This window comes from Sprattus sprattus (assembly GCF_963457725.1).
Source record: "Sprattus sprattus genome assembly, chromosome: 6".
In the NCBI taxonomy this organism is placed as follows: Eukaryota; Metazoa; Chordata; class Actinopteri; order Clupeiformes; family Clupeidae; genus Sprattus; species Sprattus sprattus.
Genome location: NC_137925.1, coordinates 14532953 through 14591350, shown reverse-complemented (window position 1 = coordinate 14591350; position 58398 = coordinate 14532953). Strand labels below are relative to the sequence as shown.

The window sequence follows — 58398 nt, the reverse complement described above, 5'->3', positions numbered from 1 at the left end:
AGCCATTGCAACTAAAAGTATGATAGGCTACAAGCAAATTTAAATTAATTAATTAATTGTTATTATTATTTTTTACATATTTAGACCATACTGATTCAAATGCTTCCAGGAATGACCTTATACGTAGGTATAGTAATAGTGGGGAGGGGTAAAAGGCAAATAACATTAAGTACTTGATAGATTCTTAGCAGATTTCAATGTGACAAATCACTGTTTAATTGATTAAAGTTGGCCCACATACCAGTCTCCTGCTCCAGGTGTAACGTCAGCAACTCATCAGATCTGTTATTCCTCAAAGTATCGCTTGACCTGTGATTACTACAGAGACACAGCTCCCTTCCATTGATTGTACCTTTAATGGGCATTCTGTAGTAGTATTTGGTTCACATCAGTTCAACTGTGTCTCAGCCAAACACCTCCAACTGGCATGGGAATACCCCCCACTGAAAAACTACCCCCTGGTGCAGAAGCATCATGGACCCAATGGAAAACACTAAACCGCCTCAGAACAAGAACAGGACGATCCAAAGATGCTCTGGTCAGATGGGGCTACAAGACTGGCATTCGTAGGGATAGGCGCGCTCTACTTCAAAACAAATACAGTGGTGGCCAAAATTATTAGAACACTAGGCATATTTAAGAGGTTTCAGTTGTTTTTGTTGAATTGGCCATTAAAATACCCTTAAAACTAATGAAATACCTACAAAGTCATCATTATGCTCTATAAACCATAGAATAGAGCTATCATAAGTAGATTTAGGTCAATTTCTGTACAAAAACAAACTAGGCCTATTTCACTGTCAATGTCACACAATCATGTTCCTTCACAGAAGAAGAAAAATTACTTGTTTAATCATTGTCAGGTGTGGTCGTGGTTAAATTGATGGTAATGCAAGAGTCTCAGGACACAGCTCGGTGATTCTTTTGAATGTACAAGGCCTATCTTCCGCATTAAGTGATTTGTAACATAAGGGTTTTGTCACTGAGGCCACACCACCAATTGGTATAGATTCAAAGCCTCTAGAGGCAGTCTTGAAGCAAATGTTGCTCTTTGAACATGGCTAAGGTGAAGAATGAGCTAATGAGTGAGCAACGGGTTCGAATAAAGGCACTTTTTGATGCTGGCTGTAGTTACCGCCGCATAGCCAAGGACTTGACATGCAGTCCAAGCACTGTAAAATACACTTTAGACCGCCATGCCACCAGAACCGAAAGGGGAGAGGCTAAAAAAATAAACTGTGTGAAGTGAATCATCTCAGAATTATCAGTCTTAAGGACTGAAGAAAGACTTCACGAGAATTGGTGACGAGATCAACACCACAATGACTAATGGTTCAATAGTGTTCCCAAGAACTGTGCGTCGGAAGCTGTGAGAAAAATAACTTTTTGGCAGAATAGCAGCACAGAAACATTACTGAAAGAGAAGAATAGAGTGAAACGCCTGAAATTTGCAAAAGAACACAAGAAATGGACAAAGAAAGATTGGTATAAAGTGTTGTGGACTGATGAGTCCAGGTTTGAATAGTTTGGCAACAAGCGAAGAGTGTATGTTTAACAAAGTGAGGGGGAGAGATATAAAAATGAGTGTCTCTGGCCAACAGTTAAACAAGGAAGGGGTTGTATTATGGTGTGGGGTGCCGTTTAATCCTTAGGAACAGATGACTTTGGCGAAATTGATGGCATCATGGATAACAAAGTAAACCATAACATTCTGGTGAGGCATGGAGTACCTTCTGGGAGTGGTGTTAATGGGCCTGGATTTATTTTCCAAGAGGACAATGACCCTAAACATTCTTGTAACTGTGCCAGTACGACCTGTGACAGAAGGAATCTATGGACCGGCCCCCTCAAAGTCCGAACCTCAAACCCATCAAGCAAATTTGGGGCGAGTTGGAAAATAAACTGGACAGATCTATTGTACACTCAAAGGAAAGCCTTTGGCTTAAGTTGCAAAAGGCATCGGATAACATTAGTGTTGAAGTTCTCGAGAAATATATTGACTATGCCAGAGAGATGTGCTGCTGTAATTGCTGCCAAAGGTGGGCGTACCAAATATTAGAGTTAAAAGTGGATAAAAACAGTAGGAATCAATTCATCTGATATTTGTTGTGCTCAGAACAACCATCTGCATGTTTCATTTACATCATGAAATTAAATAATGTTTTGGAGACAAAAAAAAGGTCGATATTCTCAGATCTGTAAGGTGTTCTAATAATTTTGGCCACCACTGTATATAAATGCGTTTTCGGGTGCGAGTAAAATAATGTAAACTATTGGTAGAATGAAAACCGCACTCTCAAGCTTTTCTCTTTTAACAATAAGACCAGTTTATTTTAGTACAGACGCGTTTCGGCCTTACGCCATCGTCAGTGTGTGACAAGACTGGCCCAACCACCTGTGAATGTGGAGAAGCAGACCACACAATGGAGCACTGCCTTGTCTGCACTCTACTACCCAACCTCTGCTGCCCAAAAGACCTTGTAGTTTTCAACAACAATGCAAAGGACTGTGTTATGAAATGGGAAACTGCCATATAAACGCTTCAGTGAAACTAAAAGAAGAAGAAGCCAAACACAGTAGAACCAGTCCCTTCCATTTATCATCTTAGTAAAAAGTCAGTACATGAGAATGTAGCTTAAACCAAATGTCTTGCAGTGACAATACACCATTAATCAATACAATGTCATATACCATCAAGTTGACAACATAACTGGATTTTAAAACAGACAAACAGTATACGCAAAGGGTCTGAGGATTAGCAAAATATGCAATTTCAACTGAATAAAGAAGAGAGGATAAATTCTGTACAGCTAATGAGGGAAGGGCCTCATATGTTTTGCTTTAGTCATTAACATTGGTGTGACTTGTTTATTTTGTATCCATCTATATTTTCGTCCATCACCCTTTAGAGGAAGTGTCCATGCCTTGCCCCTTTATAGGAAGTGTCCACGCCTTGCCCCTTTATAGGAAGTGGCCACGCCTTGCCCCTTTATAGGAAGTGGCCACGCCTTGCCCCTTTATAGGAAGTGGCCAAGGCCTTGCCCCTCTTGTGGTTTGCCCTTTCTCTGAGATGGCAGAAACTCAGGAAACTGAAAACACGGAACTGAAAATCGGCCTTGATTTACTGTCAGTTGGCAGCGAGCATTTTCAAAGGCTTCTGCAGTGTCAATGCATTACCAGAGGTAGTACCACACACTCCTGATGTTTCCCCAGAGGTAGTACCACACACTCCTGATGTTCTCAAGAGGTGGTAGCACACACTCCTGATTTTCCCCAGAGGAAGTACCACACACTCCTGATGTTCCCCAGAGGTAGTACCACACACTCGTGCTGTTCCCCAGAGGTAGTACCACACACTCGTGCTGTTCCCCAGAGGTAGTACCAAACACTCCTGATGTTCCCCAGAGGAAGTACCACACACTCCTGATGTTCCCCAGAGGCAGTAGCACACACTCCTGATGTTCCTCAGAGGAAGTACCACACACTCCTGATGTTCCCCAGAGGAAGTACCACACACTCATGATGTTCCCCAGAGGTAGTACCACACACTCCTGATGTTCCCCAGAGGAAGTACCACACACTCCTGATGTTCCCCAGAGGAAGTACCACACACTCATGCTGTTCCCCAGATGTTAAATGCCCATACTATACAGTCTGGAGAGACTCCTGGACAGTGGGTTTGAGGCGGTCGTCAAGTTATCGTCAAATCAAGGAGAACAATTATATGCTCTGTACTGTATATGCTGATGGGTGTTGGCCAGATCAGCTTGTTGTCAAGCGTCGAAGTGAAGACCACTGAGTCAGCCACAGATTGATCATCCAGGGTTATCATGCCATTATTGGCAGCTGTGGCCTACTGGTTAGGTTTTCGGGCTGGTAACCGGAGGGTGGCCGGATCGATCCCCGACCAGTAGGGGAAAAAAATGTGGGTGGGGGAAGTGGTAGAGCACTGCTCTCCCATGCCCACCTCCACGGTTGAGGTGCCCTTGAGCACCTTACCCCGATCACCGCTCCCCGGGCGCCGCTGAAGGCAGCTCACTGCTCTGGGTTAGTGTGCTTCACTGTGTGTATCACTACCCTGGATGGGTAAAATGCAGAGACTAAATTGTGTGTCACTGTCTCTGCCGTTAAAAACAGTCTCTAGTCACTAGGGCTCCATTTCCATTTCCATTATTCGCTCAAACATTCCTTAGCTCAAAGGTTCCTAAAGTCACGCTACCCATCCACTCATTTCCTTCGGCCATCTAGGTTCATCTAGTCATTCTTATTCTGTTGATTATTATAATAAAATTATTCATTCGTCCAGTTATTCTGCTCAGCCATTCAAGTCCATCCACTCACTCGTTTCAGTCAACTACATTCATCCTATCATTCTTATTCTACCAATCTTAAATTCAGTCATTCAGCTAGCAAGCCATTTGGAACCGGCCCCTCATGCAGCTTCATCTAGTCCTTGTAGTCAAACATTCAGCTTCATTAAGTCATTGTAATCAAACTTTGAGCTTCATGAAGTCATTGTAATCAAACATTTAGGTTCATCTCGTCATTGTAATCAAACATTCAACTACGTCATTGTACTCATTCATCCAGATGTATTCTGTCATTCCAGGTTTCTCCAGACATTGAGTTGAAATACTCAATAGATTGTAAGCACAGAGGACCAAAGTGTGTTAAAAACTTAAAATCACTGAATGTTCGTGAGATACATATGTAGACCCTCTCAAACAAACGTTTATATTGCCTTGAAATAGGTAAAATGTTTACATAAAAACATAAATTGTTTGTGGGAGAACAATAGGTATAGTGCAATAAGACTATATATCTATATTTCTAAAATATGACACCGTTTGAAAAGCCATGAGACCCTTCTGGACATGAATAGCTCTACCTTCACAGTGCCACAGTTTGTCTCAAAAGTATTGATATTGCATTTCGAAGGATTAAGGAAACATTAATGTCACCAGGCACAGTCAGGAAAGCTATGAAAGATCTGTGGCAGATCGCTCTGCAATCATGTTGAATTATGGACTAATCATATACTCTGTTAATCTCGTAAATGAAAAGAATTATGTTCATCAGTGACGAGACAGCACCGGCGTCATTTAACACTAACTGTGCCACATGCAAAATTGTTAATGAAAGAAGACGTGACTAAAATGCTAAATGTTTCCCTTTCAGATATTCTGATCATTGGAAGGCCACGCGCAGCAGTTTCGTTTCCTGTGCTTGAGGTCAATGAGTGTTGCTTCTATAAACGTCAGGAACATGGTGGAAGGAACATCTTGCCCAATACCACCAAGTTATATTTTAAGTGTGAGGACTATTTTCTGTTCGTGTTGAGTAACAGTCCTGCAACAGTTTCAGTTAAAAACTGGGTAACACTTTATTTGGATACGTCTACAGAGACTTCTACTGGTTTGTTGATATTCAAGTTCAGCCTTTGTAATTATTTACTGAACATCTACCTTTCCTAACCTTAACCATGAATTATAGTTAACAGAGTTTTAACAGGTAGTTTGTTTATAATCGGAACATCTGTAGATAGTCTGTAAGGGACTGTCCAAATAAAGTGTTAACAGTTTTGAAATTAGGATGCTGTTATGATCCTTTATCAAGTATGGGGTTGACTGTAAAAAACACTGCCACGAATTTCTGTCACTGAATTGTTGGCCAGTTTTCTCATACTAGGACAATGAAAGTGAAGAGCCAGTTAGGCCTGTATGGTCCATAGGCTACTCTAAAGGTTTGGATGCTGGATGAAGGTTATCTGAGCCTGTATGGTCCATAGGCTACTCTAAAGGTTGGGATGCTGGATGAAGGTTATCTGAGCCTGTATGGTCCATAGGCTACTCTAAAGGTTGGGATGCTGGATGAAGGTTATCTGAGCCTGTATGGTCCATAGGCTACTCTAAAGGTTGGGATGCTGGGTGAAGGTTATCTGAGGTTATCTAAGGTCTTTTAGTTGTGGGCCTCTTGGGTCAGCCCAAGTGTGTATGTCTGTGATGTAGTCATAGTAGAGGAGAATTATGCCGCCCGGGAAACAATCACTGAGGATGTGTGTGTGTGTGTGTGTGTGTATGTGTGTGTGTGTGTGTGTGTGTGTGTGTGTGTGTGTGTGTGTTTGTGTTTGTTTGTGTGTGTGTGTGTGTGTGTGTGTGTGTGTGTTTGTGTGTGTATTCTGTATTCAACAGGTCCTGTTGTGTACACTTATTCAGCTGCTCCGACACTTATGAGGAAGTCACACACACTTTTTTTTAACACACTTTGGGTATGGATATGTATGTGTATGAGCACCATAGACTTTGTGTGTGTACACAGTCAAAACAAACCTCTTTCTGATCAGTTTTAAATCTATACAGTGTTTTATTGATTAAAAAATATAGCTACCAATAGAATAGAAACCTTTTTTTTAATCTCAGTTTTAGTACCAAGTGTGTAAAACCCATACAGGCAGCCATCAGCCGTTTACTGCCGTTGTTCACCTGCCTTCACTGAATGTAAACTTTAACAAATAAAAATATGATACAGATCTTAAAAGTGCTGGTGCCACACTATGTTACACAGGTTGAATGTAAATCATAATTAAATAATGCATAACAATGTTTGGCTGTTTCAATGTAGCCCTTACACTAGCATGAGACCAATTAGCAATTGGAAATCTCAACGTATAACTCCACTGATCTGTACATGTTTTTCTTCCGATTCACTGTTGTCTCGCTGCTGTAGACAACCACTGGGACACCTTCTCTTGGTTCTCTGCAACCCATTTGATGTTGGCTGCTGTCTTCTCAATGGCCTGGTCCAGGGCTATGGTCGCCGAGCCAAAGCCTGTTGCAGCATGTTCCGCTTTGAAGCTCTGCAGCTGTGTGTTGAGAGAAATGGGACAAGGAAGTTATTTTGGAATGAAGTGTCTACAGTAATGAAGAAAGGAAGGAACCCTGAGTGTAAAATAAGCGTCACATAAACAAAATCGAACTCATGACACGTAAACACCAACTGGCCTGCAATGCACAGGAAGAGACTGACCGTCAAAAAGTAACAGGAAAGATCCTGTCCATTCAATACACTCTCCTTAAACCACTTTAAGGTGCTATCTTGAATTGCTGCTAGAATGTCCTGCCCCTATCCCAAGCTGTCTGGATGCCTCAAGGTAGTTCTGGCCCATTCAGGCCCCTGACCTGGAAAACAATGCCCTTTGACCCCATTTGAGCCCCCCCCCCCTCCTACAGTGGCCTCCATCTGTCATGGGGTACCTGTTTGAGCTCATATTCTGTGGAGAATCTCTCCGTGACTCCAGTGATCAGTCTTCCGAAGGACAGCCCACCACCTCCATAACTGAGGAATAAACAAGAACAGAGTATTGTGTTTATATTTATATATACTTATATATATACAGAAAATAAATAAACTAAATCCATCAAAAAAGCAGAGAGTAATAAAATAGCAAGTTCAAGCCACAAGTCATAAGCAGGGCTGTTACTCACTCGTTGTAAATGAACGCCCAGTTGGCTCTGATGAAGTCCCATGCCAGTGGTTGGCCGATCACGTTGCCAGCGATGTAGATAATGGAGAAGGTAGCGTCCTGTTTGCGAACCATGTTGGGGTCCAGAGAGTACTTGAGATACCTTCAAGTCAACCAATGAGAATAATTTAGTCACTAATACCAGCCTGACATTTCTATGAGAGAAATTCATGAAGTAAGAACGTCTTTTTCTAAATTATTAAGAAATCTGTATTTAGTCATGTATTTAGCCATGTACTGTATGTAGTCATTCATTCAAGGGCTTCGGTGAAACACATGCTCTTTTACACACACACTTGCACCCACATACGCACACACACGTGCGCGGACACACAAACACACACACACACACACACACGCACATATACACACCTGTTGAGCAGCCACGGTACTTTAGTGCAGGAGAGGGCATAGAGCAGTTTTTCAGCCTCTGCGGCGTTGGACGTGTTCTTAAACATCTGCCAGGCAAAGTCCCACTCATCCACACCACCAGCAGCGATGCCATTACAGTACATCGTCTGCTTCAGATTGGGACTAATGCTAGATGAACACACAAACACACAAACAGATCACCTGAGTACACCTGCTGCTTCAGGGGGGGGATAGACTCACAAGCACATCCAAGGAAATAAACAAGCACTCGGCTGTAATATTTTCCCCGTAGATGACTTATTAGAAGCAGTCATAAATGTATGAACAAAAAGTATGAACAATGAAAGATATATGTAAACAGCCTTAATTGAGTTTAGTGTTAATCATTTCCACTATTTCTGGCCTGCCAATAACCTATGAGCCCAAATCAAACCCATGGAACTTCAGTCTCAATTTTGTGTGCCTTTATTCATTGTTCTTTCTGGATACAAAGCACAGTAGGCTATCAGTCTGGTTGAGTGTTTTCTCTGGACGGTGCACACACACTGAGCGTCAGACTCACGTGTACGTTTGTGGGTTGTTCATCCACTGCTTGAACCAGCCGAGGGTAAGTTCAGCGCAGCCTGGCACTCCTACTTTACAGGCTAGGGAGATTGCAAGCACTTGGTTGTACCTGTAAAATGCATGAACGCACCGTTATGAACATAACTGTATAAACATGGAAATACAGACTATTCTTTCATGTTCAACACAACAGTGGAAACATGTGAACTAGTAATGTTCTTGTAATAGTCTGGTAATATCTGAGGGTTTATTGAAAATTGTTATGAGTGAATAGTTAGAGTTTGTCAACAGCTGGAGAAACATCCTGTTGTTGTAGAGGACAAAAAGTAAACATCGTCCCTTGTTTTGAGCTCATCTTGAGAACACAATCAAATGCCTTACTGGTCATTGTGTCCTGTAGGGTCCTTCGACCAGTTTCCAGTGATGGTCTCAAAGTGTGTAAAAAGAGGCCCCACTTGTTTCTTTAGGTATTTCTAAAACACACAGAAGATATTTTTAATTAATGATGTGAAATAACAAAACGCACAAAACGCATAGTCACTTTGTAGGCACGTTGTCTCATTAGACTTAAATCATGAGGTCGTAGTCTGACAACTGTTAGGAATCCAGCTGAATTCAATGATAAAATGTAATTTTAAAAATTGCCTTGAGAAAAACATTAGTTAGACTGTGCATGCTCTTTAACATTCATAATACATTAACTGATGTTTTTACAGGGCAGGTAACATGGTTGTAAAGCATTACTGAAGATAGTGTGTCGTTAGATAACACAGATAACACGATTGTAAAGACAAATCTATCCAGGATCAGAGTCTCATGTGTTCCGGTGGTGTATGAGATTTTTATCAAATGAATCCTTGCTCTTGGCTCTACACCTTTTAGACTTGTACAAATTGACATAGAATATTATTTATCCAGTCATGTATTGAGACTGGCTCTTAATCCAAACACTAACCTGCATGGTCCCGTACAACTCGGTGCGATCAAACATGAGGAAGTAATAATCCAGACTGCGCACAGTGGACTGCCATGGCATGTAGTCGGTCTCATTTGACAGGTACTGTGTGGTTCTTAGAGCCAGAACAGTGTCTATAATCTTTGCTCTAAAAGAAGATTTACAGTAGTTATTGCAGTTATTTTTTTTGCCATTACATTGCAGATCATTAGGGATAAACAAAGATACATTTACCTGGCGAGATTGAATGCATCATCCACAATCTGGGCCCTGTTGATGACGGGAATGTTCTGCATAAAACACCAAGAATGTGTTTATACAATACGGACAACCGCACCCACAGAGCACTTCAATGTCATGGACAACACAGACAAGCTTACAGGAACTCATAAAGACTACATACTACAAACCCGGGAGGGAAAAAATGCAGTAACAGCATCACAAACACAGAAATTGAACACACACACACACAGACACTCATACAGTATATATATAGAATATAATATAACATAAAATACAAATAACAGCCCAAAACCAACATATGCAAACACCAACTCATACATACTACATACATACACTCACAACACACATATATTTACCACACACAAACATATAAACCCATACCCAGCAGCACACAGCACTTTTGTGTACCTTATGGTAAACCTTTCTACTTTTTGTGTACCTTATGGTCGTTGTTTAGCTTAGTAAGAAGGCGCTCCCAGTTGGCCATGTCATAATTGACCCTGAAGAATCCAACTTCGTCGAGGTTTACAAGAACCCACTCCGTAGTCTTCATTGGTGCATGCACAGCTGCAAATTGTATGAATGAAGTAAAAAAAATATTGTATACTCCACTTTTTATATTACTTATGGAATTGGGTAAAATGATATAAGAAAATCTTACAAGTATACTCAAGTGTTGTGTGAATCACAAGCACATAAGTATCAACTGGTGGGGTACAAACACGAAACAACATAATTGGAAGCAAATAAAATAATCTATTTACTTGACTTAGTGACAAGCCATTTAGGTTCCTGTGGACGTCCGTTCTTGGACCATGTTATGGGGACAATCCACTCATAGCTGAAAAGACACAAATTATCAGTGTTTTGGGGTTTCTGGATTTCAGGTGAAATGTACAATTAGTCAGCTGCAAATATGACTTGACCCCGAAAAAATTCTAACAAAAGGTTTTTCAGTGGTTTACACTAGTATCAGATGTACTTAAACACATACTAAAAGTTTACCAAAGTTTGACTCCAAGAAAGGCCCCATTTTCAAAATGGCAGCCGTCAGGTCCTTAAAATGACCATTACTCCTTTGTCTTCCGCCAAAACCAGGAATACTTGTGCCTGATACATGTTTTGGCCATGTAATATTCTAATAAGCATATTGCATGATAGATAAGTGAGTTCAAGTAGGACTATATATTAAAGTTATTGGTTACAAGCATATATATGCGAAAAATAAGTAAAATTCCCCTTAAAGTAACACTATGCAACAATTATACTTCAGGATTAGGGTTAGGATAAGCAGTTTTACCTTAAAAAAAAACAGCTTGAAAAAAATTGGGGCGCTACAATGACTTTTAATATGGAGAATCGCCTCCGTGCCATTGCCATACCACGGTCCATAGGCATACAACCGCTAAATGTAAGATTGCATAACGCCGCCTGGATTTCTACTTGCTTTGTCTTGTGTTGCACTTGCTTGATGTTTGACTGTGTTAGGACAGTTGTTGAGTAACTAGTTTGTCATAATGTCAAAGGCAGCACATTTCAAGAGATTTCGTAGCCGCTAGCATATCGTTAGCGAATAGCAATTGATCCGGAATGCTTCTTTAAGTAATTGCACATTTCTCCTTTTTCAAGCACTACCCCTCTGTAAAGAAAGAGGGAATGTGCAATGGGTGGAAAGCAAAAATTAAAGACCCTAATGACCACGACACTATAATGATAACGATGAACACAAGAATGGAACTGTCATGATACAGGGTAACCTAAAATAATTCCAAGTTGCCTTTAAAAAATTGAAAGAAATGGCTGAGAAGCCTCTTGATAATGAGAATCCTCAGAGGAAGAGACGAGCGTGCCCCCACCCCAGCAAGCAAGCCTCCACGGGCCCCATAAAGGCAGGCTGTGGGCACTGTGGGCTAGGGCCAGCCCACACCAATCCTACACAGGCCCAGTGTGGGCTTGCTTTGGGTTCACTGCGGGCTGTCACCAGAGAGCCCAACAAAAGATTCTAGAGTCTAAGCTGCCCAGAAAACCCATGCTGGGCCTGTGCGGGCTACCACATATGGGCCCCCTTAGGGCTGGCACAAGGGCCGTTTGAGGGCTGCCCACGTAGGGCCCCTGAGCTTTTGCTCATTGGCAAAGTGCTGGCCCCTCAGTGCTGGCCCTGCGTGGGAAGCCCTAACATAGCCCGTAGGAGCCCTCACTAGGCCCACAGCAAGCAAGCCTCCACAGGCCCTGTACGGGCCCCCTTAGGGCTGGCACAAGGGCCCTTTGAGGGCTGCCCACGCAGGGCCCCTGAGCTTTTGCTCATTGGCAAAATGCTGGCCCCTCAGTGCTGGCCCTGCGTGGGCAGCCTTAACATAGCCCACAGGAGCCCTCACTAGGCCGACAGCAAGCAAGCCTCCACAGGCCCTGTACAGGCCCCCTTAGGGCTGGCACAAGGGCCGTTTGAGGGCTGCCCACGCAGGGCCCCTGAGCTTTTGCTCATTGGCAAAGTGCTGGCTCCTCAGTGCTGGCCCTGCGTGGGAAGCCCTAACATAGCCCGTAGGAGCCCTCACTAGGCCCACAGCAAGCAAGCCTCCACAGGCCCTGTACGGGCCCCCTTAGGGCTGGCACAAGGGCCCTTTGAGGGCTGCCCACGCAGGGCCCCTGAGCTTTTGCTCATTGGCAAAATGCTGGCCCCTCAGTGCTGGCCCTGCGTGGGCAGCCTTAACATAGCCCACAGGAGCCCTCACTAGGCCGACAGCAAGCAAGCCTCCACAGGCCCTGTACAGGCCCCCTTAGGGCTGGCACAAGGGCCCTTTGAGGGCTGCCCACGCAGGGCCCCTGAGCTTTTGCTCATTGGCAAAATGCTGGCCCCTCAGTGCTGGCCCTGCGTGGGCAGCCTTAACATAGCCCACAGGAGCCCTCACTAGGCCGACAGCAAGCAAGCCTCCACAGGCCCTGTACAGGCCCCCTTAAGGCTGGCACAAGGGCCCTTTGAGGGCTGCCCTCCACAGTGCAGAGCCTCTAGAAACAGCTGTTTTTTCCATCAACCACCATCTCCCAACAACACTTAAAACCCCTGACCAGACCAACCACGCTCATACCAACCCACAGGCCACCACCAGCAGCCAATCAACACCCCCTGCAGCCCATTCCATCTCACAGGACGCCACCACCAGCAGCCAATCAACACCCCCATTAGCCAATACCAGCCGAAAGAAACAGTCTCCCTCAGCACCTACCTGCACACAGGCCACCCCCATTAGCCAGACAACATTCACCGAATCCATCATCTGGGAACAGGACACAGGAAATCCAGAGCGAGTAGACATTATTCTTCTCAAACAGTAAATTCACATGCCACCCACACAGCTCGCCACGCCCCGGAAAACAGAGGAGGCCCAAGGAGAGGCCTGGACCAATGGCTAGGCCACCTTCTGTGGATGGACATGTGCCTACACTGTCACATGGTGCAGCTTCGCCACCCCATCGACTCCGGCCCTCTCGACCAGGGACACTCACCTATGCCCAGGCGCTCAGTGGTACAGGACGCTCTGCCGGCAGAGAACTCGGAGAGATTCAGCAGATGCTCAGCCTCATCTGTTCTCACCTAATGGGCAGTGGATCGTGGCCAGACCAGCAACAAAAAACAATAAAGCCAAATAGATTCTCTTTCAATTGGTATGTGGAACATACAAGGGTTGAGTTAATCAACCTTTGGTGTTAAGAGCCTCAATAAGGACTTCCAAAACTATGTTAAAAACATATACATAGTAATATTGCAGGAGATATGGTGCACAACTGATGTGGCTACTCACTGTCCTCCTCACTACAGAGAGATCGTACCCTCTCAGAAATTGAGTACAGTGCGCAAAGGCAGGGCTTCAGGGGGATAAATAATTTGGTATAAATCCAAATTACATAAGCACTTAACCCTAACCCTTTAAGTGCTAACCCTAACCCACCAATGAACGCATAGAAGAAGACTATCTAACTATCTAAATTGCTATTAAATCCGGTTAGCATCATTAGCATTCTTTTAAAACTCTTGCGTTCAAGTTGACTGATCATCTCAATAAGTCAATATCAATGTTTTTCAAGACTCTAAAGTCTTGCACCCCTTGCCAAAACATCAAGGTAGGCCTATGTATCAAACTGTGGGTCAAACATTGTGATACAAACCAAATTGTGAGTTTCGTGTACCGTTACAGCCATGCTAAACTCATACAACATGAATTCCTAAGTATATAATTATGCCAGTGCAATTAAGACAAGTCCAATGAATTAATTGACACAGAAAACATGGGGTTAGACACCAAGATTACTTGGCTAGGTCAAAAAATGAAGGTATTAGGATATTTTAAGGACTTTCTGGCCCATCTTGGACGCCATCTTGAAAAATACACCTTTCTAGTGATCAAACTTTGGTAAACTTTTAGTATGTTTCTAAGGACACCTAATACTACAAGAAAAAGCTGAGAAACCTTTTGTTAGAATTTTTTTAGGGTTAGGTGTGTTTTTTTCATATATGCAGCCACCTAAATACAGACATTTCTTAAATTTAAAAATAAATCAATATATCTAATATATATCACCAGAAAAGGTCACACAAGCAACATTTAAACAAAAATCAATGCTGATTCAGCACCTATACTTGATGTGATGATACCCCTGATGAAGCCTAGCTGTTTCCTACTTTTGGTGAAGCATAAAAAAGTAGCTAACAGATTAAAGATCTACTGTTCCAAGTTTAGCATTGTGTTTTTCGCGGATTTTAACGAACTCAAGCGAAGCAGGCGAGGCCCAGGCAGTTCTGGCATCAATCTGGCGTGGAATCTGTGACGAGTCTTACTTGTAAGCGGAAGGCCTGTCCACCACGGAGTCAGGGTCAGTCAGGAAGTGCTTTTGACTGATGGTTCCTGTGGCGGTATCTATGGTGACGACGGGGAAGCCCATCTGGAGGATCCAGCGGTTCATGATCTCCTCAATGGTGGTTGGGAGTTGTATTGTGGGATTCTTGTTCACCTCCTGTGGAATTGACAGAAAAGGAATCAGTTGAAAATGGTTTCCGAGACGTGTGGTGCGCTTTTACAATATTTTAAAATGACATAAATTCACATTATGTTAGCACACTAACTCACATCTTGCAGATGTTTCCAAAGGTCTGTGTACACTGTGTTTTGATAAGCAAACTCATTTAGGTAGGTCTGTGGAAAAAGGATTTCAAATTCAGATGTTTCTTGAAATAACATTTAACATACTTTATGCAAAATAAGGAGGTCACACAGGAAAATGTGCCTCAACAATTCAGCCTACTCAAATTAAGATTTACAATATAAATGTGGCTAAAGTTAAAGATATCTAACACATTACTTTATCTGTGCATTGAAGTCAAGATTGAAAGTGGTTCCTGAATATAAATATAATCCCTTATAAAGAGTGTCTGTGACTTTGCTTTTTAAATATAAACATAGTTCTGAGTTCATGTATGAATGTAATAAGTTCAAATATTTCCTCATATTCTCAAGGCTTTAGTGACACATTTCATTTATTTTTATAATATAAGGATGTAGATTTATTGCTTTACATTGGCTATCTCTAAGTCCATATTAAACCATCGCATACCTCCTACAAAACATCAGGATCTTAACAGTAATAGAATGAGAACTGAAAATAAATCAGTTTTCTTCGGACTTACACTCAGGCCCTTGGAAAAGACTGGCTCTGTCAGGAACTCTGAAAGCATCCTCAGCACAGAACCACCCTGCCACACAGACATGTACAGTACTTGTTAGATCAGGTTATACAGACCAAGCCATAACATAAACTATTACAATTCAGATCCATCCTAGAGCCAGATGTGACTTTGGCATCACATGTTGAGAGTTCACAGTCTGGAGACGACTCGTTGAAAACGTGGTCTGGAATAGCACTCTCTGTCTACCAGCTTTTAAGTGAGAGCTGTTCTTTAAAGCAACACCACTTTTTGAGGTATGCCTTTATCAGGCAAATAGTTTTGGTATCATCTTCAAATTAATTTTGATGGCATATTGTCATGTGAGGGACGGACAAACACATGTGTCGTTCCCACCAGCCAACCAGGTTATGCAATATATAGTTCTAGTAATGCAGTCATTGGCCTACCTATCTGTAGGTGATGGAGTCAGTAATGCAGTCATTGGCCTACCTATCTGTAGGTGATGCAGTCAGTGACCTACCTATCTGTAGGTGATGCAGTCAGTGACCTACCTATCTGTAGGTGATGCAGTCAGTGGTCTACCTTACTGTAGGTGATGGAGTCAGTGGTCTACCTTACTGTAGGTGATGGAGTCAGTGGTCTACCTTACTGTAGGTGATGGAGTCAGTGGTCTACCTTACTGTAGGGGATGGAGTCAGTGACTTACCTTACTGTAGGTGATGGAATCGAAGAGTTCACTGATCTGGGCGGGAGTGTTAATCTCTGCTTCAGGGTAGGAGAGAGGATGAGAGGAGGCCAGGGCGTCCACACCCATCACTCCATGGACAGTGCTCAGGACAAACAGGTCTTTCTGTAGAGTGGGTTCAAGGACATAGCTTAATATCTGTAGCTGACAGCATTCAATTTCACCTGGTCTGTCTGCCGACAATGAAAAGATAAAAGATTTAATTTGACAGCATTCATGATTATAAAGTCTTTCCTAAGACAGTGAACAAGAAAATAACTCACTCACCAATGAACTAGCTTTAATGAACAGACAGTTTCCCCCAAAAAAATCAGTGTTACAATAAGGTAATATATTTCTTATGAATGCAATCAGTGTAATTTAACAGATCGATAACAACACAGACGTACAAGTTTCCATTCAGGTTCAGCGTGATCAGCCCCCAGATAGGAGACGTAGGTGGCAAATCCCTCGTTCAGCCAGAGGTCATTCCACCATTTCATCGTAACCAGGTTCCCAAACCACTGCAAACACATGTTAGGAAACACAATGTCATTCAAACAAGTTTCTGGAATGTGGTGGCATCTTACACAGTAGCTGCCAGGCTATTATCTACAGGGATTTCAAGGTAGGAAGAAGAATCATTGCATCAACAGGCGGGAAAAAAAACCTCTGTGCCACTGCTGACAGAATATTTAATTGTCATCGAACTCTGTACTTGGAATGACCATGACAACCGATAACCCCCCCCCGAGATATGGCCGTGACTACCCTCACCCTAACATGTGAGCCTGTACCCTGACCTGTAGCTCAGCTTGTAATGCATGGTGCAATTAATATGAAGGTCATGGGTTCAATTCTCAGGGAGGCCACATTTTAACGTAAACACATGCCTACACTGTGCTCTGAGTTACTCTTTACCATGTGAGCCGCTTGAGATCAAAAACACCCCCACAAGCCTTAGCATATCAACAAGATTATGAGATATGATTTCCCCCTCCTTACCATATGAGCCAGTTCATGGGCTATGACCGTGGCCACCCACTCCTTGTCACCATTGGAGGACTTCGTAGGGTCATAAAGAAGGGCTGTCTCTCGGTAGGTTATCAGTCCCCAGTTCTCCATTGCCCCAGCACTGAAATCAGGAAGAGCTATCTGATCTGTGAGGGGGATAAGGAGAGCAAGATGGAGAGAATTAGATAGAGAAAGACATACCGTGGAAGAGCAGAGCGACAGGCAGAGGGGAATATTGTTTCGTGATATTTCCATAGCATTTTAAGTTTTGTAGCATGGTCAATGTTTCTCAGTGGCAGTGACAATTCACTTTCGCTTCTGCATGTCACTTCTCAGGTCCAGTCTATCCTAGCCCTAGTTATCTCACCAGGACACTTTAAATGCACATTTCTGCCTAATAGAGTTTCAACTCTCACCTGATTTTAACAGGGGGTATTTGGCTTGGTAGTACCCCTCAAAGAACTCCAGAATGGGCCCTGTCTTATTCAGGGCGTAGTCCCCCTGACCTTCAGCGATGGCCTGCGGGCGTGCCCAGATACGGATCTGCAGGTGGAACATGTAACACACCTCTTACTTACTGTCTTATGTAGCCTCTGTCCACTACTGTCATATCATGCAGAATTATCTGTGCAGGTAAATATCTTCTGTTGTGTTTATTTGTATTGCTATCATAGAGTTATAGTAGAGCTATCATAAGTTATATTAAAGTATCATACTGTTGCGGTTAGATTTAAGGTTAGGGGTTAATTAGCTAGTTTCTTATCAATGTCTAATGTCCGCTTTCTAAGCTATGTCAATAAAAGCAGGAGGCAGGAATTATTGAATGACACATTGTATTCCTGCTAGGTTGATGTAAAGATCACAGCTTTGAAAAAAAAGAAAACTGAAAAATAGAAAGACTGATTCAAACTGCTAGTGATTTTTTTCTGGTAGGGAATGATCTTGACATGTAAGGTATCCTGCAGAGTGACCCAAAGTTTGAATTAGTGCTCAAATGTTAATACATTTTTTGACTTCAAAGTCATTTTCTTAAATCTCTCCGACAGAGGACCTTCCCTGTCGGAAAGGAAGGCAATACTGAGTTGACATAACTGCAATGCACAGAGCAATGGATAGGGGACAGCATTTAGCCACTCAGGACCCTAGAGAGAAATCTAAGGTCATCTGCCCTAGGAGGGCAAAGAGTCAGAATAGACAAGATTACCAAGACTTCTTCTGCTGCTGGTGTCCTGATGTAGTCGAAATCACAAACAACAAAAGCCAGCAGGTAGGTGGACATTATGAGAGTTGGTTCAAATGTGGTTATGGACACCTCGACCCCTTCCGTTGTGGTGTTGACAGTTCCTAATGAAGGTGAGGTTGAAGGCAGAGAGTGAGCAACATATTTAGACAGAGTGAGTCAATGACCTGTAATGTCAAACAAACAGTTCTTAATGCATTTATGTTCCAACCAATATATGGTTATCTCCTGCAATAACTACTGTCTGGTGACAGTTATCAGGAAATGCTCACCTTGGTTATAATATATTTAAAATCAATTTCAATTAAATGTGCTTTATTGGCATAACTGTGCAGTGTATTACATTGCCCAAGCAGTCTTTACTTACATGGAATACACACAGCTATGGTGTGCCAAACTCACCGATAGTAGATTTAACACACAGCTTTGGTGAGCCAAACTCACCAATAGTAGATTTAACACACAGCTATGGTGAGCCAAACTCACCAATAGCAGATTTAACACACAGTTTTGGTGAGCCAAACTCACCCATAGTAGATTTAACACACAGCTATGGTCTGCCAAATTCACCAATAGTAGATTTAACACAGAACTACGGTGTGCCAAACTCACCAATAGCAGATTTAACACACAGTTTTGGTGAGCCAAACTCAACAATAGTAGATTTAACACACAGCTTTGGTGAGCCAAACTCACCAATAGTAGATTTAACACACAGCTAAGGTGTGCCAAGCTCACCAATAGTAGATTTAACACAGAACTACGGTGTGCCAAACTCACCAATAGCAAATTTAACGCACAGTTTTGGTAAGCCAAACCCACCAATAGTAGATTTAACACACAGCTATGGTCTGCCAAACTCACCAGTCTCCATGCCATTGGCAAGGGCTACAGTTTTGGGATCGTGGATGAGAGTCATGTGAAATTTAGCCTTCAGGGCTGGCTCGTCAAAGCAGGGGAAAGCCTTCCTAGCATCTGTGGGTTGCATCTGAGTGGTGGCAATAACCCTAAAACATTAAATTCAGTTCACATCAGTTTTGAGACAAAGTATGTGTGATTTTTATAGTGCTGCTTAAACTTTTTTTCATTTGTGATTCAAACAGGAAAGTTTACACAGTGCAATGAAGATTCCAATATGTTAGGAATTTAAAGGAATCTACAGTTTACCTTGTAAATAGCATAACCCCTCTCCATTATACCTGTTTTATAACTCAGTATACCCCCATCCATTATACCTGTTCTATAACTCAGTATGCCCCCCTCCATTATACCTGTTCTATAACTCAGTATACCCCCCTCCATTATACCTGTTCTATAACTCAGTATACCCCTTTTCATTATACCTGTTCTATAACTCAGTATACCCCTTTTCATTATACCTGTTCTATAACTCAGTTTACCCCTTTTCATTATACCTGTTCTATAACTCAGTAAACCCCTTTTCATTATACCTGTTCTATAGCTCAGTATCTCTGGGAAAACATCCATGCAGTTTAACTTACTTCAACTCTTTCCCCTCATAGTATTCACTCCTATAAAATCCTCCCAGGTCATCAGCCAGCTCTCCCTGGAATTTGGTGTAGAGTTGGTAGGACCGTCCTGGGACTAGTTTGCCATTAAGCTGGATGACCAGGTAGTGTGTCGTCTCCTGGAGCCATGTTGTCTTAATAGCTGGTGCATCTGCAACATCCAGTCCAGTCAGTGTTGCGTGATGCCCACTGAACTTGGTGAAGTTGAGCTTGTTGGAGTGAATGAGGATCAGGTCTGTCTCCTTCACACACTCAAAGTCCACAGTAGAGTGTCCTGTGAAGATGTACATGCCGTGTTCATCCTTCACCAGACGAGGCCAAAGAGTCACATTGTATGTGGATGGCTTGAGAGTGTCAGGCAGCCGGTATTTGTCCCAGAGCTCGTTTGATGGTGTTGGTGTGGTAGTTACTGGTGCGGGCTTGGTGGTGGAGGCCTCCTCTGTTGGCAGCACTGCGTTTTTGGACTTCTCTTGGGAGTAGACCACAGACAGGGCGATGATGGTGGCCACGGATGCGGCTCCCAGCACAATCCCAACCACCACCACAGTCTTGCTGATGTGGAAGACTTTCCCCATGGCCGTCAGTAATGAAAATGAATCGGACTACAGGCGGAGTTGTATCTTTTGTACCTTTTTCCACACCCATTGTGGTTAATTTTTGACAGTGTTTTCCAGGATTGGTTGGCGTGATTCACGACCATGGAAAACAGCAGATAAGAGAATGCTGAGCACACTTCGTAAACGTTTCCATGTCAGTCTACATCTCACCCCGTTTGTGGTTTAGGGATAACCTCAGGAATGAATTTGTGGAGTCATGCTAGAGTTGCAGATTGAAACTGGAAGAAGCTAAACATAGCTGTAGGAAATCCCTGATGCAACTTTAGACTGCATCTTTATTTACATTAGTGCACTCCTGTGACTGGGGCCATACTGTGCACAATGTTAAATATAAATCATTATTGATTGATTGAATCTACTTAATATCACAATTCTGGTTGAGTATGTAAATAGTAAAACTTACAAGGAAACTTGACTTAAATTAGACTGAAATACACGATAGATTCTAAATAGACCTAATACATATTCACATACGTACATATGGACAGGAAGTCCGCTGAACGATCCATATTAACAACGTGTTAACTATATATATATATATAAACAGCATGTTTTCTGTATTTACACTTCCAAGTTAACTTTATAGCTGTTTTTCTAAAATGGGACATTGAGTGCTTTCACCCAAGCGGCCCACTGCTTTTGGGAAAGTCACTTCCTGTGGTTGAGGCAGCTTCAGCTTTGCCTTAACATCCTTACACTCATCCGGAGTGGCACTGATTTAAGTGGTGGTGGTGGGTTTGGATTACATGTTCATGGGTGTTTTTCCACAGAAATATGGGACATGGTCCTGAATTCCACCAATTGATATGTAGGTGGGAGGACCTATAAACTTCTATTGGGGGTGTTTTTTCACTGTTTTCCACAATAATTTACACAATGCTACAAATCATCTCCTTAAATATTTTAGCATGCCTTCTGAGGTTACAGTTGTGCAATTTCAAAAACTTTAAAAAAGAAATTAAAGTACGCTGAATCAGGGACCGAAATGAGGTTAAAATGTTCTAAGCAATTCTGTCATATGAAGCATTAAACCTTTATTACACAGAAAGCTTGTCGTAGCAGACAAACATTTTTATTGACATTTTTTACTATCCATGTTAGTATGGGAGAGTAGGTCCAGGACTGAGAGTCTTCTGTCATGAGGTTGAGGTTGACTATGGGCCACTGAATGAAGTGTATTGACACAGCAACAATACAACGACAAAGCAGCTTTGTTTACAGACAGAACCATTTGTAATGTTTTCATCCTCAAGGTTTTCAATTTTGTGATCTTTATGTACAACAAAATTAAAAACAAATAAACAGTTAAAGAAAGACACCCAATTATGGCTATTAGCGATAAACACTATCCAGGTTCATCCAAGTATTTTAATTCTACTGAGCCATTCAAATTCATTCACTCATCCAGATCCATCCATTCATTCATTTTCCTAAGTCGTCAAGGTTCATCCAGCCATTCTTCAAAAGAGAATAAAGTATGCTGAAACAGGGACCAAAATGAGGTTTAAATGTTCTAAGCAATACTGTCATATGAAGCAATAAACCTTTATTATACAGGAAGCTTGTCGTAGCAGACAAACATTTATATTGACATGTTAGTATGGGAGAGTGGGTCCAAGAGTCTTCTGTCATGATGTTGAGGTTGAGGTTGACTATGTGCCACTGAATCAACAATCAATGACAACTGTATTGACACAGAAACAATACAACAATACAACTAGAAAGCAGCTTTATTTACAGACAGAACCATTTGTAATGTTTTCATCCTCAAGGTTTTCAATTATGTTATCTTTATGCACAACAACATTTAAAAGAAGAAATGAACAGTTAAAGAAAGGCACCCAATTATGGCTATTTGCGATACTTTAAACACTATCTAGGTTAATCCGATTATTCTAATTCTACTCAGCCATTTAAATTCATTCACTAATCCAGACTGATCCATTCATTTTCCTTAGTCAACAAGGTTCATCCAGCCATTCTACCTAGCCATCCAGGATCATCCTGTCATTCATGTTCCTACAGTGATTTTCCTTGAAATTCCCTGCTCTTGAGAACCAGTCCAGGACCTGCTCTTGATTCTCCTCCACCCATCTGATGTTCTCCTCAGTCTTCTGGATCGCCTTCTCTACCGCCCTCACTGCAGAGTCTAACCGGGCCCTCGACAGGACCTCTCTGAACCTCTGCAACTGGATGAGAAGAAACGCTTTCATTACTGTAATTGGAGGCTAGGCAGGAACTTTCTCCTAAAGCAGAGCAACATACGTACATGCTAGCCAGCTGTACTATACCACAGGCTAAACTGTGGCTGATCTACCATGGAGGCAATCATCAGTCATGGTGGTTAACCTTGATCATTCTCAAACTAGGCAGCTATACAGAGGGGGGCCAGGAACAGGGTTTACTTTAACAGGAAGACAGGTGTAAGAACGTCCCCATAATGGAGGATTGTGGTGGGAAACACTTTTTTCCAGATCTTCTCTGTATAAACAACTGCTTCTACGTGAAGCAGAGATTTTCACATCAAACACAGGTTCATTTACGTTTGAATTGAAGTTAATTCAGGCTGTTATACATTTTGTTAAATCATTTTTTTTTTTACCTTTATCCACATGGTTCATGCAAGGAGAAAAGACAGAAAGCTTGGCTGTGATGGACTTACCTCATCAACCTTCTTTTTAGAAGAGAACCTCTTTGTTACTTTGAGAATCAGATCTGCAAGTTCATTGGACTCAGGGCCATAACTGAAAAAAACAGAGAAAATTGTCATGGGAGTTGATAGTTACTCTACAAATCTCTAGTTTGCGGATTAATACTACTTTGTTGTTTATGTGAGTCTATAATCTATTATACAGCTGATTCCGTCTTTATTCCAACTCTTTGATACTGCTTTTGTCTCAAAAGGTTTTTGATACAATATCGAAAACTATGATTAAAGGCTTAGCAGATATATTGATATGAATACGAAATGGCTGCTTAGTTACACAAAATGAATGCAAATAATCTTCAAATACATTTCCTCTGTCCAGGTATAAGAAGACACCTCAAAGGCCATTATCCTGCTTCTACCCCCGGCTGCCACACATGTATGAAGGGCAGCATGTACAGCCCACAAATCAACACATTTGGTTATGATTAAAAGAAAGCAACCTGTTTAGTTCGTAGAACTACTTTCTTAAGTCCCAGATGAGGATAACGGCCTCTGTTGCTAAGCCTAAATCCTTTTGATTATGTGCTTGCAAGCACCACTTGGAAAAATGAGAGAATATGTATATGTTGATTGTTACTTAGCTTACCTGACTACACACTCACTCTAGTAGTCTCTATCCTCTATCCTCTTTATTATCAATTAACCGTTATTTTCTATGGTTGTTATTGTTACTGTTAGGTTATAGAGAATTAATGAACCCCTGCCAACCAATCAGTAAACAGCATTTCCTCTCTCTGGGGTATTATTAAATGTAAGAGATTCAAGAGCAGAGGCTCAGACTTGCCTGTACATTATGTCATCCCATTTTGTCACAACGAAGTTCCAAGCGACCGATTCACCCAGGACATTATCGGCAATATATTCTGTGGTCTCAACTATATCCAGCATCAAGTTTTTATCAGGATCCATCATGTATTGGAGGTACCTTGAGAAGAGACCACAGAAACACTTGCTGACTTCAAGTTACAATGAATTTCACAAAAGGTGAACAGACTACAAAGACAGAAACCTCTATTTTCCTCTATGAAACCTCTATTAAAACTTCAATTTCTTGCACTGGTCAAATTAAAGAAATATCAGACCTCCAAACATTGGTCATTTAAATCTATGGATCTTTTTGCAATACATATTGCAAAACATATGCAAATATTGGATCGCCGCATTGGTCATTCAAATCAACGGGCCATTTAGCAGCATTTTGAAAAGCCATAATAGCCGTAATAAAACAGAAAAGCACTGGGATGGAAATAAGACAGAGCTGATCAAAAATTAGTTATGACATGACTGCTCTTTCTGTGAGCCTATATGCTTAGAGAGAAGAATGTAAATGTTAAACACACAGAAGAACTACATTTGCCCGTGGTGGCATTGACGACGTATTTCACAGATGTTGGATCATTCCCTGACCATTAAACAAACACATGCTGTGTTGACTAGCTAATAATAAAACAATAACTGCAAACGGGGACCATGTCAATGTAGGCAGCTGTGAACACAAGAACACAAGACTCTCCCAGTGTCTAAGCCTGTGGCTGTGAGGAGGGAAGCAGGAGGGTGAGCTGCCTCACCGCACCTCTGTAGAAGACTGGGCATGTGGGCACAGGCGAGGGCACGCAGCATGTCGGAGTGGTTGCGCTCTGTGGCGCTGACTCTATGGTGGTACATCTCCCAGCCGAAGTCCCACTCCCTCACCCCCCCCTCAACCAAGGCAGCGCAGTAGACCTTCTGCTTCAGGTGGGGAGGGATCCTGTACGGGACCAAACAACAACGAGCCAACTGTCAATAGCCCAATATGAGTTAATAGTCCAATGAACATATGCTAACACTACGTCATTACACACTTTGTATCCGGTACCATAGTCCCAAACCAACAGGAAGGGAGTGTGCATTTGTACGGATTAGCCGGACATACAAGCAGAGTTGGCCTTGCTAAGTAAAACTAACCATTGAAAATAAAATAAAAAAGTATAAAGTATTAAATAATAGAATACAATCAGTTCATTGTTGCTGCCAATGTGATGGGCTCAAATTATTCAATTGAACTGAAAAGAGAATGTGAAATGTTAAACTGTCTCTGTCCCTGAAAGGACTTTTTGTAGATCACATACGGGTTAGCATCGGGGTTGTTCATCCACTCTCTGTACCAGGCCGTAACTAGCTGCCGGCAATCCTCCAGACCAACCTTACATGCGAGGGAAATCAGATCACTCTGGGTATATCTGTGTACAAAGGAAACAACAGGGTAGAATGATGGTACACTTGTTGAACATAAAAAAAATAGCACCTGAATAGAAATATAAAAATCTTACTTGTCTGTGTGTCTGGATGGTATGTCTGTCCAATTTGAAGTAATATTTTCAAAGTATTTGAAGAGTGGCTGGACTTGTTTTTTAAGATACACCTGAAAGACAGATCCATACTTGATGTGGAATTCTGTCCAAAAGGACATATTAGTCATTCTCATAACTGCTTGACAAATTTGCATCTACGATTAATCTGATGTTATTGTGATGATATGTTATTGAATTACACATACAAAAGTGTTTTGCATTTGGATTGTTTAAAGAAAACAGTATGAGGTGATTGTACAAGTGTTTCTTTCTTTCTTTCTTCCTTCCTTCCTTCCTTCCTTCCTTCCTTCCTTCCTTCCTTCCTTCCTTTCTTTCTTTCTTTCTCACTTTAGCAGCTTAGCCAGTGCTGCTAACCTTCATTGGGGCATACACCTTGCTGTGCTCAAACGTAAGGAAGATGTGCTCCAGGTGGTCCAGGGCTGCGTCCCAGGGTAAGAGCTCTCTCTCCCTCCACAGGTACTCAGTGGTCCGCAGAGCCAAGGTTGTGTTGATCACCTTTGCCCTTAATAAAAAAAAAATAAACACAGAAAATACCATCACTGGCTATTAAGACACTTATTTGATAGGCTATCTTATACAAAACAATGAAATACTACTGCTACCAGTAACCTGTATAAAGGACAACTAAAAACTGCGTAAATACATCGACAATTATACTAATTGTAGTAATAGTACTAAAACTGAAGAATACCTTGCCAGATTAAATGCATCATCAATAATCCGAGCTCTGTTCACCACTGGAATAACCTGTATTCCATGCATCAGACACACAGAGTGATTGTATGACTTGTAGGGTTAACCTAGTGGAAAAGCTATACATGACCATGTCCATCACAGGATGTCTGGCTTACCTCATGGTCGGCATTTAACTGCGTGATGAGGCGATGCCAGTTTTCCAGGTCGTAGTTCACTCGGTAATACCCAGACATGTTCACGTTGGCCAAAACCCACTCAGTGCCAGCGGTTTTCAGGGCTTCATGCTCATCTGGACCGATTTATACACAAGTGAGTCATACAAGACGTGATGCCAGAAGACACCAGGGTAAGAAATCACTGATTGTAAATTTGATACCATGTGGTGACATGTGGTGTTTACGTAATACTGAAAGATTTGCGGGAGATGAAAAGTTGTCATTCAAGTAGTCAAAACAGCAGACATGTCACTGGAGAAATGGCATGAATCAGTGGTGTGATCATACCTGATTTAGTCAGAAGCCATACCATATGCTGCTCTATGCCATCCTTCATCCATCTCACAGGGACAATCCACTCATAGCTTAAACGAATAAGAAGGTCAACTCTCAGATAAGACCCTTCAATGGGGCGTTTTGTTATTTATTTTGTATGTATTAAATGGTTCAACTTCCTCTTACACATAGCCTTACTTATAAATTGATGGCCTTTGAACCACATCTTCAGGGTTTAGTAAGAAGTGCTGCTGGCTGATGGTTCCTGTAGTGGTATCTATGGTAACCAGAGGGAAACCCATCTGGAGGATCCAGCGGTTCATGATTTCACCCACAGGAGCTGGGAGACTCTGATCAGGTGAGCCATCCACAGCCTTATAAGAATTAAAACGATCAGCAAATCACTACGCTTGGAAATGTAGTATAGCTGTAGCTCACAATTTATTTTCGATGGCCTTTGGTACATGTGCTCAGTAAGTAAGGGTTTTAATGCAGAGTAAAGCACTCATATGAGGAAATATAATGCAGTGTTCTATTCTATTAATGATCTAGTAACCATGTGAACTTCTAGACCTGCACTTTATCAATTAACCGATTTAAGGTTAAGCAGATAATACAAATACAACAGAACACAACTGGTGTAACCCAGGTACTGCACTGATCCTGGTGGAACTTACAGTTTGCAGAAGCTCCCAAAGGTTGGCAGGTGCTACGTTGCTATAAGAAAACTGCTTAAGGTAGGTCTGCAGAAAGAATCACAGGTTTGAGTGATTTAGTGAAACTGATCACTGTGCTCTGGTTAAGACAATAGAAAATAAAACAAAGATTTTTTAGAATTGAAAAGAACTTTAACAATAGCAAAATGCAGAAGTGAGCTTTGAGCTGTGTGTGACACTCACTCTCTCACACATGCACACATAGAGACACATACACACACACACAGACACATACACACAGAGAGAAAGAAAGCAGCACTTAGCCATGGTGTGTGGAGACCACGCGAAGAGCATGCCATGAATGTAAACTCACCGTCAGGCCTTGGATGAACACTGCTTCAGTCAGGAAGCTAGACAGCATGTGCAGCACTAGGGTCCCCTGCAACAGCCAGCGCACCCCACATCACTTCATCATCACCCCACATCACTTCATCATCACCCCACATCACTTCATCATCACCCCACATCAGTTCACTTCACCCCACATCACATCACTTCATCCTCACCCCACATCACATCACTTCATCCTCACAGTTTCATGTGACCACTATTTTATGTGGCCAGCTGTTGTTGTTGTGATGATTACCTTGCTGTATGTGACTTGAGTAAACACCCCTCTGATTTCCTCTGGAGTGTTGACCTCCTCCTCTGGGCATGACAGAGGGCGTGAGTTGACTTGGGCATCCTCCACCATGATCTCTTTGGGGAAAATGAGCATCATCATGTCCATCTGAAAACATGCACACACCATGAAAACCATAGGCTGAAATGCAAGCTGGACTGAAAAGTATTACACACCCTTGATACCCAGTTAATGAGTAGTCCTAGTAGTGGCAGAGGTAGTACTAGTAGCAATTATGGTGGTAGTAGTGGAGCAGTAGTGTGGTTGTGGTTGTATAAGGAGTTGTATTAGTGGTGGTACTATATTTAACTACTATATATAGCTGCCGGATGATGTTGGATTGGTGTGTTAAGGATATCACTGTTTTTTTTCCTCTCTCTTTTCAAACCAATAGTCTTTAAGGGAGCCTTTGAGAAACTGTCATACGCACCAGGTCCATGTCAGGTTCAACATGACTTGCCACCACATAGGAAAAGTATGAAGCAAATCCCTCGTTCAGCCATAGGTCATTCCACCATTTTAGTGTCACCAGGTTCCCAAACCACTAAACACATAACGCAGTGCGTTCAAAAGATACAGTGCAGAAGTGAAAACATCAGTCATCTTTAAGGCATTCTAGCAGACGGAGACACTACCGTATGAACCAGCTCATGTGCCACAATGACGGTCACCCATTCTCTGTCTTTGTGGGGAGACAGTTTTGGGTCATACCAGACAACCAGCTCACTGTAGGTGACCAGGCCCCAGTTCTCCATGGGGAAGGCACTGTAGACTGGCAATGCCACCTGGTCTGAGAGAGAGAGAGAGAGTTTCCAGGGGGAGACTGATATTCAGATTATGCACTCAATAGACACAAGTGCATACCTGACAGCTGAAGTACATGTAGGGTGCATACAGTTTTGGTGCTCATTTGTATAACTCTGGTGGGTTTCAGCATCTGGTCTTAAACAATCATTACTTCCGGTTACCACCGACCATTTGTTTACCACCCAACACCTAGTGATATCTTCCTTTACTAGTTGAGCTGCAGGAACACTTCATGTTTAAATATTCATCATGATCAAAATGTTAAAATGATCAGTACTCATTACAAATACAGTGCACAGTGTACATACACAGTATACATACACAAACGTTAAGATAATTATTTAAGGTGTATCAGCTAACTATCAATCAATCCACCCACTCTAGTGAAGGACCATCAAGGACCATCAAGATTGGGTCAAACCAGACCCTATCTATGCCACGCTTCGTTATGTACATGCCATAACTTTCTGTTCAAAAGAATTTAAGCATTAACATGTCACCATCTCCTCACCATATTTGGTCAGAGGAAAGGTAATATTAAAGATGGCCTCCAGCTGGGTGAGGAGGGGGACTGTGATATTGAGGACATGATCTCCATAGCGACCAGCCAGAAACTCCCTCTTAGCCCACAGGCGAATCTAACAATAAAGATAAAATAACATATATTAAAATAAAAATTATACACACACACACACACACACACACACACAGTCTATGATACATATGACAATGTATACTGATTTAGAGATTCTGATTACCAAAACATCAGGGAGTTTGTGGGTCTTAATGTGCGAATAGTCACAAACAACAAAAGCCACCAGGTAGGTTGACATTGGCTTTGATGGTTTGAAGACGGTTTGGGAGACATCATGGCCATCAACAGTGACATTAACCACACCTGTAAATAAATAACCAGAGTTCACGCGATTGTAAACAACAGTCACTGTCACTTCATGTTGTACATTTCAAAGTAACATTTGCTTTGCAAAGACACATTTAACCAGCGACTGATGATTAGCAGTCAAATCCTCTGATGCTTAACTAGCTGTGTTCAAATGACTGATGATTAGCAGTCAAATCCTCTGGAGCTAAACTCGCTGAGTGACTTTAAACATCAGTCCATCTCTTAATGTCATGATTTACCACCGGGTTTAAACATTAGGTTTGCAGTTACCTGCTTGACCTGCAGCTGATAATTCAAAGTAAAAGGTAGCATACGTGATTCTGGCTAAAGGTTATTATTTGAGCTCAACAGTCATTCAAATGACACCCATCCCTTCCATGTTTCTGAAACAACATCTTGATTGGCTGGAATTCATTATGGCTCTGTCTGAGCCACTACATCTGTTTCCCATTTACAGAGCCAGGGCTGGGTACAAACACAAGGGGTGCGCGCTCACACTGAGTGTACGGCTAAAGGACCATGAAGAGCACTTTACTGAATTTGACAAGAAAGAGTATCGGATTAGAAAGATTAGAAATCTTCTGATGCTAGTCTCATGTTGCTAACGATTTTGGCAGAAAGCCTCTTTTTTCCACCTGTTTGAGCTACAGGTATGATAACAAACATTTACACAAGCAGGAAATGCCATGAGACTGACTTGTAATGTTGTGTGTTTGACTAACCCACTGACCTGTCTCCATGCTGTTGGACAGAGCTACTGTCCCACGGTCGTGTAAGATGGTGACGTGGAAAACTGCTTTCTGTAACGGTTCATCAAAGCAGGGAAACACCTCTCTGGCATCAGTGGGCTGCAGGTGAGATGCTGCAACCGCCCTGTGAGGGTGAAGAGCTGAAGTCAACTCCTGAATATAACTCTGTGAATGTTATTCTGTGAATGCAACTCTGTGAATGTACATCTGTGAATGTGACTGTGAATGCAACTCAGTAAATGTTACTCTGTGAATGCAACTCTTTGAATGCAACTCTTCGAATGCAACTCTGCATATGTAACTCTGCAAATGCGACTCTGTGAATGCGACTGTGGATGTATCTCTGTGAATGAGACTCTGTGAATGTAATTGGCAGCCTATTTTTCATTTGAAAATAGAGAGGTTGGTTGTAGATTGATTTACTATTCTTGAAACAGAGAAACATTAAAGATCACGATTGCCACCAGACTTATGGTTTCTGTGTCAGATTTAATGGTAAAATTAGAAGAGACAAATAGTAAGTTCTTTATTCTCTCCTAAAGAGAAGGAGATGCTTCTCAGCTTAATCTCAGGAATACCTTATATTCATGATGTTAAGAATATTACAGAACTGATTCATGATATTAAATTCACATTTATCATCTGATGTTATGCAATGGTTGTGAGGAGTGCAGAAGGTTTTGAAAGTCTATGAGTTTATTTAGATTATTAGTATACAATTTCCTACAGACATGTCAAATCAATAATCACAAACCTCCCCAACTCAATTCGATGTTGGTGTTTATTTTTATTATCACTTTGGAGTTTGTTGCCATGTTTATTATGTTACTATCTATTATGTTTCATTTATTTCTAAATCACAACATCATTGAAAATGAGAGCTACCCTCAGTGTATTCCCAATATTTAAAGGTTGTATGAATTTCTGAATTAATGAAAAAGCAAGAGTATACAAAAATGGATATGCATAAATGTATACGGCTATGTGAGAGTACACTGACATTATATCAGGAAAGGTGTTAGTAATTGTATTTCAACATTAGCGCAAGTTTAAAGGAATATCAAAGTAGATCCAAACAAAAACTCTGAGTAAATTTGCATGAAATTTGCAATTAAGGTTGATAAACTTGAATAAATAAGTTTATAATTTGTTCTTACTTTGTCTCTGCACCCTCAGTGTAGTGGCTTCTGTAAAACCCAGTCATGTCATCAGCCAACTCCCCCTGAAATCTGGTGAAGAGTTGGTAGGACTTCCCTGGGACTAATTTGCCGTTGAGCTCCATGACCAGATACTGTGTCTTCTGTTGAAGCCATGTTGTCTTAATAGCTGGTGCAGCTGCACCATCCAGTCCAGTCAGGGTTGCGTGATGCCCGTTGAACTTGGTGAGATTGAGCTTGTTGGAGTGAATGAGGATCAGGTCTGTCTCCTTCACACACTTAAAGTCCACAGTAGAGTGGCCTGTGAAGATGTACATGCCGTGTTCATCCTTCTCCAGACGAGGCCACAGGGTGATATTGTAGTGGATGGGAGACAGCGTGTCCGGTAGACGGTACCTCTCCCAGGGCTGGAGGGTGGATGTCCATGTCGGTGTCGGTTTTGGTGTGAGTGAGCTCACAGCGAGCGAGTCCACTGGCATCGCAAAAGCGGGTATTATAGTATCAAGCACAGCACTGGCCTTGGCAAAACTAATTAAGAACATCATTACAGATAGTTCTTCCATGTTGCCCTTAAGTGCTAGATGCAGTATACTTCTCTCCAAGTCCGAGAGTGCTGTGTTTTTTTTCTATGAATTGCACGTGAGGCATTAGTATGGATGTGTGTGTATTGGTGTGTGTCTATGGTGGGTGTGTGTGTGTGGGGGGGGGGGGGGTCTCGAGCACACGCAGCAGATTCTAGCCAGTAACGGTGTGAAATATTAACATGTGTATTTTTGGACTATCAGGATGTGAAAGCACTGATGGTTATGATGAAATAAGTCATGCATGCATGTTGTTCTCTCCATTAAGGTGGCGTCTGTGCCAAAACAAAATGTTCTCCTTCCCTTCCTGTTTCTTTAGATCATTTGAGCCTTTGATTAACCTTCCTCTACAACACTGACAAACTCCTGTGGTTTACGAGGTTGGCTGGCATTCAGCCCCGTTTGAAACTTACATCTGACTCACGGCCAAAGACGTGTACCAATCCATCAGGATCCAGCAGTTCAATGAACCAGAATGCAGAATGATTTTAAAAACAAAACACACCAGCAGTGTGAAGCTGGTATACTTCTGGTTTACTTCTAAAACCTGTGTTTCACACCTGGTCTGATGTACAGTGGCTTGAAGGTTTTCACCATTTTTGCGCAGTTACAACATTTTCACTTATGCAGTAGTATATTTCTTAAGGCTACAAAAGATTTCAAATAAATGTACTTAAATTTGTTTTCATACTATATGAATATAACACACACACACACACACACACACACACACCGAACACTCCACCCCCCCCCCACCCCCCCCACACACACACAAACACTCTCACACACACACACACACACACACACTCACACACATTTTTGCCATCGCAGATACCACCTGAGTCAGCAATAAATGTACAAGAAGCTACGCAATACACAAATGATTCCTTGGGACAGTTTTTATTTTTATTATTTTTATTTTTATATTTTTTTAATTTTTTTATAAAATAATGTTAAAACAGCATAGTCATACAAAGAAGAGAAGCTTTTTGAATGGGGGATGTTGGCTCAAGCATTTGTCTTATTCATTTGAAACAGCGGTAGAACGAGCCTGAGCCTGCTTTGTCAAATAGAGGAAGTGCTTCCCTCTTTACACACATAAGTGCATATTAGGTCACAAGGCCTTGCACACTGTCACTTCTCTCATACTGACAGGAGAAAAAAACACCATTTAGAAATATATAGCTAGCCACAGGCTCAGGAGCTGAGTGAAGGCAGAGCTGGCTCAGGTCTGGCTCAGATCCGGTTCAGATCCGGTTGAGATACGGCTGGAGGACGGCACACAGTTCTGCTGTCCTATCATGCAGACTCAGTGTCAAACCAGTCCATCACTAGTTTCTTGTTCTCCGCCATCCATTTGATGTTGGCTGTGGTCTTCTCTATGGCTTGGTTCAAAGCTGCTTTACCAGAGCCAAGGTCAGGGTGATCCCTTTTGAAATCCAGCAACTGTAAAAGACACAGTTAAGTCAATGACTGTATTAAAACTGTACTCTTGTATCACAACTATCATCCTTTAATAAATAAATAGAATTGACTGTTGATCATAATTCCAAATTGTAAATTTTGGTCGCTAATATGGAGCACATGTGACAGAACAGGATGTAAAATCGATGAAGGTGAATGACATTTGCGTTACCTGCTGAAGCTCATACTCCGTGGAGAACCTTCTAGATACAGCAGTGATGAGATGTGAGAAGGCAAAAGATCCACCCCCGAACCTTTGGATCAGTGAGATAATGAACCTCTGTTTGTTTTGGACATGTACATGTGGTCCACTCATACCTCAATGACTTTAATGCAGTTTTGTCTAAACATACAGAGTTTATGAACTGCCTGAGAGGATATTAAATAATAACATTTGGACTTGAAATCACTTGACTTTCAAATGTAGTTGCCGGAGTATGTTTTATGTTGGTATTTTTCTTTATTAATATATTATAGATTCCCTCTGTGTTTGTGCCATACTCACTCCTTAAAAATATAGTCCCATTTTGATCTGAAGAAGTCCCAAGCGAAAGACTGGCCCACGACGTTGTTGGCAATGTAGCCAATGGTAGACGTGGCATCCTGCTTGCGGATCTTAGTGGGATCCAATGTGTACTCTAGGTACCTTTCAACACACAACACAAGGGATATAATAATATAACTCCCACTACAACTATAATAATATCCCTTTAACAACAAAGTTGGTCAGTTCCCTCCACACTGCATCTGTATAAACAAAAAAAATGCTATGATATAATCATAACATTCAATGTTCATATGTTGTCATATAGGCAAAAAAGTATGCATGTATTATATTGAAACTGATATGAAATGGCTCATATTCACCCATATAACAATATTGTGTCGTAGAGTTTGACTTTAAAATAGAGAATTATTCTAATGGTATGGTCATGAAACAATTGCTTCTTTATATTCACCCCTATAAAATGATCATGTCTAGAGAAAGACGGTTAAAGAGGGTATTGGTCTAACGTTGTGGTCATGAAACAATTGCTTGTTGTGCTCGTAATGCTCGACTGCTTAAACACTGTACTAGTACATTTTGTAGTGATTCGAGCCTGTGGCATGTCCTAGTAAGATATTATCTTTAAATATACAGATAAACAATATCTGGCCATTGTGCAAGGCCTCCAAACTCCCTTGTTCTGGGTGCCCCGTAACTGAAATCCAATTAAACAGCATGAAGTGCAGTGCTGTCTAACCTGTTGAGGAGCCAGGGCACTTTGGTGCAGGCCAGAGCAGAGCGAAGTCTGGCCGCCTCGGAGGCCACGGTGGCGTTCCTGAGCATCTCCCAGCCAAAGTTCCACTCCTCCTCTCCCCCGGCAGCGATGGCTTTGCAGTACACGGTGGACTTCAGGTTGGGGTCAATCCTGGAAGACATGGGGACGCAGGTATTTAAAATAATGGATGATTCCAGGGTTTAGGTTTTTTTGTCTGTGTGTTGTGAGCGTTTGATCAGAGTGGAAGGTTTTTGGTCTGAGTTGAAGTGGGAATTGTGATGTCAAATGTGAAATTTCCTGCAGTAGCGCCCAAGTTGTAAACCCCCCCAGCCAGAGATAACTGTGGTAGGGTCCAGCTCAGACTGTTTCAGCCAATGCTTGGCATGTAGGTGAGTTCTTACTGACATTTTTGATATGGGTAATGTGTGCTTGTGCAAAGGAATGTTGGAAAGAGAATAAGAGGCTGTGAGAGGGAGATTTGTAGGGTTACTGGGTTGTGTTGTTTCAGAGAGGGGATTTTTAATAGAGTTTGGTCATGTGTTTGTGTATGTTGGTGCCAGTTGCGAGGGGGAATTCATGGCACAGTCTCCCATGATCCTTGATAATCGTACCTGTTGTTGTTCGGTTCCTTCATCCACTGGTGGAACATACCTAGAACCAGCTCATTGCTCCCTGCGACTCCAGTGGTGCAGGCCAGGGAGACAGCAAGGCCCCTCGTGTATCTACACACAGGAAACACACACATTCAGAAACAGCACTCACCTGTTATAGAGCTGAACAAACTGCTGAAAATATGGTTCAAACAAACACACAAACAAACCACATCAAATTAACGTGTCTTATTGGGCCAAAATAAGATGCTGAAACGACAAAGTAACCAAAAAAAAAATAAGTACATATGAAGCCGTCAATGTCTCTTGCTGAAAAGTTTCCATACAATAAAATCATTAAAAACGAAGATTGAGTTTGAGCATGGACATTTTTACTCCCACACTCTAGGTGGCGTGGAAGCCAACTCTGGCTCTAATTCAACATGAATGAATGATACTTATTTACACCATAGTGTGGCTCAGGGGCCGGTCAGACGTCGTGAATTTGACATAGAGGGGTCTGACGAGCTTCTTCAAATAGGCCTATGAGGCAAGAAGAGACATATTAATGATTTGTGTTGGCTATTTTTGTTCTCATGTTGCTCAACTGGTAAGGCGAGGTGCTAACACACACACACACACACACACACACACACACACACACACACACACACACACACACACACACACACACACACACACACACACAAACACAGAGGCACATAGACACACACACAGAGACAGACACAGACACACACCCACACACACCCACACACCCACACCCCCACACACACACACACACACACACACACACACACACACACACACACACACACACACACACACACACACACACACACACACAAACACACACACAAACACACACACACACACAGCTAAAATATATACCTTACATGTACTGTGCATTGCTTTGTCTAAAAATACTAAAACAAGTGAACCTGAATGTTGAGTAATTGCGGATGTTGATTTACCAGCATGGATCCGTAGACCTCAGTGCGATCAAACATTTGAAAGAAGTAGTACAGGCTGCTGGATGCCGCCTGCCAGGGGATGTATTCTTGCTCCTGCATGAGGTACTTGGTCGTCCGCAGAGCCACTGTGGTGCTCAGGATCCTACCCCTGGGGAGAGCAACACACACTGGGCATTGGATGCTCTTTCAACAGAAGCAGAACTAAATGTAAGCAAAGCAGGGGAAAAGGACTCACTTTGCCAGACTGAAGGCGTCATCTATTATCTGAGCTCTGTTGATGATGGGGATTACCTGTCAAAGAAATGGAAGTTAGTCAACAAACAGTTTTCTGTCATTTTCAATATCTAATGTTCTAAACTGAGCATTAATGAGATTTGTAGTAATTAACAATTAAATGCAGTATTATAAAATGAAAATCCTTTGAATTAAAAGCACTATCCAGACAGAAGGTAACCTGGAAATGGGACTGATGTGATACACTCAGCACCTTAACCTTGACCTTGACCTTGGCCGCATTTGCTAACCTGGTGATCGGAGCTCAACTGAGCAAAGAGGCGCTCCCAGTTCTGCAGGTCGTAGTTAACCCTGTAGTAGCCGGAGACGTTGAGGTTGGCCAGGATCCACTCCCCTTCCTCTGCTCTCATTGGCTCAAACATGGCTGTGAGATGACACAAGGAGAGAAGAGTTTTGAGCTCTGTCACCTATTGACCGCTGATTTAGTAATCCAGGCTTTTCTCAACATAGGCCCCAGATGAGTGTCGAAAGGTTTGCAGGTTCCCATGCTCTCTCAAACCCGCAAACCTGCGTAATCACCCTGAAATCTCCAGATCATTCTCTGTCCCAGGCTTTAATGGATCGCGTGTGAGCTGCCAGACAAGGCTGCAAACATCGCTAATGTAAACACAAACTATTCACATGCAGCCCAGAGTACTGCTGATCTGAACTTTGGTAATTGTGAGGGTATCTAGTGTATTGTGTGTATATTCAGTGTATTGTCAAGTGTGAGGGAATTGGATTTCTCTTTTATTTTAGCCTCTACGTGTTTCCAGCAGTCAAGCAGGTTGGCTTACATCACCGTTGGTCAAACAGGTGGTCTTTCCTGCCTAATGGTCGAGCAGGTGGGCTTACCTCTCTTCTCAGTCAGCCAGTGTTGATCCTGTTCCACGCGGTTCTTCATCCACTTCATTGGCACAATCCATTCGTAACTATGGCAACAAGAATGAAGGCAATAAAGAGTAGTCACCTCATAAAACCTCTGTAACCATAATTCTGTAGTACAATAAAAGAGAACCATCATCAGCCAGCAGTCATTACCTTGGTGAGCTGTAAGATGAACCTACTTGTAAATGGACGGCCTATCCACCACAGCATCAGGGTCCAACAGGAAGTGCTGTTGGCTGATGCTTCCTGTTGCTGTATCTATGGTTACCAGAGGGAAGCCCATCTGAAGGATCCAGCGGTTCATAATCTCATGGACTGTATAGGGAAGATTTAACCCTGTGCTCAATGCAGCCTGATAGAAAAAAACAAAACACTGACTGATCAGCAGCTTATTACATACATTACAAGTAAAAGTAAAAGTTACTTATATCCTGAAAATAAGCATAAATGTTGACAAATGCTTATGTTTTGGGATTTTAATTGTCTATACATCTAGACATTTTCCATGTATTGCTCTGTGTGGCAACTTACATCCTCCAAATGATCCCAAAGGTCAGAATATACAGTATTGCCAAAAGCAAACTGATGTAGATAGGTCTGGACAAATAGAAAGAAGAGAGAAATCAAGAAAGGGAGAGTTAAAGAGAGAGACAGAGCGTTAAAGAATCCAGTCTCAGATAATGTCATTTTGATATCATAGGATTTATACATTTTCATCATAAACATAGATTATTTCCATCATAAACCTTAGATGTGAGCAAATTGTCATTAATAAAGTGCAGGAACAGTGACAGATAAGGATAAATGCTGCAGACTTTATAAATAGTGTTCCGTATTAGAGCTTGATTTAAAGTGTTGTGACTAATTGATTAGTTGATTGATTAATTGGTCAGACTTACACTGAGTCCTCTAACGAACACAGGCTCAGAGAGAAACTCCGACAGCATTCTCAGCACAGCTGCACCCTGTCACACCAAACAAACCTGATTAGTACAGCTCTAATGCCACCCACGGCTCAACACCACACACCGCTTTAATAACATACAATGAAGCCATGATGTTCATGGTGATTGTCCTCCACTGCGCTAGCTGCATGGATGCTATGTAGGACTGCTCATACCTTGCTATAGGAGATGGTGTCAAACATCTGGCTGCTGATACCTTGCTATAAGAGATGGTGTCAAACAGCTGGCTGCTGATACCTTGCTATAAGAGATGGTGTCAAACAGCTTGCTGCTCATACCTTGCTATAAGATATGGTGTCAAACATCTGGCTGCTCATACCTTGTTATAAGAGATGGTATCAAACAGCTGGCTGCTCAAACCTTGCTATAAGAGATGGTGTCAAACATCTGGCTGCTCATACCTTGCTATAAGAGATGGTGTCAAACATCTGGCTTCTCATACCTTGCTATAAGAGATGGTGTCAAACATCTGACTGCCCATACCTTGCTATAAGAGATGGTGTCAAACATCTGACTGCTCATACCTTGCTATAAGAGATGGTGTCAAACATCTGGCTGCTCATACCTTGCTATAAGAGATGGTGTCAAACATCTGGCTGCTCATACCTTGCTATAAGAGATGGTGTCAAACATCTGGCTGCTCATACCTTGCTATAAGAGATGGTGTCAAACATCTGGCTGCTCATACCTTGCTATAAGAGATGGTGTCAAACATCTGGCTGCTCATACCTTGTTATAAGAGATGGTGTCAAACATCTGGCTGCTCATACCTTGCTATAAGAGATGGTGTCAAACATCTGGCTGATCATACCTTGCTATAAGAGATGGTGTCAAACATCTGGCTGCTCATACCTTGCTATAAGAGATGGTGTCAAACATCTGGCTGCTCATACCTTGCTATAAGAGATGGTGTCAAACATCTGGCTAATTTCCTCAGGCTTGTTGACCTCCTCTTCACCACGGGTGAGCGGGTGGGAGGAGACAAACGAGTCCACTGCGAATGCTCTCTGGACATCCCCCTGCACAATCATGTCTTTCTGTGGAGACAGGTGAACGTAAACAAAAACAATAAACGAAAACTGAGACGTCAGTGACGTGAACATCCATTTCATCTTTGTGTGACGTCTGTAAGGTTGTGCACTTGCGCTATCCGCTTACCATTGGATTTTTACATATCAGGGTAACAGTTTACAGTTTACAGATCAGGGAACAGTCCTTTTTTGGCCCAGTTATTGCGTGACTTGTATGAGTATTTTACAAATACTTCAGATACTTCCCCATCATGCCAAAGTCAGAGGGAACGGGGATGAATCTAGTTTGTCTAATGGTCACAGTTTATTTGGATGGTCCCCTATAGGCTATCTACAGATGCTCAGATTATAGACACACTATATTTGGATGGTCCCCTACAGGCTATCTACAGATGCTCAGATTATAGACACACTATATTTGGATGGTCCCCTATAGACTATCTACAGATGCTCCGATTATAAACACACTTTATTTGGATGGTCCCCTATAGGCTATCTACAGATGCTCAGATTATAAACACACTAAATTTGGATGGTCCCCCTAAAGGTTGTCTACAGAGGCTCAGATTATAAACATACTATATTTGGATGGTCCCCTACAGGCTGTCTACAGATGCTCAGATTATGATGCTCAGATCGGTTGAATGTTTGGTTAAGGTTAAGGTAAGGGTTGGGTTAAGGATTGGGTTGGGTTAAGGTGCTGTTCAGTGAACAATTAGAAAGACTGAAGTTCGAATTTCAACAAACCATGGGTAAAGTCTCTGTAGGCCGACTATCCAAATAATGTGTCACCAAGCATACTCATCTAACACCTCATTCCTGCATGTGACTCAGAACAATGCTTATTCTAGCTCAGGAGCCCAAAACCGGTTCTTTTTCCATTGTTTTTGGGACTGAGCTGGCTGAGTACACGCTATGTTTTCGTGTGTGAGTGTGTGTGTGTGTGTGTGAGAGAGAGAGAGAGAGAGAGAGAGAGAGAGAGAGAGAGTGGAAGAGAATTAGAGAAGTATGATCTCACGATATGCCAAGAGGGTTCGGCGTGGTTGGCTCCGAGGTACTCGACGTATGAGGCGAAGCCTTCATTTAGCCACAGGTCGTTCCACCATCTCAGAGTCACCAGGTTGCCAAACCACTTAAGGGAGGAAATCACACACACACACACACACACACACACACACACACAAGCACGCATGCACACACATACAGACATACACACACACACACACACGCACACAGTTATCCTATCTCTTTCGTTTAACAATTACCTCATGACACACGCACAAACACATCTCCCCATGCCTTTTGGTTTCTGTGTAACACTAGCAGTCTGAGATTGAAGTGAATTGCCTCGTACATAAAATTCATTGTTATTTTTGGCATTACCATGTGGGCCAGTTCGTGAGCGATGACGGTTAAAACTCTCTCCTTATTGCCCTCGGAGGACGTGTGGGGGTCGTACAGGAGGCTTGTCTCTCGGTAAGTGATGAGTCCCCAGTTCTCCATGGCCCCAGCGTTGAAGTCGGGGAGGGCCACCTGGTCTAAAGAGCAAAGGGGATATGGTGCATGACCATCACACAGTACTTTGCAAAACATTGAGGCACGTTTGAAAAGGCATCTTTCAAAAAGGCATGAATAGTTATACTTCTCATTCAACATTCTTCAAAGTGGATGCAAAATAATGTTTGAAAAACAAACTTCACAGACACAGTATTTCAAAAGAAAAAAAAGAACGGTGTTGAGACAAATGCCTAAAACTTTTGAAGATTACTGGACATCAATGTTAGTGGACAGCTGCTGTCTGAGCACATAGTTTAGATTTGATGAGTCTAGAATGAATGAGTGAGTGAGGAAATGAACGAGTCAAAATAATGTTCGCCATCAAGGCTGTTGCCATACCTGATTTTGAGAGCGGATAACTGGTGTTGTAGTACTGCTCAAAGAACTCCAGCATGCGAAGTGTTACGTTGAGGGCGTAGTCCCCTTGTCCTAATTCCAGCGCTTTTTTCCTGGCCCAGATACGAACCTTTCAGATGAAAATGTAATAATAAATGGAAGATTATTACTCCACATCCAGAGCTTTCTGGCCCAACAACCCTCAGTGTTTGTGTTTGTGTGTGTGTGTGTGTGTGTGTGTGTGCATGTACGATTGTGGAATGTGTGTTAGTGTGCAGAGTCTTTTAAGTGTGAAGTGTGAGGTTGGAGTACGTAACTGGAGTGTGTGAGTGTCAAAAGTTTAAGAGAACTAATCACCCTCCTTATTAAGTCATTGTGGGAGACCCGTTTAAAAACATTATTCATCACACAGTGGGCCAAAGACCACATATGTTCATAGGGCTGGATAATGTAATACCATTGTTGTAGAGCCTGTTTCGTCCTTCTTGACACTGCCGAAGTCAGAAACGATGAAGGCCAAGATGTATGTTGACATGCGTTTGGTTGGTTCAAACGTGGTGATGAGCACATCTTTTTCTTCCAGGGTTACGGTTTTGATTTCTGAATAGGCAAATAGAAAAAAGTGAGACAGCGTTGGTGATTGGTAGCGTAAATATCTTCAATTTGCCGCATCAGAACTTTCGCCCTGACTCATAAACTGTATAAACAGAGTGAAGACTTGTTTGTTTTTTAATTTTAATTAATTTTAGCTTTTTCACAATTAAATACTAAATAAATGAAATAGAGACGGACAACCGAGAGAACTGTAATGAGAAATGGACATGTTTACGTCAATGAATGAGCAAATAACCTGATATCAAGGGGATACCGTGCAAAATCAGCAGCATCAGAATGAAAATCATAAGGGGCACAATCTGTCTTTCTTTCATTCACATCTTGGCAGGTGTGGACAGTCAGCTAATTATGCCCAGTCACCACCTTATGAGCACTGCACTGCCACTGCAAGGCCAGCTGAGAGTAGATAGACATAACAAAGCTAGATGACAGTAGATAGATATATAACAAGACCATATGACAGTAGATAGATATATAACACAGCCAGATGAAATTAGATACTGTAGATATATAACAAGACCAGATGACAGTAGATAGATATATAACAAGACCAGATGACAGTAGATAGATAAATAACAAGACCAGATGACAGTAGATAGATATATAACAAAGCCAGATGACCGATAGATATATAACAAAGCCAGATGAAAGTAGATAGATATATAACAAAGCTAGATGACAGTAGATATATATATAACAAGACCAGATGAAAGTAGATAGATATATAACACGGCCAGTGGGGGTGCAGACGGCAGAGGTGGGGGAGGTGTAACAATGCCTCTTGAGTTCTGGAACTGGAACATTGTGTTTTGTCTGTCACCATGGCTCTTACCAGCATCCCGGCTGTTGGCCAGAGCTATGGTCCCAGGTGGGTGCATCAGGGTTATGTGAAAGACGGCCTTCATGGCAGGTTCGTCGAAACACGGGAACGCTTTCCGGGCGTATGTGGCCTGCATCTGAGTAGTGGCGACAATCCTGGTGGAAAGCCCAACATACCAATGGTTGACACCATGTGTGGACGTTTAACAGAATATGAATAGGTATATCTGTTTTACAGTACCACAGACTTAAAAAAAAAAAAAGAACAGGTGGTAAATGGGTTTTTGATAGGTTGCTGAATTCAGTGAATTGAGACCACATACAGATTATTGATCCTTCCTTACCTTCTGATGCCATTCTCATTGTATTCACTTCGGTAGAAGCCTTCTAGGTCATCAGCCAGCTCTCCCTGAAATTTGGTGAAGAGTTGGTAGGACTTTCCTGGGACTAATTTGCCGTTGAGCTGAATAACCAGATACTGTGTCTTCTGTTGAAGCCATGTTGTCTTAATAGCTGGTGCAGCTGCACCATCCAGTCCAGTCAGTGTTGCGTGATGTCCTTTGAACTTGGTGAGGTTGAGCTTGTTGGAGTGAATGAGGATTAGGTCTGTCTCCTTCACACACTTAAAGTCCACAGTAGAGTGGCCTGTGAAGATGTACATGCCGTGTTCATCCTTCTCCAGACGAGGCCACAGGGTGATGTTGTAGTGGACGGGAGACAGAGTGTCCGGTAGACGGTACCTCTCCCAGGGCTCTTTCGGCTCTGGGGGTGGTGTGGGAGCCACCAGTGTTCCCTGTCCTCCCCCTTCCCCTCCAGCATTGGGCCTCTGTTTAGAATAGGCCACTGACAAGCCAAAAATGGTTACTGCGGCAGCAACGCCCACAACAGCAGCGATTACCGCGACAGTCTTACTGATATAGAACCCCTGAGACATTGCAAGGTGCTGTTACAGTGCAATGCAGTGTAGATACGGTCTGCAGTCTTAATGTGCACTCAGGGAACTTCTAGGAAGCTGGCCTGGTATTGTCCAAAGGCATCATCCTCTGTTCGGGTTTTTTAGGTACCTAAAGGAAAAGGGGAAAGTTCTTTTAGGGCTCATGTTTAAGTGACGCGCTTTTTCCATACGTTGACGTTGAAAATGGCAGGGCCTTTATCTGAAAACAAGCCCTTACCCTAAAGATAAGGCTTTTTAAGAGCCTTCAAATATATGAATCTCACATTACCCCTATTGTGTTAATGCCTGTTATGTCTTACACCAATTTGACAATTATGTAAATGTTACAACATGTATGACAAAGTACAGTCTTATTCAGCAACATTTGTACTATTTAAGTAACCCAGAGGCTTATAGGTTTTTTGCAGTGTGATCTAGGGTCATTGTCACACTCATAAAAGGCACTGATTAGGCTAATCGGTGATGTGACTCAGCCTGTCCATAAATGCTGATAGATGTTCTTGTCTTATCAGTGCCAGACCTATTCATTTGTTTTATTAACTCCACATCATCATAATTTATTGGCGACCTAATCAAGTACTACATAAGTCATAGCAGAAAGTGCCGGCTTTAAACCTCACACCAGACTTGAAATGGCATGCTGGACACACACTAACTGTAGACTGAATAGGTTAGAGTGGAATCAACTGACTAAAGTTTCAATGTGATTTCATGAAGGACACTGTCAACATTGCTACCCTAACATCTAAGTGACTGCAGGGATGTTTGACGCTCAGAATTGCCCCTGTAAACCACACGGGCCAGGAAAGCTCTCCTGCCGAATTAAGTGTTTCTCTGGCCGAGTGTGTGCCCTGTTTGGCGGAGTGCTATGAAAAGATTCTGAGACTCTTCTATTCCCTGAACGTGTTCTCTCTCTCTCGTAGCCCAGTTTTATAGTTTTTGCCACAGATGTTTGTCCCTTATCTGTCAAGAAGATCTAGGGTTTTGTTCTTTGTGGTTGTGTGTGTGTGTGTGTGTACGTATATTTTCATACACCACAAAATTGTGTCCCACAAAAGAAACTGCAAACAGAGTTTTGTTGATTGTGTGTGTGTGTGTGTGTGTGTGTGTGTGTGTGTGTGTGTGTGTGTGTGTGTGTGTGTGTTACATCCTATGAATAAAACTCTTCTGCATTCCTAAAAGGGGTGCAAATATTTGCACCATCCAGTAGCACCTCCAGCATCCAGCTCATTCTGAAAGCATTTATTTGCCATCACTCTCACTTATCGTATGACAGCGGCTAAAGCCTGAGCCATTACGTCATGAACACGACCATATTTGCAGCAGAAACGTGTTTTTACTGAGGTCAACCTGGTTGGCAGTTCAAAGGTTACACAGGTGTGCAGCTCATAGCAGGATGGTGAGCGTAACTATGCAACAGTTGAATAGTAAACCACAGAGGAGCAAAGTCTGTGTTCAGATGCTCAGCTGGAGAACTCATCCGGTGAGCATCTGTGTAAATGACACACACACACACATACACACACACACACACACACACACAGTTACCTTCACAAACACACAAACAGACTTCGACGTAGACTCACCCTCTGTTTACACACACACACACACACACACACACACACACACACACACACACACACACACACTTATCTTCACGTACCAACACACACACACACACACACACACACACACACACACACACACACACACACACACACACACACACTTTCACGTACAAATATCTGTACATTAACAAAGTGCTCAAACTCTCTTTCACACTCTGGTGTTCTCTGTAAAGTGGCCTGAATTCAGTGTCATGTTTTACGCCCCACTGCGGAAAGGACACTATGTGTAAGCTGGCCACATGTGTGTGTGTGTGTGTGTCTGGAGACCGCACAGGGGGCGGTGTCGACCACCAGCAAAAGACATAATTCAACACATACCTTAATGGCCAGCATGTCCAAGCCCATCCGGACCTGCCAGAGTAAACATGTTTGTGTTTTGTCCTGAGGTTTTACCCAGCTCCTAAATTTACTAATGACCATGTTTGTTCTCTGACCCTGTTTCTAATTACGTCTGCCCAGTAGCCTCCCGTCGTCACCAGTGGAGCCCAGAAAGATCTCTAAACTGTGAGAGATCTGTGCAATAGATACAAAGGCAAAACTGAAGCAGCTGGAAAGATAATCTGCAAGACACTTCCACTTAGGCAAACTCTCAGAAACCTGTCAAAGTGAATTATCCTTCTCCCTCATCACCTGGCCCAGAATCTAACGGACATGGCAGGGGAGGGCACATGGCTGTTTATGCCCTTTTTCCAGACCTTTAACTGTCCTTTCACAGCCCGTTAAGCAAAGGACTGTGCTGCCGGGACTAGGGTTGGGTACCGAGAACCGGTACCAATACGGCACCGGTTCCATACAACCGATACCTACCCGGACCGAAATGCAACGCAGATTTCGGTGCTTCCTTTCGGTGCCTGAGCAGATAATTTTTTTTTTTTTTTTTTTTTTTTTTAATTAAAATTTTTATAATTTAACAAAACTAGCGATAGCTAACGAGAAGTAACGTTAGTGGCGTAGATCTTTCCGAGTACGATCTGTATACTTTTTTGTGTTGATAACAGATTTCGTGGGGCACATATAAAACTGCTCCATCTCCCAATATAGACTCTCGCCTGTGTCGCTCACGCTGCATTCCGTATGGGACTAGTGGAAACGGGATTTGTGTTGAGGAGTTGCCATGGTAATGGGTTGACTTGCGTGTGGTTTCGGTTTCAAGATAAGTGTGGTTGTTCTAAGCAGAAGTTGGATACGCTTTATTAAACGGAGAGCTACCGTCTCATCCAAAGATATTCCTTCTCAATGTGAGTTCTTAAGAGAGCACTAACTAAACTTTTAAAGGGGCAGTACACATTCACGAAACCAGTGGGTTTAAATAAATGCAAACTAATTAATATTTGTTTTACTCTGAAGGCAAACATGCTCATATTTCTGCAAAAGTATTACTTAAGTGTGAAGTGTGTGTACAGAGTTTGTTATGTATTTATTTATATTTATTTAAGTATACTGTACAGTTGTTATAAGTTAATATATTGTTCATAGTTTGAAGTTAAAAGGTTTGAAGCCAAGTGTTTTGTATTTATTTTTATTTATAGTATACCTTAAACAGTTAATATATTGTTAAATTTGAAGAAAACTATTTGCCTTGGCAATAAATAAGCCTAATGTCTTTAATTAAAAAAAAAAAAGTATCGGTTCTGGCACCGTTTAGGCACCGGTATCGTTTTAAAAGTATCGGTTATGTACCGGTATCGGAAAAAACCCAAACGATACCCATCCCTAGCCGGGACTCCTACTCTCAAAAGCCGCCCGACTGCACCGACGGCTCCCCTCAAGTTCCCCCCTGGCTGGACGGACACATGTGTGGAATCAATCAAGTCGGGGAGAGTGGGTTCACAGCTGCAAGCAGCAAGACTCCCAGATTTCTTTCTCGCTCTTGCTCTGTCTTTCCCCTCTCTTTTTCTCTCTCACGTCTCTCTCTTTTTCCCTTCTTTGTCTTTCTCCCTTTCTGCGCTTTTTTGAAACGAGGGAATCCGTGTACATTCCCACACTGTGCCGGACGGGGGAAAACAAGCCACCCAACCAACCAACTAACTAAACAACAAACAGAGCACACAAACAGAATAAACAAACAAGGAAAACAAGAAAACAGCTTTCTCACCAGAGCTGCAGGAGGACAGAGGTGAAGCGATCAGAACCAGAGCTGAGCAGTATGTACCGTTCGATCAGAACTCTAAGGCAGGGGTGTACGCAGAGCCTCAGGGATACAGCTGAGGGGGAGCTTACACTCACACACACACACACACACACACACACACACACACATACACAGTCAGCCTCTGGTCTGTGAGGGAGGGGTGGGGGTGCCTGATTTCTGGAGCTTACCCATAATTTTGCAACCTGATTGTAGGAGTGGACAAGGCAGGGGGGTGCTGGAGGAAAGGAGTGTGTGTGTGTGTGTGTGTGTGTGTGTGTGTGTGTGTGTGTGTGTGTGTGTGTGTCAGGGAAGGGGGGGGGGGGGGTGATTTGAAAGAATGTGCTTACTTTAGTAATGTGGTTAACCAGTTGTCTAGGACCACGTCCAAGTTGGCAGAACAGAAGGAGCGACAGCAGCTTTGTCAAGAAAGAAAAGTAAAGAAAACTACGTTTATGCATTTGTCATGTTCGTCATGAAGACAGAAGAACACAAAAACAAACTTAAGCTGAAAAATGAAAAGGCGGTTTTTGACTAAGCAGAATAGTGATATTAGATTAGATAAGCATGTGTGTGTGTTTGTGAGTGTGTGTGCGTGTGTGTGTGTTTGTGTGTGTGTGTGTGTGTGTGTGTGTGTGTGTGTGTGTGTGTGTGTTTTTTCTGTGTGCTAACAGTTTCCTAAGAAAGATCTTGTCACAATTTCCCGCACTTGTATAGCCTTGATGACATGTAAAAAATACAACAAAAACACAGAACACTCATATACTGTATTACAGAAAATCAGCCACTTCCAAAAAATGCAAAGGGGAGCCATTACTGTGTAAGTATGAGTAAAGGTGGTAGTATAATTAACAAAAGAACACAGTATTTCAAGTTACTTATCCTAACTTAACTTACAAAGTGTGTGTATGTGTTACTCAACTTAACATTGATTAATGCCCATGTGTGTACCTGCTCTGTAGTTAAGAGGAAAGCTGGTGACAAGTCCAGTTGGTACAGTCTTCTGAGACATAGTCACATGAATCATTGAGTTTGTACAACTTAAGGTGGCCCTACTTTATTTAAATGGTTTATCAGCAATAACGAACAACATAACTAACATAAAAAGAGAGTCGGCTTAATTGACATTTACATTTATGGAACATTCGTGAAATAGGAACTGTTTATTTTTTTTACCATTCCATTTCTTACAAATGCCTAGGCATCTCAGATAGGGGAAAAAGATGAAAATAGACAGAAATATAACATGGCATGCCTACTATATCTGATTTTACATTTGTAACTGTCAGATGATCATTTAGATAACAAAAAAACAGCCTACAACTGCTACTATATTCTGTTATAGTTACGTTACTGTCGGTTAATGTTATGCATCAGAGGACCCTATTATATAAGTTTGATGTCTTTAAAGGGTTCCGCCTGTTTGCAGAGAGTAGCCTGCTTTGTCTACGCCTGAAACACATCAGAACACCTCAGACCACATCCATCCAAATAGTCTAGGATAATGTCTTGAAATGTGGATTTAAAAGTCTATTAAACCTGCTGTGGTTACTTGAGGTATGCATTTCTCCCTCGCTCTCCGCCTCCAGTAAATGAGGGCATCCGTGTTCGTTCCCCGACTGTGAAAAACCAGCCACATTTAACCAACAAACAAACAGAATAAACAAACAAGGGGAACTTGTTTAGATGTTGTTGAGGGGCTTGAGGTATACACATTACAGTGGAGAGAATTGCTACCTCTGAGTTGGAGTGTCAGACCGCATGTGTGAAAATGTAAATAAGGTTTGACATGCTGAATGTGTGCGAGTGTGTCTAAAAGACTGATCAGCAAGCGGTTATACGTGTGTGTGTGTCTCTCTGAGTGTGAGTATATGACTGTGGATGAAAGCTGCCCTAAATGCCCAAACAATAAAGGGCCAACGAGGTTGTGTGAGTGTGAATATGAGTGTGAGTGTGAGTGTGAGTGTGAGTGTGAGTGTGAGTGTGAGTGTGAGTGTGAGTGTGAGTGTGAGTGTGAGTGTGAGTGTGAGTGTGAGAAAATAGAAAATAGATTTCTACACAGTTATGTCAATTAAATAAAAATATGTAATGGAAAATAAGTGATCGCATAAGTATTCACCCCCTTTAAAGTGACTGACCTAATTCAACAGAGGTCCAGCCAATTGGTGCTAGAAGTCTCAGTGAATGTGTCTCAAGTGATTGACACCAAGGTCCATTCACTGGTCAATATTCAGTAATCAGTATTCCTGTCTACTGTAACACCATGAAGACCAAAGATCACTCCGAGCAACTCAGAGAAAAAGGTTATTGAAAAGTATAAGTCAGGGGAAGTATACAAAAAAATGCCCAAGGCACTAAACATCCCCTGGAATTCTTTTAAATCCATCATCAAGAAATGGAAGGAATATGGCACATGTGTAAATTTGGCTGGAGCAGGCCGTCCCCACAAATTGAGTGACCGTGCAAGGAGACTAGAGAGAGAGGCCACCAAGACACCTATGACTACCCTGAAGGAGTTACAAGCTTCACCAGCTGAAATGGGAGAGACTATGCATATAAGAACTGTTGCTCGGGTTCTTCACCAATCAAAGTTTAATGGAAGAGAACCACTGTTGAAAAAAACTCTTCAAATATCGACTAGAGTTCGCCAAAAGGCATGTGGGAGACTCCATGGTCAAGTGGAAGAAGGTTCTGTGGTCTGATGAGACCAAAGTGGAGCTTTTTTTCAACAGTGGCTCTCTTCCTCTTATGCAAATCACTTATTTTTCATTACATATTTTTATTTAATTGACATAACTGTGTAGAAATCTGTTTTCACTTTTCACTTTTTTTTTTTTTTTTTTGGTCAACAAAGCCAACTTAAATTGACCATGATTGATTTATAAAAGCAATAAAAGGTTAAAACATCCAAGGGGGTGAATACTTATGAAAGGCACTGTATCTGTCTTTGTGAGTGTGCTTAACATGAATGAGTGACTGTATGGAGGTGTGTGTGGGAGTGTATTAATACATCAGCTTGTCTGGTCAGAGTTCCTGTGAAATCACTGTGTAAACACTTGTCAGAAAAAACTGTGCTTTCTGGTCCTTAGTTTTATAAGATCCCCTGTTGGACAATGAGGTCCTGGTTTAGTATCAGAGCTTTTCTGCTCAGAGTGCCATGCAGTGACTAAGGTAACCACTTTCTGCTGTCTTAGGACCTTTTACTCTGCTGTTGTGCGCAGTGGGATGAACACATGTTTATACCCAGTTATTCATTTATTTGGTTATTCATTTATCTACCAGGGACAGTGGAGGAGAGTCAAGATAAAAATCACACAGAGACTCCCTCCCATGCGTGGTTCCCACACAGTAAAGTTACATTTCACTAGAAATAAGGAACAAAAGAACACAGTGACTCCAATGAAATAGAAAGTTAGATGATTACAAAAAGACTATAGCTTTAGCATTAACATAAGTAGCGATGCATGAGACCTGTTACCAACCGATTCATGTCTTCAGGGATAGGTGAACAAGAGAGACCATAAGCCATCACCACGAAAATTGGTTATTGTTATTATTATAAATTGGTCATTGTTATTATTATTAATTTTATTATAAGTAGTAGTAGTAATAGTAGTGTTATAAATACCAATGCCTCCATTTTTATTGTTATTTTTGTTGCTGTTATTATAGTTTTTCACTTTTACATTAATTGCACAAATGGCTTTGGATTCTATTATAGTAATACACGGGAAAAGATGATGCATTAGCTTGTGCTATTGGTTGGGGACTTCCCACAGCAGCCAAACCTCTCACTGACACATGCAATTACCCCCACACCTAAATATTATTACAACAGGGTGTACAACAACATACAGATACTTAACGAAACTTAAAAACAACAACAACAAAGATGCCTTTGAGAGCATTTCACTGGGGTTGTCAAGCGGGCACCTTCCATCATCAGTGTTTCATTGAATTAGGCCCACGACACCTCCAGAAGTTTCAACAGTGGTGTCTGGCGTCCCAGACCCACCCCCCTCCATACTCACCATTGGTTAGGACACATGTCAGTGCCAGGGACAACAACAGATACACCTCAACATACACCTTGAAAAGATTTCACATGTTTATCCCAGTGCTTAAACGATGCAACGCCCAAGCATCTAAACACACCCTGGGATAACGAAACTGCAGGGAATAAAATGGGCAGAGTTGCAGAGTTGAGAGAACATCATGAGTTGCTTTAATGCAGTTCGCATCCATCGTCCACAATTCTCTCCAGCTGATCTTCCTCTTCTTAACAATATGACAGTTTATACCTTGGCCTTGTTTTGCCTTAGAAGCTCCTGCTGCTCGTCCAGTTTCCTCTTCTTGCTTGAGATCAAAGCTAATTACAATCTGCCTCCTCTCCGGCAATGTAGCCTTACCCTTTGCTTTCCAACTGTCATGTAGCCTTACCCCTTGCTTTCCAACTGTCTCATAGCTCAAGGTATCAGCCTCACCACCAACAACCCATTTAGATGCCTTTATAATAACCTCCATTTGTCAAGGTGAAAGCCAACGGTGAAATTGTATCCAGCTATGATACCAACCTCAAACTGGTGAGCATTTGGTTATTAAATAACCAGAACCACAAGCATTTTCTGGGTGTGGCTACGAGCAGAACAGTCACGGGAAAATGGCTTAAAAACACAATGTTTACGCAATTCTGTTATAACATCCAGCACTAAACACTTACACACTTTATCAGCTTCTCACTGTATCTGGGGCCAAGAGTCAAGGCTAGAGTTCGTGTAGAGTAGACCCTGCTTGAACTCATGTGAATGGGTCCCTGCCAAATATGCCTGCTTCAAACGTTAGTGCTCACCATGCCTGACCTTAGAAAGTGAAATGCACAGCACTTTGCCCCCAAACAACTCCAAAGCCAGTATGACTTCACACAAAATCAAAACAAGTACTTTTCAGCTAACCTATATCTCACAGTGGTGTAAGTTAAGGGTGATGATAGGATTTAAGACTATACACACTGCAAGGGTCCCTGTGCTCTAAAAGCATGCTGCAGTTAGGGCCACTCTTTTAAACATGCCTATTCAACCTCAGTTTTATTTATATAGTGCCAAAACAATAAAATAGTTTATAAATTAAGATGAAATGCAGTACATGCGGGTGCATACACGATAGCAGTGTATTCTAATGTGCAGTGGCCTTGGTCTTGGATGCTATCTGGATACGGTTTTGAAGGGGGCTAATTTGTCACCATTAAGAGAGTAAGTATGATTTTATAGAGGAAATATGATTTACTCGGTATGATGGTAACTTAGAAGTGATGCTTGACATCTGAAGTCCCCAGCAAGTTGTGGGTTTTTCATTTCATGTGTGTTGTATTGCGTTGTCTGTGTCAGTTTGACCTGCGTCCAGATTAAGCATAGCTGTAAGGAATGTTTGAAAGGGTGTGGGCCATGGCCATGTTCTGACGCTTAGTATAATGGAAGAAGAAGGTTTGGGTGCAGGCTGTCTCATCTGATTAAATTAGTTTTTTCTTTTCGTGTGTGAGTGAATGTGTGTGTGTGTGTGTGTGTGTGCATCTCAAATATGTGTACTTTGTGCAAGTACAGTTCCAAGAGGGGATTGTCTAACTCCCAGGTCAACACATTTTAAAAACACATTACTTGTGACTAAATGCACTGTTTAAATCCAATGACAAAGCCAGTTTGAAAAGAAAAACACTGTTTTAAAAATGTTTTGTACGTGGATATAATGTGAACTTCATGTAGCCATTATGTTTAAATGGTATCCTTTAAAGGGCCGTAATACGTTGATTTGTCATCTTTCTTTTAAGGAATTCTTAGGGAGTAGTGTGTTTTGTCTTACATTTGAGAACACAATAAGATTAAGAAAAGATGTTTAGAAAATTTCTAAAAGGAAAGCACCCCAGGGAAAATCTTTGAGTATTTCTGAATGGATTGTTGCAAAGTATTTTGTACATTTAAACTGGATGTAAGACCACCCATACATTTATTGATATTTCACATTTCAGTGCATTACTCTGTGCTCAAAGACCCTTAGAGAAATCCTGAAGTGATAAACGTGTCTTAGAAGACTCCCTCTATTTATGTACTCTGTGACTGGGACTTCAAATGCTGCTTCCCCAAATCCCGCGCTGACATATGATTTCAATTTCCTGAGAGAAAATTAGAACAACACGAGCCTCTGCAGACGCAGAAAGTCAGCAAAGCAGTCCTCTTCACATTCTCCTACAGCACTGTGGTTTTGGCCATGCTGATTGCCAACTACACATGACTCCTCTCCACAAAAAAATACATTCTTTCCTATAGATTATGTCAACAATGATTGCTTTCATTCAGAACACAGTCAGAAAATAACAATGTCAGAGCACGGCACTGACGTTACCCTTAAAGATAAATAATTGCTCAACAAGTCGTTTTTTTACATTCTGAGCTTTAGGTGCCATGGTGCCCTTGGAAATATTCTGGGGAATACTGTGAGGCGGCCCGTGTGGTTGTGTAGCAGTGGGCTGTTGTTCAATGAAACACTTACCTGTGGATACCTGTAGCAGCTGTGTGAGTCATTGCCCCAGAGGTATATAGGATACCACCCACAGAGCTCTCAAAAGCGCCATGAAAACCACAGATGTCATGACAACCCAAAACACGTGGCTCTGGAGGAGATCCAGATGACTCCAGTGGGAAGTTGGGCCTGACTTTGCCCAGAGATGGGGTCCAATCGGGGAAGAATAAGGAGTAGTAGTAGGTCCGGTTCCTGCAGAAGAGGATTCTGTAGGCATTCTCTGCCTCCGCATTTAACCTAACATGGTCAGAGATTTAAAATGCTCGCCTGAACAGATGGTTGTATGTAAACACAGTTTAGTGTTTTGGGTTTAGGAGGATCTATTAGTGGATATGGAATGTAGTATTCATAATTATTATTTTATTACTGTATAATTTAGCTGTAGCTACGAATCCCTAGTGTTTTCGTCAGCTTAGAATGAGCCCTTCATATCTACATAGGGAGTGGTTGAAAAGGGAATTGGAATTAGTTGGTTGCAATTCAGCAACCTTGCCACTAGATGCCACACAATTATACAGACTACATCTTTAAGTACAGATCTTCAATCTACAAATCCATTCTGACTTCTACTGCAGCCTTCAAAAGGAATTCACCTTTAAAAGGAATGTATGAAATGAAACTGATGTAATGTTTGGGAATGAAGTTTGGTTGGTGCCTGTTTTATGTTATACACAGGAGAAGATTAAATGGAGATTAAATTCCTTGTACAATTGGTTGGGGACTTCTTACAGCCAACTGGCAAGAAGGCGGCTCACCAGTGTTCTCTCCCTTATTCGTCTTTAGACGTTGACGGCGGGGCCATAGTCAGGATGTAGCAATTCATTGTGGTTGCAAATTTCCAAGAAGGTCTGAAAATATTGCGTAATAATTTGGAGGGTTTCTTTGAATAGGTGTAGCCCCAGGGCCCTTGGTGTTCTCAATCCAGCCCTGCATGTCTGTTGTGTCAGAAGGTATAATGCTCCTTTTCTCACAGCAAATTAAAGACTTTAAAGGAAACTGAATAACCATTTCCTCGTTAGATTTAAATATGAATTGCTGACAAAGTTGCAGTATATTATGGCTGCGATGGAAGGAGAGCATCTTACATCATGATAAAATTCCTGATGAAACTAAAGATATGATCAGGTGTACTCCCTCTTATCACATAAATCAAAGGTCAGTGACAAAGGGGACATTAACTCAGCACTATCTGGGACAAAGCCGCAAAAGGCACGTGCTCTTGCCGAGCTGCTCTTCTCAAAGCCCAACTCTTCACATGTTTGTTTAATACTAAGAGCACTTATATAACCTTCTACAAAATGTTGGAAGGGCATGAAGAGATGACCTTTTAATGTGATTCTATTTTAGTTAAGTACACCTAAATGGTACAAATATACTTATACTTATATATAAACTTCGAAACCCTGCCGTTGCTGCATCTCATGTGTCCATTTTTTGTAAGGAGCCCCTTGCATGGAGCTGCCCAAGGCTATTTCACAAGTTCTCAAGAAAATCATCCTACACACGTATAACAATTTATTTTTTGCCATATCTGCCTTGTATAGTATGGATGTCAAATGCAGTGCATGTGTTGTATGAAAGCACCCAGCTGCCTGGTGAGGGTGTATCTCAGTTTATGTAGTCTGAGAGACATAAGAAACACAGATTTTAGCATTAGTCCTCCTCATTTGTACTTCTAGTGTACCATGACTGTCACAATACGACTACGGACTAATGATTAAAAAAAAAACAACGTATATCTCTGGTGAGATCCTTAGCTGTTTTTAAGAATGTAGGTTTATGCAAACAGGAAGACAAAAACTATGATGATCTGTATGCTTTTCTACAGCATACCTGACACATGAGTGCCCTCTCAAAGCCCTTATTTTGACTCAATAGTGCCCCCTAGTGGTGACGTATATTTATTAAAGTTTGAAATATTCTAGGCAAACACAGGGTCTTTTTCAAACTAGCGTTCATGTGGGGGGTCCACCACATTGAGTGCCATCCCAAACCAATAACCCAACAGTTGAAGTGGATAAGGCCCTCCATCCCGTGCCTGAACTACTCTGCATCGATGCAGAAATCGCAAGTCAGTGGTTTTGATTCCATGAAGCACCTTAACTCTATCTGTCAGAGGTGTTTCTTGCCTTTGCTCTTCTTAAAATGTCTTAATAATGGGTAATTGATGAGTAATTTATCAGTGGCACTGATATGAGCAGCAAATATAGTGAAACACTGAATATTGGAAAGAAGTAGACCTATATAATACAACACGTGTGGGTCCGCATTTAACAGTGTATGGGAAAGTTGATGTAAATTACACCCTAACCCTTCATCAAGAGTGCCCTCTGAAGCCGTGAGTATGTATCACACCCTAACCCTTCATCAAGAGCGCCCTCCACAGCCATGAGAGTGTATCACACCCTAACCCATCATCAAGAGTGCCCTCCACAGCTGTGAGTGTGACTACAAAACAGAGTTCGATCCCTGACAAGTGAGACTGGGAAAGATCCGGTTTGGAAAGGCCCAGAGAATTGGACCAGCTCTCATCATGGATGCCAATGTGCTTTACATAAATACAATCCCTTCCACAATTATTGTATATTATAACGACTAGTAAAAAAAGGGGGTTATAAGAAGTTCCCCTTTTGGGCCTAATCTCATATAGAAAACCCTACCTTTAATTGAAGTAAATGTATTCTTAGAAAGAATTCCCTAATCAAGAAATAAGGATCTTTTGAACAGAATCACATGTGACACATGAATTGGCATCCCTAGAAATTATTATAAATGTAATGTAACCGAAGCATTGAGGAAGATGGTAAGAGAGGCAAAATAAAAACACTGTTGGACCACTGTTAATGAGTTATAGGGGCACCAAGTCTCCAAAATTACCACCAGATGCCACCTCTATGCCAACAAATTCTTTGGAGAGCATGCCAGAAAAAAAGCCTTTCCTATCATGTCACCACAAACGTAAGCGTTTGAGTTTTTCAAACACTACTGGGACTGGGAAAAGAAAATTAAGCTTTTTGGCGACAAACACTCAAGGTGGGTATGGCGTAAAAAGAAGGATGACTGTACTGCTTTACTCTAAAGCTGGACTTAAGACTTTTTTATTCAGGAAGGCATTTCTGGCCTTGTGTTGAATCTTTTCTGTTATGCTTATGCATATTTAAATTTGTTTTTCATTTTATTGTATTATTATAGTTATTTTCTAATATGTAGGCACTCTGAGATTCCTTTGAATGAAAAGTGCGTTAAAAATAAAATGAATTATTATTATTATTACTGAAAATAACCCGGTCCCCACTGATAGGTATGGTTTTTGACTCTAACCCAATCCCCACTGATAGGTATGGTTTTTGACTCTTAAGTGCTTAAGGTACATTTCAAGGAGTTGTTAACAGTCCTTCAAAGAAATGAAATTACTGAGAACCACCAATGGCCCGTCCAAGCCTCAGAAGCCAAAGATGGAAACTAAATCATCGAGGAGAGCAACGAGATCAAGAGGGTCCGGCAAAGATGGAGGCCAAACATCACTCTTAACCTTAACAAAACAGAGGAGAGAATGAAAGCAAAAAGCAAGAAGATCTCTGAAGCATCTCTGGAGGCTGCAAGCAGTTCTTTCTCTGGCCTCTACGGCAGCGGTGATGAACTGGAGAGAAGGAGGAAGGAGATGAGCTTGGCGGAGCAGGTGGACCTTACATACCCCCTGGAGTAGTGTGAGTTCAGAACGCAGATTGAGGAAGGACTGGATGTGGTGGACGGGATGTTTTAGTATAAAGACAGAGAGCTAAGCTATAGCTTAATTTCACATTTACCAGTGAGGGTTTTTTTATAAAAATCTGTAAATGTGGAGTCACCCACTTGTTTCAGTAATGTGCCATTAAAGTTTTCCTTTATCATAAAAGCTGGTACTGTACATAATCTACCGTTAAGCGTTGTTGGGAACCAATTGCTATATTGTGACTTATTCCTGTGAGTTATCTTATAGATAGATAGATAAATACTTAATTAATCTTATGGTTTACAGATTGGTGTGACTCCTGCTTAAGGCTTCCACATGATTAAACGGATGGCCACCAAATTCCTGAAAAGA

General features: G+C 41.9%; 3 protein-coding genes across 5 annotated transcripts; all 3 read right to left on the bottom strand.

Annotated features, from left to right (window-relative positions):
• Window positions 1–6703: 6703 nt before the first annotated feature.
• LOC308367011 (aminopeptidase N-like) lies at window positions 6704–20415 on the bottom strand (the record flags this gene model as incomplete). Its single annotated transcript, XM_080840833.1, has 20 exons — window positions 6704–6862; window positions 7254–7335; window positions 7485–7625; window positions 7895–8062; window positions 8457–8567; window positions 8840–8931; window positions 9414–9561; window positions 9648–9703; window positions 10096–10223; window positions 10421–10497; window positions 14488–14663; window positions 14777–14842; window positions 15334–15399; window positions 16040–16183; window positions 16468–16581; window positions 17063–17217; window positions 17488–17614; window positions 18276–18415; window positions 19176–19318; window positions 19814–20415. The coding sequence occupies 20 exons, from the start codon at window positions 20413–20415 to the stop codon at window positions 6704–6706; spliced, it is 2895 nt and encodes a 964-aa protein (XP_080696959.1).
• A 4780-nt stretch (window positions 20416–25195) lies between these two features.
• Window positions 25196–32145, bottom strand: LOC308367010 (aminopeptidase N-like). Its single transcript, XM_080840832.1, has 16 exons — window positions 31661–32145; window positions 30485–30627; window positions 29609–29748; window positions 29362–29488; window positions 28679–28833; window positions 28474–28587; window positions 28008–28151; window positions 27735–27800; window positions 27383–27448; window positions 26904–27079; window positions 26718–26794; window positions 26370–26503; window positions 26210–26265; window positions 25873–26020; window positions 25477–25568; window positions 25196–25386 (listed from the first exon to the last, which is right to left on the bottom strand). Exons 1-16 carry the CDS (start codon window positions 32137–32139, stop codon window positions 25197–25199), a joined length of 2307 nt encoding a protein of 768 aa, XP_080696958.1. The 5' UTR covers window positions 32140–32145; the 3' UTR covers window position 25196.
• A 1013-nt stretch (window positions 32146–33158) lies between these two features.
• Window positions 33159–47777, bottom strand: LOC308366880 (aminopeptidase N-like). 3 transcript variants are annotated; one of them, XM_080840658.1, is made up of 21 exons: window positions 47712–47777; window positions 43378–44097; window positions 43047–43189; window positions 42057–42199; window positions 41603–41729; window positions 41090–41244; window positions 40725–40838; window positions 39569–39712; window positions 38610–38675; window positions 38242–38307; window positions 37890–38083; window positions 37678–37754; window positions 37074–37207; window positions 36785–36840; window positions 36550–36697; window positions 36024–36100; window positions 35579–35689; window positions 34950–35117; window positions 34211–34351; window positions 33878–33959; window positions 33159–33687 (listed from the first exon to the last, which is right to left on the bottom strand). In XM_080840658.1, the coding sequence occupies exons 2-21, from the start codon at window positions 43965–43967 to the stop codon at window positions 33541–33543; spliced, it is 2883 nt and encodes a 960-aa protein (XP_080696784.1). In that variant the 5' UTR covers window positions 43968–44097; window positions 47712–47777; the 3' UTR covers window positions 33159–33540. The 3 variants fall into 3 exon arrangements, with proteins under 3 accessions (XP_080696784.1, XP_080696786.1, XP_080696785.1); XM_080840660.1 differs by having other exon boundaries at window positions 37890–38062; XM_080840659.1 differs by lacking the exon at window positions 47712–47777 and adding an exon at window positions 45935–45947.
• Window positions 47778–58398: the final 10621 nt, after the last annotated feature.

What these genes read in the sequence shown, in the direction of transcription:
- LOC308367010 (XM_080840832.1), bottom strand. Translation starts at nt 32,139, where the DNA reads ATGCCAGTGGACTCGCTCGCTGTGAGCTCACTCACACCAAAACCGACA. An exon ending in CAAAGGCCATCAATTTATAA is followed by an intron (nt 26,795 to 26,903) that starts GTAAGGCTATGT and finishes TATTCGTTTAAG; the next exon opens with CTATGAGTGGATTGTCCCTG. An exon ending in AGGTGTATGCCCCAATGAAG is followed by an intron (nt 25,569 to 25,872) that starts GTTAGCAGCACT and finishes TCTGTCTTTCAG; the next exon opens with GTGTATCTTAAAAAACAAGT.
- LOC308366880 (XM_080840658.1), bottom strand. Translation starts at nt 43,967, where the DNA reads ATGTCTCAGGGGTTCTATATCAGTAAGACTGTCGCGGTAATCGCTGCT. An exon ending in GACGCCTTCAGTCTGGCAAA is followed by an intron (nt 36,698 to 36,784) that starts GTGAGTCCTTTT and finishes TGCTCTCCCCAG; the next exon opens with GGGTAGGATCCTGAGCACCA. An exon ending in CGGAGTATGAGCTTCAGCAG is followed by an intron (nt 33,688 to 33,877) that starts GTAACGCAAATG and finishes TGTCTTTTACAG; the next exon opens with TTGCTGGATTTCAAAAGGGA.